The sequence below is a fragment of the Trachurus trachurus genome (genome assembly GCF_905171665.1).
Source record: "Trachurus trachurus genome assembly, chromosome: 10".
NCBI classification, from domain to species: domain Eukaryota; kingdom Metazoa; phylum Chordata; class Actinopteri; order Carangiformes; family Carangidae; genus Trachurus; species Trachurus trachurus.
The window spans coordinates 31,619,430-31,691,518 of NC_139894.1; the positions used below are offsets into that span (position 1 = coordinate 31,619,430).

Sequence of the window (72,089 nt, forward strand, 5' to 3'; positions counted from 1 at the left end):
TCGTCGTGATGTCAAAGAGGTTTTTCGCTGTTATAGGTTACAGGTGAACTCATTCAGCTGAACAGCCCGACTGCTGCCTGTTAACGCACACTGACACACACACACGCACACACACTGATGAATGAATGAACAAGCATCTTTGCTCAAGGATCTTTGCTACATTTCAGATTCACTAAACTGAACCCAGCCTGCCTCTGTCTGACTGTGTGTGTATGTGTGTGTCTATGTGTGTTCATGCTGATGCTAATGTGTATGTGCGCTTGTGAATAAACATGATCTTTGCTGTGAGCATTTTTCCAAGAGGCCTCAACTCTTCCCTCCTTGGAGATAGGGGCCCTTAACCAGCCCTATCTGATAACTGGCTATTGATTTAGTCTCTCACAAACACACACACAGATTGGCTAGCCCTCCCCACATACAAGCACACACACACATGTTTGTATGGCTATCTTTGTGGGGACACTCGCTGAAAATAATGTATTCCCTAGCACCTTATCCTAACATTAAAGGGATAGTTCAACATTTTGGCAAATTGGTTTATAGCCATAATCCCTATAGTTTTAGGAGTAGGTTCGTTACCTTTAATTGTCGGTGCAAGCTATTTTTAGAACGGCGGAGCAGAGCCGCAAGCTGTTCAGAGCTAGGCTACGGAGGCTAATGGAATCTCTTGGTTTCCCTCATCAAACTCATCAAATACACAATCCAACAACTCCTGAACACTCTCATGGACAAGTTCTGACCTGCACATTCACCACGCTATGAGATGATAACGCTACGAGACAGAGTTGTTTTCGAGGCAAATTCATGCAAAACCACAGATGTGTGTTCCCGCCTGGGGCAGTTTTTCGGCAAGCAGTCTCTGCACTTGCCTCGAAAACAACTCCTATTATGGCAATGGGCAATGGGCCAGTTTGCCATAATGTTAAGGTTAGGCTTTCATTTAACCATCCAACGAAAGCCTAACCTTAACCATCACTCTTAACCTAACTCAAATCTAATTATAATAACCTAATCATTATAAAGTCTTAAACCCTTAAACAGTCCTTGGTTGGGGTCTGAGTAAGTGAGGACGGGCCAAAATGTCCTCACTTTCCCAAAATGTCCTCACTCTTGATGGTTTCAAACTCAATCTGGTCCTCACATGTATAGCCATACAAGTACAAACACACACACACACTCTCACGCTCTGAGCGCTGGCATGTCAACAGACTGCAGCAGCTAGACTGAGCAGCAGCAGACACCACATCCCCCCGCGAATGAAAGGCAGCTAATTAGGACGGAAATTAAATGGCGAGATGCAGCGATAGAATCCAAATGGAGTTCAGCTGAGCAGCACGGAAAGACAAATAGAAAGGGTGAATGTGTGTGTGTGTGTGTGTGTGAGGTCGCTCTCTTTCCTGCTCCCTCTCCTCCCCAGCCAGCGGTTATCGAATCGTTCCGTGCACTTGAAAGTGGCCCGGAAAAAAAAAGTCCTGAAAGACGGCTGCTTGTTAGGAGGAAATGAGATGGAGAGATGCTTTGATGGACACTAAACAGAGTTCAGTTGAGAGGCACGGGGGGGGGGGGGGAAACTCTTCCTCACCCAGAAATGTATCCTCTCGCTCTCTTTGGACTCAATTCCCTATAGTTGTTGTCGTTGCCCTCCTCCTACCCCCCAAATTACAATATCGATCCGAACCACCCACCTTTTATTCCTCCTATCAGCATGTGGGGGTGATTTTGGCTTTTTCATACTGAGCTGAAACATCCAATCTGTGCGTAAAGGGGCTAAAAATGAACAGGAGATGTGAGCGTAGGCTATATCTGGGGATGGATTTGGTCACATTGACTTCGAATCAAAGAGCCGAGTGATCAGAAACCCGGGGAGCCTGAGGAGATTTTTGTGCTTTTAGAGCTTTTAGATCACATTACATCCTTTTCATCAGCAGATATGAGTTTGCCCTCTCGCTGAAGATGTGTGTTTACAATTCCTTTCTTGTCACCGCTTTGTGAAAACCACGTCAGTACAAATTTGCTCAACTTCAATTTTTTTCAGATAAGCTGTAAAGTGAAATGTAGCTGTACAGGCTGAGAACACCATCCTCTACTTCCAGCGCTGAATGAATCTTTTAAAAAGCCCACTGACTGAGCTGACAGGTATAGATACTTGGTTTTTCCAACACAATGAAATGGAGACTGATGTGTTCATGTACACAAAACCAAGACATTGACTGCAGATTGCTTGTAGCTGATGTGAGACAGTTTCAATCTGACTAGTTGTTCTGGATGAAGACTTCGGGCCCTAGTTTCGTCGACCAGGTGAAGTCTAACGTCAGCGCAGCTTCGCCACGCCAACGGGGTGTGGCCCAGGTCCATTTCGCAAGTTTGGTGGGCCGCGCAGTCAGACTTACGCCAGCGCAATCCCTCCCCTCGTCCCTCCCACCGGCGCAAACGGCAAAGAGGGAGGAGAGAGGGCGGAAGGGAGACAGGAGGAGGAGAGAAAGGCGTGGAGTGGGTTTGACACAGCCGAGTCAGATCTTCACCAATCAAAGGAGCTCCTCTCCTCACCTTTAACTGCGCGGCGGGTGATGCGCGCTGCAAGTTTGTCATTTTTTAAAATAGACGGAGGAAACAGCGACGCCAGAGGCCGAACCTCTCCCCGGAGGAAACAGCTGTTTCCCCGGAGGTCCGAGCTCAGAGTGACCAACAATGAGTTTACTAATAATAATACAAATATCCTTAATCAGGTTTGATCTGATACACTGAGAACCCCTGCCCAATAGTATAAGAAACAACAACTAATAAACTAATAAAGAAACTCACATTTATTCAAACCCTGTGCAAGATGATGAGACAAAGATAAACAAACACCATGCGTAACGGATGAAATCCGCGTAAAGGACGCTCTCTCTCTCTCCCTCTCTCTCTCTCTCTCTCTCTGTCCGTCTCTTTTTTTCTCTTTTTTTCTGTGATAGAGAGTATACTGTAGTAGGCTATATACTGACTATCTGATACCGAGGCAGTGGTGGTGGACTAAGAGAGATGAAGATTTGTGTTTTGTTTTTCATTACGGCTGCCTGATGCGGTCGCTGGCGTTAATAAATTAATAAGTAAATAAATAAATAAATAAAGCGATCATCACAAGGGCAGAGTGGTATCTCAACACGGCAGCGACATGCAGTCATCCACCCTCAGTCCTGCTTTTGGGACATCCACAGCTGCTTTTCAGTGCCAGTTCGTCCCTGCTGTGTTAATTCAGGTGGAGTTTCCATTACGCGTGCCACAGCCTTTGATCTCTGCTTTGATCTGATGTCAGATGTGACGGGACAATCTATATAGATATAAATTCACGTGTTGATTCCATTAGTTGCATTAAATAGTGGTTATTGTGGATATTTATTGCATTGAAATGTGTCTGGAACTGTGGAGATCTGCCTGTGAGGTCTTGGTGACGTGTGTGCACTGCAGGTCAGTCAGCCAAACTTCCACTGCACCTGCTGCGCTCCGCGCTGCGCTGAGACTAGACCTGGTTGGAGGTGGCGAGCTTTCAGCGCAACTTCGGCGGGACATTTTCGGACGAAACTTCCACTGCACCAAGCTGAATCTGTGACGCCTCCCCCTGCTGCGCGGCCACGCCTATCTCAGCGCAGCGCGATCTGCCAATCTTCCAATCTGACTTTGCGCTAGGCTGCGCTGGTCGAAACTTGCATTAGACCGGCTGCGCTACCTTGCGCCACCTGCGCTGCGCCAGCAAACTAGGGCCCTTCATGTCAACTGGTTACATATGAGGTGGTCTATTCTGATTTGGTGTTTACATGTCCTACTGCATTTATTCATAATGGACGTTTTACAGCCATGTGACATGTGCAGAGAATTCCCAATGGGTCAGGAAGGCTGACGTGACCAACTCGACCGGATGCACTGTTTGGGCTGAGATTCGGAACAGAATTATATACAAATGGCTCAGGTCATTTTCCTTCTTTTGTTTGGCTGGTTTGGGCTGAGAATTAATCCTAGTGATTCGGGGTGTACAGCCAGTGCACTATTTATATTCAAGTTTGGATTTGGGCTTTTAAAAAAACAACAACTTCAGATTCGCTGTTCGTATTCGGGAAGAAACCGGAAGTGGGCGAACTAGAGACTTCCACCAAGCTAGCCAGCTATTTCATCTTTAGCTCTCAGCTAACTAGAACGGGAATAAAATAATTTAATCATGTGGCACTTTCCAAACGTAATCGGACTGAATGGATCAAATTCTGGTAGTGAAACAAGTCGTTTCTCGGGGTTGTGACACTCAAAAAAATGTATCCACCGCTTTATAGGCGCTTCTTTTCTCGTTAAGGTGCATTAGCGCCACCTACTGTGTTGGAGTGTGAACCAGAGTCACCTGGTTATGTGCTGTTGCTCCTCTGTGATAAGATAACATCTTCACCAAAACCAAACTGTGGCAGATTGGCTCAAAACACACAACAACGTGTTTTTTTCGTTACATTTTGTTTTAATCTCTTGCAGTTGGCTCAAAATCATGCTCAAAATGTGCATCCAAACGTTTGTTTTTCTTTAGAAAAAAGCTCCCGAATAATAACCACATGTGAATTCCCACATGCGCATGTGTTACCATGGAGAGCACATGTGTAAAACATTTTACCACATGTGGAAAATGGGTTCACATGGGAATTCACATGTGATTCACATTGGGCCAAAACCACCTGTTTCTCATGTGCATATAACATGATTCCCATGTGCAACATTTTTCACATTTGAAGTTCATGTGTTTTTTCTGTAAGGGAATGAGATACCCTTCAGTTTGGGCCTGTTTATTCTGATGTGTACGAAGTATTTTTTATTATCTAAACTGATTCTAATTGGAATATATGGCTCCATGTAAACCCAGCTCCTGTTGGGCTTCAAGAACAAACAAATAACAAACTCATAGAAGGTTATAATCTGCTTTGTGCACAAATGTATTTTTTGGTTCAGTCTCACTGCTCCTTTGTGCACATTGGTTACCGGACAGAGTTAATCACCATGGAGCTCCAGAGCCTGACATCTCCTTCAGGAGCTGTTGGAGACCAGAGGCAGAGCTGAATGGAGAGTGAGTGTTGAACATTCAGAGAAGCACAAATTTAAATGGTTGACAGTGTTGCTCTGTGTGGAGTATGTAAAAAGGCAGCAATTAGCTAGTTTGTTCACTATAATGACTTTATACTGTTACTGCTGCTACTAAGTGGTCTGGAAACCAGCATTTGCATATTTTATTAATTCAGTAAAAATGTTAACTAGTCACACTAATGTTTCCTACTTCACAGCTCCAGAGATAGGACTCCAGAGAAATGAATTTGACAAATGAGGGAAGGAAAGAATAAAGGAAAGGAAGGAATTAATTAATCAAAGCTTGATTTTGAAAAAGAAATGCAACAAATTAGTAAATGATGAAAAAAGGAAAGTGCAAACACAATGAAAAAAAAAGAGAGAATCAATGAGAGGAGAAAAAAGTCCAGTTTAGGGGAGGAAAAAAAAGCGAAACAAAACAAATGCACAAATCAATCAGTCAATGAATGATCGCAGTTTGCTGCCTCCCGGAGGACTGCTGTGTTTTCTGGAGTGGGGAAAAATGAAGAGTGTGTAGCTCTGCACTGCGCTGAGCCATGCAGAGAGTCAACACTGATCCCACAGCAGCTCACACATCCACACAGCCTCTCATTTAACGTCTATACGGCCTCTGATAATAAAATAACTATCGACTGCTCTGCTCGTATTAGCTGGTGTGACTCTACACTGCAGGTGGAGACTTTTATTGTGCTTTCATGTTATGGCCTTTTTATTGTTTTATTGCGAGTTTTCTCTTCTATAAATGTGTTTTTAACTGTGAACTCTGCCTGCAAACTACATTTGAAAACCTATTGGACTGTATAAAGACTGAACTAAAGGAAAATAAGTAAAGCTCCTGCTCTGCTTTTCTTCTATCTTCTCCCCTTCATTTGCACACTCAGTCCTGTTTGTCATTCCTTCCATCCTTATGTTTCATCACAACCTCGTGTTTAATCTTGAATTAGTAGAAATACATGTCAGTCACACTGTTAATTCTATTAAAGCTGTGTTTCATGAAAAAAAAAAAAAACTGGGTTTACTGCTGATGTGAAAATTACACTGACAAATGTGCTTCTTCTCTCTCCTCTCTCTGTAGCCTCAGGATTGAGTTACAGTGAAATTAGTGGGATTTAAAATGACACTGTTCATTAATTACATGATGAAATCCCTTCTTCCTTCCTCTGCTCATCTCTCCTTCTTTCATCTTATCTGCCTCTTCCTTAGTTGCTTCGACAAATCCTTTTCTTCTTTTTCTCTTTTTTCCCAGCCTGTCATCCTATTTTCTTCCTTTCTCCATCTCTCTGGTGTTTTCTGACGGTGGTCTCCATTTTGTTTTTACACAATTAGGAGCTACAATGATGGCCTTCCTCTCTCTCTCTCTCCGTGCTTCCATTTCTCATTTTTCTTCCTCTAGTGTTTCCTTGCTATTCTTTCTTTTTTCTCTCTCTCTTTACACCACTCATTCTTTGCCTTTCCTTTCTTCTTTCACTCCCACCTCTTGCTCCATCGCTCGCTCACTGCAGCTGTTTTTTTTTTTTTTCAGGAGGAAACATTGAAACCTCTGAGGCCTGGGCTCTCTCTGCTGCTCTTCCCTTCAACTTCTGACAAATATTTGTTCTTATTTCAAGCAAGAGCACAGAAATAAATGATATGTACATAACAGGGCTTTTGAAAAATCTACATTGTAAAATGAAATGCTCAGTTTAAGAAAAGAATTACATAAAGTTTCTCTTCTTTTTTCACGCTGAACTGCATTTCACCTCTTAACAGTCTCAATATTTACTATAATCTCCATCTGAACGGCTTTGAACACATTTTCTCTTTTTTTTCCTCTCTCGTGTCCATCTTGCCCTCCTCATTTCTCTTTTCCATCATCCTTCTCTCTCTCTCTCCACTCTGTGTAGATCTCACTGACGCACATGTCCAGAGCTGTACAGGCTCAGCACAGGTTAAAACAGAGACCCTCAGAGGAGATGTAATAGCTCTAAATAATCTATACTGTAGGTCAGGGTCTGGGCTCTGAGTGCATCAGAAATCTGAACGATCGACAACCGGTCCAGCAATAAGTGACCTCACCTTGGAATTGTCAACAAAAAAAAGGGAAAAAATAATGATTATGAGTGTAGAAACCCTTGAATCATGCTTTATTAATTCCTGTTGAATAATGTCTACGTGTTGTCAAACTTGCCCAGCAGAAAGCTCTGTTTGCACGTACGAGTTTTAGTCTTTATTTCCCTGCCTTGGTATGTTTAACTACATGTATTTCTCTCACTATAGATTGTGACACTGAGTCCAGGACTGGGATTATGTGAAACAACTGTTATGAAATACCTTAGACCCATAACACCCCACTAATCCCTTAGAGTCATTTCAAGTGTTAAGAGTCACGCATTACCATCTAAAGCACAATGAGTAGCACAACTAATCACTTTTTTTTTTTTTAATCAAATAACTCATTGACAATCATCACCATTTAAATGGGCTCATTACTCGTGACTTAATCCTTCCTCTTGTGTTCGGGTCACCACTGACCCGTTTTCAGGTTTTAAATGCATAAAAGTACTATACCACATTAATTTGTTTATAGCATCAAGGCTTTTTGATCTTGTCAGGAACGTCTGTTTAAACCAAGTAAAACTTTCTTTCTTTTTTTTTTTTTTCTTTTTTTTACAAAATTCTAAAATGCTCTGGTTAAAATTATGACATTTGTGGTGTTAGGGTCCATTTTGACCCGGTTATAACCAAAAGAACAACAATGAGAGTTCAAACTGAAATCATAAGTGCAAAACCAACCTTTTCATGGATAAGGAAGCCTAACAACCAAGAGATGAGAAACAAATGGGATGATAAATAATTGTTTTAGTGTGTTTTACAGCTGATTTAAGACTGGGGTCAAAACCGACCCGAACACCATAGATGGTAGCAGAAAGCTGACAAGAGGAAAGTTACATTGAAGCCAAGAGGTATACTGACAAAAAAAGGTCCAGGGAGCCAAACCTAAAATATAAAACCAATATTTTCATGGATAAGGAAGCCTAACAATGTAACCAAGAGGAGAAAATCAAACTGGATAAAAAAAAAAAAAGTTTTTAGTGTATTTTACAGCTGATTTTAAAACATGGGTCAAAACCGACCCGAACACAAGAGACGGAAGCAGAAAGCTGACACAAGATGAAGGTTACTGTATGTGAAATTATAATTTCAAAGCGTTATGATTATCAATCACCCAACTTGGTTGCCATGGTCACCAGCCCACACAATGGCCGACTATCCAGGGTTGACTTTACCATTGTTGACAGGCTGAAAATTATTTTTCTGTCCTCAGGATAAATGACAAGAATGTTGTGGCGATCAATGGTCCATGTGCAGGTGTGACAACTGTCTCCATGGCAGCAAAGAGCAAAAGACCAATGATTCTAATCTTGTGAAGCAGCGAACCAAACAACATGCTGCTACAGAGCCGGTCGCTAAAGTCTTGTTTTGAAGGGCTGTCAAGGCTCCGATAAATACACCTCAAAACATATCTATGGTGTTTGATTGTTACAATGAAAGATGGACTTTGTGCAACATACCACAATAACAGCTAATTTGTGCATTTATAAAACATGTGTTAGCTTTCTGCTTTATGTTTTAAATCAGCTGTAAAATACACTAAACACATTTTTTAAAATCCAGTTTGTTTTTCTTCTCTTGGTTACATTGTTAGGCTTCTTTATCCATGAAACTTTTGGTTTTAATATTTTTGGTGTGGGCCCCTGGGCCTTTTTTGTCAGTATACCCCTTGGCTTCAATTGAACCTTCCTATTGTCAGCTTTCTGCTACCATCTATGGTGTTGGGGTTGGTTTTGACCCGAGTTTTATTTAGTTTAAATAGAGGTTCCTGACAAAGTCAAAAAGTCTTGATAATAAACAAATTTGTGTGGTACTTCTATGCATTTACAACGTAAAAACGGTGGCGACCCCAACACAAGAGGAAGCTCCATCCGTCCTCTCACTCTTGAGGCCGAGCCCTGCTCAGATGAATCTGTCAGTATCTGTAGCAGCAGGTGTTGTGCGGCTCAGTACCAGACTGCAGCTGTTGCACGGTGCGTTTCTCTTTGTTGGTGTCAGTTAGCGTCAGTGGCAGTCAAGGGGTTAAATCGGTATCCCAGTGCTTTAATCAAGGAAAATATACAAAAATTGAGACACGAGCCACATTAGGTTAACATCTGTCTCTTTGATTCGGCTGTAAATACAGCTCCAGTCAGCAGGCGCTCGACGACAAGGCTCGCTGTAGATCTGCATTGATTCTGCTGTGATTTAAAGTAAGGCAGCTCCATTAGAGGAAATGAATTCTGAATGACCCTGCAGGCCTCAGGGTGGGCTCTCTGCTCTCTGCTTTTATTCCCCTCGCTCGGTGTCTCTTACTCATTGTGTCTTTAACTCACTCGTCCACCTCCCTTTTCCCAGTCTCTCACTCTCCCTTTCTCTCTCACCCCTGAGCTATAAGAGGCCCATGTTATCACCTTCTGTTAACAATGAAATCAGTTTTATGATTTTGTGAGGAAAATCCCTTTTGACCGACGGTGACCGGATCAAGAAACCTGGATCTGCAGTGTGTGTGTGTGTGTGTGTGTGTGTTTTATTACATTCATAGGATTTGAAAGCTTTATAGAAACCAAAATGGTGTTTGATGCTCACACACATACTGTTCGTGTGTATACTGCATGACCAATCACACACACACACAAACTCATACGCACATTCCAATAGGCAAATCCATGCCCAATTGTCTGACAGAACTAACTGTATCGATTGTCCTTCCTGTCTTTTCCCTTCCTCCTCTCCTCTGTACCTCTGTTTTCCTTCCTCTTAACCACTCCTCTCTCTCTCTCTTTCTATTTATCTCTGTAATTGATTCCCCCTCTCTCCACATCGCACTGTCACAGGAAGTGTCTGCTGCTCCGACCCCCTTCGACCTTGACTCTAAGATTGGAGATAAAGGAAAACGCTCTGATCCCGACAGTTTAGCACATCTGTCCGGCTGTGTATGAAATCTAACTAAATTGTAGGTAGTTTAAACAGTTTTAGTCGCTGACCTTCCAACTTCATCTTAATCCTTTTAGAAAAACCATTATCTGAGTTGAAAGCTCTGTAAAAAAGCTTTAAATATAATTAATGTCAAAAGATCAATTTGTTCTGAGACATGCAGGGTCAGAGTATGCACGCTTTGAAAAGAAAATTCTGGTAACACAAACTTTGTAAAATGAAAACATTGGCCTGAGTCAAACAATAATCCTAAATGTGTTATAATAATGTGTGTACCTGGTGTTCCTACACAACAAGGCAAAGTGCAGTATCTGTAAAAATGCCAAACTGAGAAAAACAGCTTTTTGTGTTTTTCATTGTCAGGTTTAAGCATCAAATTATGAATAACTACCAAGCCTATAATTGATCAGATAAAGGTGATCTGAATTTAATGTATTTTGTAGTTTGTCTTTCTGATCAATTTTGACCGTTTTATGGCAGATACTGTACTTTTTGCCTTGGTTTTGGTGCAGATACTGCATTTTGGCTTGGTATAAGCTACAGATACCTTTGCCTTGGTTTAACTCCAATGGAATCATAGAGTAAATTATACAATGTAGGGAGTATAGTACTGTTTGCAGAAACTGTTTGCCTTGGTTTCACAGTGCTTTTTTTTTTGATGGACAGCAAAATAAAAAGCCCAATAACTCTGGAAATTTTAGCAGTACCAATACCAGATTGAAGAGAATATACCAGACTTTTGATTGGTTAAAAAAAATAAAATAAAAAATGCAGATACTGCACTTTGCCTTTGTAGGGCTCTCCTCAGCAGATTGTTCTCTCTGCTTGAGTGGTGCTGACTCTCTGGACCTCCTGCTGTTTACTTTATCTCCTGTGTTCTCCCTCGTGCTCTTTGCTAACCTGCTTTTCCTCCTTGAAGTCGGAGCAGAACTCCAGCTCACATCTGCCGGACTACAACCTCAGACCTCTGTCTTCAGCCTCACCTCCTCCTCCCCCTCCTAACATCCAGCCTGCCTCCACCCTCACCCTGCACCAACCTTCAACCTCATTCATTGGTTTTCCAAAACACAGACCTGCCAGCACTCCCACTGAGTCCTGTGTCTGTATCTGACTCCAACCATTATCTGAACCATCACATTCTCACCAGCAAATCCAAAGCGTTTTATTGTCTTTTACTTCTAATACTTCGACCACTCTGTGTCTAACAGTTTAACTCCCCAGCTACAGTCGTATTATAGTATTTATATCATTTTCAACTGGTGCTAGAAAGACTTTTAAATATATTCATTCTACAATCAAGTCAGTTTCTCTTCATTATGTATTATATGAAAATTTAAAAGTGTAATAACCTGATTATACAGTTGAGTCGAGGTTAAAGCATAGTCGTTTTGTGTGTGTGTGTGCATGGGTGTACAGTATGTGTGTGTGTTCAGAGATTCATGAAAGTCAGTGGCTGTCTGGACTGGTTAGAAAATGCATTTAAAATGTTTTTTTCTTTTCTAGTCGAGGGAAAAACTTACATATCTTTTATGATCAGGAGAGCGAAAAAAAAAAAAACCTTCTCACTATTTCTCCAAAATGTTATTTTAAGGTCAAAGTAGTGGGTTGTTTTCTGATGATGAAACACCCCTGACTTACGAGAGCCCAGGCAATTTCAACTTAACGCTTTAGATGTAGTTAGATACGGTAACGGCCGGCAATGAGAACCTCTTACACTCAGAAGCAAAGCATCTTGGGGTCAAAGTGTTATCGGGCTGTTGGATTGAATTCAGCCCTGAAACGGATACAACTGCATTCATGATCTCAGATATCCAATACTGTACACTAGTAGTGGAGGAGATGAAGAGCCTTGATCAGAGTAAAGCAGTGTGATGGAGCCGGAATGACTAGAAAACCAACGAGTGAAAGAAAACTACATAAATCTCACAGTCTCTAAAGAGGCAGCGGAGCTCTGCGTTTATTCTAAATGTCTAGAATGAACTGCTTGAGAGATGATGAGTATGCAGAGGGGAGTCTGAGGATGGTTGCGTTTCTCTAAGTTACTCACTAGTCAACCATTATATAAAAAAAATAATGACATAATATTGCATAAAGTTGCAACATATTGGAAAATAACCAACATTAAGGGTCATTACGAACTTTGTGTTTTGCCTCAAACAGCAAATATTCATTGTTTTTCACCGGTATTACAACATTAAAGGGAAACTATGCAAGTCAACTCGCTTTTCCGCTGTTTTGCTAACCTTCTCTGGACATAAAATCGATTTTAAGCGAAGCTTCGACGGCCGGGGGGTTGCACGATCGTAATGTCTGACGGGGGGGGGGGGGGGGGGATCGTAGCGGAAATAATGAAAGTAATGGCAAACAAACACTGCATATCTCCAAAATCAGGCAGGTTTCCAGGATGCCAAGTCGCCTACTCATTTTAATGTAACAATTGCCGATGAGAGCCGGTGTCAAAAAGGAAGAAAAAAAATAATTTATTTTTACCATGGCAACGAACGAAGCTTTGAAGCTTCTATTTTTTTGGGTCAGCCCTATTACAATCTGACGGAAATTTAGACAGGTCTACACAACACAGGCATCCCAAATTCCAGCTAGGGCTGCTGCTGTGGCAGATATGGAGGTTTTGCGCTTCCCAGCAAACCTGATAGGAGGTTTTGGTTAGGTGACTTTTCTGTCACAATTAAGGGCAGGGTTATCTTGCAAACAGACTAAATAGGAGGATCCTTCACATGTTCTCATCATTTTAAGTGAAATCCACAATTCGGAAGTTTTGCAGATAGGAGGTTTTGCATTTCGGCCATCGATATAGTAAAATATCATGAATGGATGACAAACCATTTCCCCAAATTATATAAATGATAACATTAATTGGTCACTATTTCTGTATATTTTGTGCTTTGGGACATGTTGCATTATATCACCTATTATGGCCTAAAAATGCCAAAACATACTGTTGCTTGGGGACAGTAACAACTTGGAACCTGGTTCCTGCTAAGTGACATGAAAACCACAAGATAATTCCAACAAAGCTTAGTTTGATTCACTCATGCAACAGGTTATAAATGTCATCTCTCTAGCTTGTTTCTGATTGGACGATTAGTAGTTGTTGCGACCGTCCCTTGTCACAGTCGTCCCCAGACTCCCCTACGTCACTCATTTATCCCGTCAGAACACAATCAGTTAACACACCTGAGGTAAACAGAGACGTGAGACTGCAGCGAAACAGAATCCGTCTGACTGCTTCAAACACCTCTGACATCCAACCCCCCGTCACAGACGAGATGAACCTCTTTCTTATCACTCTGGAAATCCACCGCTGCAAAGTCTGTGTCATATACACGACATCCCTGCCTGAAGATACTGTGAACAAAGACAGCTGATAGATCCTTCTGCCAAACACGAGTCTGCAGTACTACTGCTCTGACATCTCCTAGGTGTGTCAGTGTCTTACTTTATTTTATGCTGTGGTTGGGATCAATGCCAAGAATATAGCACGGCACGCTACAGTCAAACTTACTACCGGTATTTCAGTGAGGTGAGAATACTGTGTTGGCAGAATCCAATTATCATCATTAATAAGAAGATAAAATATCCTGAGGAGGTTTAGTGGTGCTATGGAGCAATGTTCAAGTTGCAAAAACAGTTAAATCCAGTCTTTTATCAGTTTTGATTCAACGAGTCTCCTGTCTGTACAATTTGTGATTCGGGTCTGACTGGAGTCAGGTCATGTGACTGAAGCTACTCCACAGACTGATAGTCTACGGTCCTAACAGGCTAAGAGATTCAACATGGATGTAAACAATGATGTGAAAAAATAAATCAGCTCATGTTTTAAGAAGAAGAAACTGAATTTAGTGTTTCTTTCTCTTCCTTTCTTTTTTTTTGTTAAAGGGATAGTTCAACATTTTGCAAATTGGCCCATTGCCATAATCCTTATAGTTTTAGAAGTATGTTCATTACCTTTAATTGTCGGTGCAAGCTATTTTTAGAACGGCGGAGCAGAGACGCAAGCTGCTCAGAGCTACGCTACGGAGGCTAATGGGATTTCTTGGTTTCCCTCATCAAATACACAATCCAACAACTCCAAAACGCTCTGGTGGACAAGTTGTGACCTGCATCACCACGCTATGAGATAATAACGGAACATTACGAGACTGAGAAGTTTTCGAGGTAAATTCATGCAAAACTGCTGATGCACGTTCCTGTCAGGGGCAGTTTTTCGTAAAGCAGTCTCTGCATTTGCCTCGAAAACAGCTCTGTCTCCTACCGTTCCGTTATTATCTCATAGTGTGGTGATTGGACAACAAAAAAAAAACTCTATGGTGGTATATGGCTTAAAGTTGACAACTTCCTAATACTTATTTCAAAGAGAGGCAGTCTAAATACATTCAATTTATCCTGATGCTTAGCAGGAAAGCAACAAATTGGATGATTAGTTGAAACAATGATTCAATTGTGGATTGTTTCTGTTTCTGATTGGCCACTGGGATTGAAGCTACAACTTTGCAGATGGAGGACAATTTTCACAACACTGAACAACCCTGCAACCAAAATGCTTCACAACATGATGGACGCTGCATATCACACACAACAATAACCAATGATCTTCTTATAGTTATCAAGTATCGACCTATTTAATCATGATGCACAGGAATTCTAAGATTTATCTGGAGCCAGGTGTCCAGACACATGACTTTTTGGTTTGTAGCTGCTGCTCTGTCTTCATCACTAACTGTCAGTCTGCTGTTTGATGTTGGGCAGGTTTACAACGGGTCAATTACAACAGCTGCTGTTAAATTAAAACATTTTTCAGACCAAAAGACTGAAACAATGAACTTAGAAACGAAAAAAAACATTGCTCCATTGTTTAAATAAACATATTATTATTGTTATTATTATCAGTTCATTATTAATGCATTATATCATATTTTTTTAAATGCTGCAGGCTTTAGTCAATAAGTAACAGAGAGTAAACAATAAAGGAGCCAACATGCCTGTACGTACAAATTCAATCAATAATCCAATCGAGCATGATAATATTAAATATGTACTTACAATTATGTCTAGAATTAATAGCTATACACAAAGGAGATCATTACATTTTGATTAAATGTCACTGCAGTATGTCCCTGCAAGATCAGCCATGTGTCTCTGCTGTCACATGGGGAGGACTCAACACAGAGCGTGTCTCTGAACATTTCTCATAGGATACACAGAGCGACAGGCTTTATCCTCTCATTTCTGTCCACTACAGTTAATGCTAGAACATTTAAAGTGGAAAAAATGTAAGTGGTATAGCAATTTCTGTCTGATAGCTGAGTATGAAACAGTGTGATATGCACAGCTGAGTTTTAAAAGGTTCGCCCAGGTCCTGCCACTGGATAGGAACCTGTTTAAAGATGCTCGGGTTAATCTGGTCTCACTCAAGTGTTAATAGGAGGTCATGTCATGTGGAATCGATCACAGCCGCTCACAGATCACAGGTTAACATGCTAACATAGTCAGCAGCATGGAAGAAGTCTCATAAACACATGTCACCTTCCAATCAAGTGCACATAACAGACACCTCAATTTAAATATACAAAAAAAGAGGAATCACCACGACCAGCAGCGCCAAATGAGAAACCACCTGACCCAGGACTCAAAGCTACATTTGTGCTTTATTTCATTCAAATCTTTGCCCCTCCCTCTGGACAATGTTCAACTTCCAACACAACATACAGTACACAGAAGCCCTGAACTAGTCAGATACAAACAGCTGCATATTTCCAAATAAATGAATTTGAAACAAACATGACTATGACCCATGTCTGTCTATTGATTTACCCAACGCAATGACCTAAACTACATACAACTGCAAAAGCTTGGAAGCCAAATGTTTTGCTATTTCCTATTAATTTGTGTTTTTAGTTTTTTTTACAGTGCAATGTGTTATTATACATCCCCTGAGCTGCGTGGACTAGACACTACAGTGACTTATTATCAGAAAGTAACAGGTCAGTCAGGTCGGAACTAAGTGGTCAGTGTGACAAGTTGACCTTCGTCTTGTGTTAGCTTTCTACTGCCATCTATGGTGTTAGGGTCAGTTTTGACCCGAGTCTTAAATCAGCTGTAAAACACATTAAAACAATTATTTATCATCCCATTTGTTTCTCATCTCTTGGTTACATTGTTAGGCTTCCTTATCCATGAAAATTTGGTTTTGCACTTCTGATTTTAATTATTGTTCTAACCGGGTCAAAAAAAAAGTTTTTGTTTTATTTTGTTTAAAAGAGGTTCCTGACAAAGTCTTGACGCTATAAACAAATTTATGTGGTACTTTTATACGTTTAAAACCTGCAAACGGGTCACTGGTGACCCGAACACAAGAGGAAGGTTAAGTAGAGGAAGAGAAAAGATGGAGAGTAAAACAAGTTTCCTCCAGACTGCTATGCTAATATTAGCTATGCTGAGATAGCAACACCTCTGTATAGCTCACTTAGAAACGTGCATCACAAGATCATAACATAAAGTTAAATAATCAAGGTCAGATCAATCAAAGACAGAGTCACAGCATTAGATGACGAATCTGGATCAGTTGAAGTTGACGCTGTAATTTCACTGGGGAAACTTCTAAAAACCCGAGGGGCCGCGCTCACAGGCTGAACCGAAGACGAGCGTCAACATTTCACACTATTTTAACATCAATGCGCTCGAATCAAAGTCTTCAAAACGTGACAAAAAGCGAAACTATCACAAACCACAAGAATTATCAGGAAGACGACACACTGGGGCGCGACCTTCCTGTTTGTCTCTCGCTCGCAGAGACACCTGAGACACTTCTGAGCAGCAGCAGCAGATCTGCTGGAGGCTGTGAAGGTTTGGAATTCATTGCACACTTTTTTTTCTTTCTTTTTTTTACATATTTTAAAAGGCCATTTGTGTAAAAGGAGAGAAAAAAAAGCTTGAATAAACCACCTGCCCACCATCCACCTCTGCTAAACACGACACCTTGGTAACATCCCAGTTCAAGGATCTGGGTAGAACGCTGCCGAGACGCCTGATTGGATTAGCTCTCGGACGGAGGAGCTCAACTAAAACACACACCTCTGAACAAGACGTGATGGCTCAGGATGACATGAACATGAATGAAAAGGAGTTAAAGAGAATGACTGAATTGACTGATGAAATGAGGACGTACACATACACACACATGGATGTCAGTGAAGAAGAGGGAAAATGGATTGCAGCAATCTGTAACAAAGATTAAAATCATACGTGTGAAAAGCTGGTGTCACACACACAGCACACAGCGCAGGAGAAGTCAGAAAAATGCCTGCACACACACACACACACACACACACACATACACACACTCAGAAAAAGACCTATTATAAATCAACTCAAACCAACAGCCCTTATGCTTCAAAGTCATCTCTGAATCGCTTATCCACAAACTGAGACGCACTATAGGAATACCAATTTATAGTCCTCTATCATATCACTCAGAGAGGGGGGGGGGGGGGGGGGGGGGGGGGCAAAAAGAGGGGGACACAGTGAGGGAAATGGTGGAGAGAGAGAGAGAGAGAGAGTGCAGGAGAGTGAGGGCATTTATCCACAAAATACCTATTTATACATTTCATCCTTATCTGAGAAGAATGGAGAGAGCGAAGACTTCTGTGAGGATAATGATGTTCACATATACAGTATATGAATATGTGAATGCTCTCAGTCACACACACACACACACACACACACACACGCACCGTCACAGACACACACACACACACACACACACACACACACACACACACACACACACACACACACACAAGTCTCCCAGAGCTGCAAGATAAGAGAGGAGAGTGTTCTGGAGAGAAAGCTTCCTCATTGGTGTGCAAGGCTGCACATGTTCCAGCCCTCCCTTATATCCCCTGTGTGGGTGTATATGTGAGTGTGTGTGTGAGGGAGAGAGAGAGAGAGAGAGGGAGGGAGAGCGAGAAAGTGTGTGTGTGTGGAGCACTCCCTTGCTTTCCTTCACTGCCACTAAAAAGACACAGAGGACCTATTGTGCCCAAGGAAGGAAAATCACTCCATTTTCAGAAAGGAGGAGAGGAATGAACAGCTCTCTCTCTCTCTCTTTCTCTCCCTCTCTCCCTCCTTCCGTTCATCTCTCTTGACCTCTCTCTCCCTCTCTCTTCCCCCTCCCCTCCCCTCCTCTCTTCTCTCACACTCTCTTTCCCCCACTCCCATTCACCCAGCAGCTGAAATGGTGAGGCCTGTTGAAAAGGAAGCCCACATGACAGCATTCACAGCTTTGCTTACCGCAGCATCTCCCCTGCTCGCCGTGTGCCTTTGCACCACAAACCACCGCTGAAAGCAAATTGATACGGCCTCTAAAGAAAAAAAAAAAAGTATAAAAAGAACAAAGTTACAGCGCTAACGGGGTCACCACCAGTGAATAAAGGTGGATGAAAACAGGTGGAGAGAGAGAGAGAGGACACCGGGTTTGGGAGTAAATGAGAGGTTTCAAGCAGCAACAAAAGCAACATAACATTAAAAAGTAGAAGAATGTGTTTTTTTTTCCTTCTTCTTACTCTTCTTTTTTTTAGGAGTTGCAGTTCATTCGCTCTGGAGCGCAATTTTGTTGCCAACGATATTATCTAAAAGTCTGCTTACTGAGTGAAACTCAGGTTCCCAGCAGGTAATACCGCTTTATTGAAACAATCTATCATGGAAGGAAAGAGAAGTGTTGGACCGGTGGGGATTGGATGTGATGTAAGTGGCCCAGTTCTGACTAGATGAATGGATGTGAATGTGCCACTGCAGACTGAGACAGCAGAGGTGATGATGGAGGAGGAAGGGGGGGAAAAAAACTAAAATAAATTACAACAAGCACCACATTATTAATGATTTCAAGGGAGAGAGAGAGGTGCTTGTTGTTTATTAAAACGTGGGACTCATTTTGAAGTGTTCGGCCGTCGCTAATGTTGCCGAGGTCTGGGAATAAAATCACCCAAACAATCAGATCTGTTGTAAATTAGTTGAACCACCACAGACTTGAAGGAGAAAGCAGCAGCCAGTGGTGAACTCATTAGCCACAGACAGGCTTTGTCTGTGGATCGTTATCTTATTGTTGAAGATAACAATAAGTAAACATGAAAAAAAAAAAAAAAAAAACTATCAATATGTTTTGACTGGTGCAAATTTAGTATCAGGTTATGTTAAAGTCTGGTGATTGCTCCATGACAAAGTGCTGAATCTACAACATACAGGCAATATGCATATAGGGAATTAGGACACTGACAGTTTTCCTATATGAAGAAACACATTGACTATGAACTTTCAGTTCCACCTCCAAGCAGAGAGCTGCAGATAATCAGACTACATCTACAACCTGATCTGATGTCTATGACTGCAACACCAACTTATTTAAAGGGTATAACCTCACAAAAAAAAAAAAGATCCAACATCAATGCAAAGCCAACTTCCTGCTTCATAAACAGCAAGCCGTTTTGCTACCACGGAACAGCATGTAAATCTACTTAACCTCTAGCCATGTGGGCTGCCTACGTGACTTCATTTGCTTCGCAGGTAAACCCACACAATCCAACACATAGAGTAAGTACAACATGCCTGCAGGAGGACCACTTTCCAGCTTTTTAAATTTCATCTCACTGACATAGACAGAGACAGCAACAGGCTAAGAGAGGCTGTAAGATATGGTTGAAAGCTCTGGAAAAAAAAAAAAAAGCTTGTTAAGATTGTCCCAAGTGATGCATTCTGTCCATGAAATCAAACCACATAGGGAACAAAAAAAAAGAAAAAGAAAACAAAGCTGGAAACCATCAAAAACAACCAGCATGCATGCAATGTGCAGGGATTGCCCTGACCCTTTGTAAGAAAACTGTTAAAAAAAACAAAAAAAAAACACAGGAAGTGCGACAGTTTTCTACCTCGATTTTTTTTTGAGAACTGGCTCATCTCCTTGGCGCAGGGGCTCTCTGCAGGTCCCAGCCGTCAGATTGGAACAGGGCCCTGCTGCCGGCAACATTTCAGCACCTTGGACAGCTACGCAATAGCCAGCAGAGATCCAGCAGGAGGGAGGGAGGGAGGGAGGGGGGAAAACAGTAGGACAAAAGACAGGGGAGGAGGGTAGCAGGGGGGGGGGGGGGGGAAGAAGGGGGTGGCAGTGGGGTGGGGGGAGAATTTGGCCGCTGGGAGGCCATTCACAGGGTATACAAAGAGCCAATGTCAACTCGAGTTGAAGGACAGAAAACAGAATTAGCATTACAGCGGGTTGCACAGTTCATCCATGTCACACGGCTGAGAGGAGGAGGAGGAGGAGGAGGAGGAGGAGAAGGAGGAGGAGGAGAAGGAGCCTGTGAACGACGACACCGACGCACACAGACAAGACACACAGCACACCACACAGCGTTACTGTGGAGAAACTGTGTATTTCGTGACAAATGCTCTTCGCAGCAACACAACTCTTTGTGCCGGTATCTTTTTCTCACATCCACAAAGTGCAGTCAGTCGCAGCCTGAGACGCAACAACTGCCACTTTTTTCCCCCTTCTTTTTCCTCCTCCAGTCTACATAAGTGATATCGTTTCTGAACAGCAGGGGAGTTTCTGGGTGCTGGAGTCGCTGCTCTCTCTACCTGCACAGGCACATTCTCTTTTTACTGCTCTTCACTACTTTTAATAGCCACACTAATGGGAAATCTTCTCTCCTGTAAAATTGCAAAGCTAAAGAAGCAGACTTTCTCGATCCATGTCCTTCTATATACGCCAGGGTTTTCTTTTCTTTTTTTCAATCACTTCAATCACAGCCACTGGTGATGTTGTGACACATTCTCGTCCAAAATATTGACCCCCATCTACATCAAACATTACCCTGCACATCACATCATCACATCACCATGGATGGAAAAGAGATTCTCAGTGGTAGAAGTTGAAAGAAAAACCTTGAACTGATGTGCTAGGGTTGTGGAAAGAAGGAACGGAGGAAAGAGAGAGAGAGAAGCTCAGCTCATCAATCATTAGAGGAGCCATCACATTTCACCAGAGAGAGAGAGAGAGAGAGAGAGGGAAGACGGAGCTGGAGGCAAGCTCTATTTTTTCCTTTTTTTCTCACTCCCACACACACACACACACACACACACAAGTGGCGTCCACAGCATCCAAGAATAATCAAACCACAACTTTAAGACAAAAATGTACCTCAAGCTCAGGATCTTGACAAAGTGCTTCAGTGAAAATTTAATGGCGCAATCTTTGCGGCGCTGTATTGCTCCCCTATAGCATACAATGTTCTCTAGAAGTTGTACATCTTCAAAGACAAAGCAAAAAGAACATGATTCTCCCTGTCGACAGCTCACATCAGTTCACACTCAGTCTCAAGTTTTTCTTGTTTTTTTTTTTGTCATTTTTTCTCTTTTTTTAAACGGACAAATAAGTTCTATTTTACATAAAGATTCTGATTCTTTAAAATACAGCACTTTCAGAAAGAAAAAAACAAAAGAAGGAACATTTCCATTTAGCAGAGAGCATTGTTGATAAAATAGTAGAGTGCAAAGGCACTTTCTGGAGTTAAGTAGAGTAAGATTTCACCGCTCGTTGGATTTTTGAAAAGGTTTTTCTTTTTATGGTTCAACACTCACCGTTTGTCTCGTGTGTGCTAAGTATGTACAGGAATGTCAATCTGTAGCATTTCCTCTTCTACAAAGAATCATTATCTCATACTTTTTTTTTCTTTTCTGTTGTTCACAGTCCGAATAAAATACAGTTTTATGAAAAGCACAAAGCCGTATTTGTACACAGTCCTTGCCCATTGTTATACCTGCCGTCGTCAAAGTCCTTAGAACTTCATGTTTTCCCAAACGAAGAAGAAGAAGAAGAAATAATTTATACCATCCGAGAAGAAAAATAGAACTGCATAATAATATACTTCTTATACTCCTTTTTATACATCATGAAAAGCAAAAAAGAAGGAAAAAGGAAGAGAGAGAAAAAAAAAAACGATGGTCAAAGGCTTCAGTTCACTTCCAGTCAATTGTGTGGGATTGAACACAGATAGATAAGATAGATATATAGAGGGCTATTATTACAGTAACTGCGTGATTATTATGAATGCTGCACAGAACCTGGAGGAGGTGGAGGGGGTAAGGGGGGTAGGGGGTTCTGTGGAGGGAGGGCGGTGGGTGGGGTGGGGCTGTGGGGGGGGCACTGTCGCTATCTTACAGTTGGCTCATCGCAGTCTGTTTCTCCAGAACCTCCAGGTAGTCTGGTTCTGTTTTTAGCTTCCCGGGCAGCAGGAGCGGGTGCTCATTGTTCCTGGTAGGGTGTTCGGCCCCGTAGTATTTCCTGGGGGTCCCGTACAGCACGGTTTTGTTCAACCTGTCCTGGTTGGTGATGTGCCGCCGGGCCGTAGCAGCCTCGTAGGGGGGCGCCATGCAAGGTCTCTTGGGTAAAGTGCAAAAGTTGTAATTGAAAGGGGGCGGGCCTGCGACCGTGGGGAGCTCCTTGTTGGGCCTCTCTCCTAAGTTTTGATACAGCATCTCAGGAGGCTCCGGGGTCGTCAGGCTGCACGTCGTTGGCGATTTATCCATAAAATCCACTGTGCTGATTGTGTAGGCCCCCGGGCTGCGGGTGAGGACGTCGTCCTTCTTTGCATCCAGGGGCCCGAAGCTGAGTTCCTTCAGGTTGCGATAGTAAGCCACCTGCTCGCCGTCCTTCTGCATGTAAATGGGGTTTTGGCACATGGAGCCAACGGGTGGGGGGATGTAGTTATACACGTGGCTCTCTGAGGTTTTGTCTTGGGTGGGTTCGGGGGTGTAGGAGCCGTACTGCACTTGGAACGAGTTGAGATCTAAGTTGTTGGCGCCCGTGGGCACGTGTTCCACCCCTTTGCGCCGTTTCAGGACGAAAACAAAGAGGCCGGCGCCGAAACAGACGGACAGGATGAAAACAACCAGGAGCCCGAGGATCAGGACCGAGAGGGGCACCTCGGGGTGCAGCTCGGGGGTGTGGAGTCGGGATTCGGTGGGGCTGACGGAGCTAAAAGAGGAGGGAGAAGGATGGGAAGAAGAAGAGGACGGAGAAGACGGGGTGGGGGCTTCGGTGCCGGGGCTTATTAGCGTCGGGGCTCTGGTGGGGGGCGCGTGCTGCGGCGGGGGCGCCTCGCTGGGCTCGGGGCAGATGGCCTCGTTGCGGAGCGAGCGCAGCAGGCGGCCGGCGTGCTTGGAGGGGGAGTCGCAGGTGATCTCGTTCACCACCACGCTGGTGCTGGACAGCTCCATCCAGTTCTTCAGCGCCACGATGTGGCAGGTGCAGTCCCAGGGGTTCTCCTGCAGGTCGATCTGGATGAACGCCGACAGCTGGTCCAGCACGCCTTTGACCGGAAGGTAGGAGAAGTGGTTATTCCGCAGGTTGAGCCTGGTCAGCATGGTTCCCCCGAACACGTTGTCCGGGAGCGACTTGAGCAGGTTGTTGTTGAGGAACAGCAGCTGCAGGTTGTGCAAAGCGTTAAATGTCTGTGGGAAAATCTCCTTGATGATGTTATATTCCAAATAGAGATACTGCAGCGACTGCAGCCCGGCGAAGAGCGACTGAGAAAGAGACTCGATGTAATTCCCGTTGAGATAGAGCCGCCTCAGGTTTGTCAGATTCTCGAATGCCCCCTCCTGAATCACCGCTATTCTGTTATTTCCTAAGTGGAGCAGCTCCAGAGAGCTGTACTCAGTCAGATCGGCTCTGTAAATGACTTGCAAGTAGTTACCGGTCAGGTGGAGTTTCTTTGGGTAGGAAGGCTTGGGGTTCAGCTCACTGATGTTATGCAACTTCCGCTCTTGGCAGTTGATGTTCAATCCGCTGTCGGGGTTTTGGGATGTGCACACGCACACGCTGGGGCACAACATGGGCACCGGGGAGCGCGTCTGGTAAACCATAATGGGCCCAAAGACGTGTTTGTCCTTTGAGATGCGAGGGGTGGGCCTGTAGCGGATTTTGGGCGGGCGGGAGGCTTTGGGGATGCGGGTGGGGGTGATTACACCGGGGTGGTAGGTCGGAGGCAGGGGCCCTTGATAATGAGAGTCAGAGGGGGGGTGGACGCGCTCCCCGGCGTTCCTGCGCGGACACAGATCCTGCTTGATGAGCTGGGTGATGTCTTTCCCGTGCAGCCTGAAAGGCGTCTCGCACACTATGTCCCCCACGAACACGGTGATGGTGTCCAGCCAGGATTTGAGGGGGATCAGATCGCAGGTGCAATTCCACGGGTTCTCCTCCAGCTGGATCTCCATGATGCCTCCGATGTGCTCCAGCACCCCTGCGAACGGCAGCATCTTGAGCCGGTTGCCGCGTAAATCCAAGTGGGTGAGGAGCACGAAGCGGAAAATATTGGGAGGCAAAGACAACAGCAGGTTGTCGTTGAGGATCAGCACTTTGAGTTTATTCAGTTTGCTGAAAGCGCCCGGCTCTATGACGCTGATGTAATTATAGTCCGCCTGTAAATACTCCAAACTCTCCAGCCCGGCGAAGGTGTCCTCTTTAATCACCTCCATGTTGTTATTGTTCAAGTGGAGCCGCTTCAGGAAGCGAAGCCCATTAAAAGCGCCGGTACGGATCTCCTGCAAGCCGTTATTCCCCAGATGCAGCGAGGTGACATTGCCGTAATTGACAAACTCGTTGGCGTTGAGCCGAGAGAGGAAGTTTCCATTTAGAAAAAGCTGGGAGATTTTATTGGGGGGCGCCTGGAACTGACTGACGGTGGTAAATCCTTTATTCTCGCAGTTGATATTCAGTATGTTCTCCCGCTCCTCGCAGGCGCAGCGGGTCTTGCAGATGTCTTTGGAGGCTGAAGTTTTGCGGCTCTCCGTTTCGGACGGTGACAGGCTGGTGACCGTGAGGACGCTCAGCAAGAGGACGCCGCTCAGCATTTTTACAGCCAAAAATGGTCGCTGAAGTGTAGATCCAGCATTTAAGTTTGCAGCGGGAGCCTTGGATGAAAAGAAAAAATAGAAAAATAGAGAAAATAATAATAATCAGGGAGTGAGTTCTCGCAGAGGGGGGAAAAAGAGGTAGAGGCGCTCTCACTCTCTCTCCCTCTCTCTCAGCCTCTCTCCCTCACACACACACACACAGACACACACACACACACACACTCTCCCAATCACACTGGCGCGCAGGAAACGGGCGCACCACCGTTATTTGGTGTTAAAACGGGGCCGTGACGCACCGGAGTTGCGCGGATCTCTCCATTGACCTTCGCTTTGAATCCAAAAAAGAAAAAAAAATCCAAAATCCAGTTCCCAGAAAAAAAAGAAAAAGAAAAAAAATCAATCCTTGAAAAGAAAACAAGCCAAACCACCGCAAATCACCAGGCTCCTGTGTGGTGGATGGACTTGGTACATTGTCAGAGGCAGAAGAGGAGAGTCGGAGGGAGGAAAAAAGCCGCTTACTGCAAACCCCCTTTTCCCCCTTTATAAAGAGCGCCGATTTATTCTCTGGCTTCATGCAGATCTCCAGCAGCTGCAGCCAAACACTCAGAGAGAGACACGGGCTGCGAAACGCTCCCACTCTTCTCTTCCACGCTGCAAAAGCGCTTCATTATTTTTTTTCAGATGTCCAGATACCAGGAGAGAAAAAAAAGAACAGACCAAAAAAAAAAAAGAAACAAAAAAACTGTTTTTAAAGATCCAGAAATAATGCGCAAAGACGCACCATGGCGCACAGCTGCAGCTCCTTATCCCCTTCTCCAAGAGAGAGGAGACAGCCGAAAGTGAACTCGGTGGGAGAAAAGAGGAGAAAAACAAGGAGCGAGATGAGATCGCCGGAGCTGAGGCATAACTACACGGGCAGAGCAAACCACTGACTGTGCCGTCGGTTCCTCCTCCGCTCCGCACAACTGAGAGCAGCACTGAGCGTCTGCTGCTGCTGCTGCTGCTGCCCGACTGCGTTCCTCCGTGTGTGTGTATGAGTTAGTGTGTGTGTGACGGAGAAAGAGAGAGAGAGAGAGAGAGAGAGAGAGAGAGAGAGAGAGAGAGAGAGAGAGAGAGAGGAGCCCAGGGGCCGTTACGTCACCGACACAGTCAACATGAACACACACACAAACTCACACACACACATTCAGAGTCTTGAAAGAGAGAGAACCCACTACGCTGCAAAATGAACAATTTCAACCCATCTAATCTAGATTTTATCTGAAAGAATGTTGAAAAATAAGCCACTAGAAATGTTTCAAAAAACTTTGCGTTCCTTTTCCTTTTCACTGTCAATTAAAAAATAGCGATATTATGTAGCCAAACTAAAGCATGTTACTGTTTGTATGTATGTTATAACCATTGTTCTTGTTATTACAGCAGCATCTTGTCTGGTGTCTGTGCGCTGGGAACTGACTTCAGAGCAGCCTTGAAACTGGAGGCAGAAACATGATGCTGCACCTCTCATGTGTGTAAACTGTTCAGTTTAACCATTCAGCAAGTGTTTTCTTCCCATTGCCATTTCCATTACATCCCCTCCACTGCAAACCTTGACGTCTAACAGGGACTCATATGAGCCACACAACAGCAAATAATGAGGTGATTAATCTATATAGCAGGAATGTTCCATTATCATGTAAATTTACTCTGACAATGCGACATGAGTCCCATCGCTGCTCCATGTTACTGTATAGTCACCTCTAGGTTTTTTTTTCTTTCTCCTTCTTCTTTTTTTCCCCATGACTCCACTAGGAGGCAGGAAAGGCCTCTTTTCAGGATCCCAGTCTCTCTCTCTCATTATTTCCTCTGTTGTCTTCATGCTCTTCTAACACACACATTTATCATGTCACTTTATAGACATGTCATTGTTTCCGTTCTGACACTGAACATGTTTTAAATAAATGGAACAGCTTCTTCGTTTTCCTGAGCAAAACGAGCCAGTGATGGATATAATAATACCAAAGAGGCTGTTATAGTGAAGTAGAATTTATTCATAAGAAAATAATAATAATTAGATAAGAATATAATAGATTCATATTCATAACACGCATATGTCTTTATAGAGCATACTCTATATTGAATGTACACTGATATTACTGAAAAGTGTATGCAAGAAAAATACAGCCTAATGAATTACAGTCAAGATATAAATACATTGTAATATAATCTCACCAGACACAATGTTTTATGTTTATAAAAAAACAGCTGCCTTGACAACAAAACAAGAAAAATTATGCATAATTGTTGTGATTTTATACATAAAAAACAATTCATTAACATGTTGGATTTTTTTTTTTTACTCAGTGATACTGATAATAGTCTCATTGCAATCAATTAAACACATTATATCACCATGAACAACTTATACAGTGATCTCATTCTCTCTGACTCTATTTTCTGCTCATCTACTGGACTTCAAACTTCACAGGTGCGTTGACCTGAGACGGTGCAGAGCAGTTCTTAAGCAAGCTACAAACATTGCTTATATGCATTCAATGTAAAGAAATGGAGGAGTGCACGGCTTCAGAAAAGAGAACCTCAACTTCCACCCTCAACTTCCAAGCACACCACACAACACTGTCAAAGCAGAGCAGACAACTCCAGCAGTAACAAATGAGATCGACCGACCACACGCACTGCAGGGTGTATATCTCAGGACACGGGGAGGTGCAGCGTCGAGTGTGAAGTTTAGATGATGCTCTCTGTAAAGCTGTTGGTGCAAGCTAAGAAAACAACCCCTACAGACCGTCTTCACCTGGGATTGTACACAGAAATGATTGTTTGTTTATGTAGATTTATATTTTTCATCTCACATTAAACAGCCCTCCTGTCGTCCCACCTGCTGTCCCACTCATCTATCATCTGTAGAGACATGAAAATACACTGAAAGATGAATTAATACCAAAATAAAGATAACAAATACATGAAATATTTGATCCCACTCTTTCACCAGGTAGAAAGCTGGTTACATTTGATGCAGTGAACATTTCAGTGCAAACACAGGTGGCTCATCTGATGCAACAGAGAAGTGTTTTTGAGGCTTTCATGGGCCTGGAGACAGCTCCTCTGAAAACTCAAGAAACAATGTCCAAGTCTTCTTCACTTATTTGTACTCTTGCCTGCTGTACCACACTGACAGCAGTTCCTGTAGTGTTTGAATGAAGGGCCTGTATCTTAAAGCTGGGAGTGAGGGGTGTAATGCTAAAAACAGTATCTGCTAGATTCTAATGTTTTTTTTCTTCCACACACTCCTCAAGCACTTTATTAGGAGCACCCTTGCACTTGTGTATTCATGCAATGAATCAATCAATTGCATGGCAGCAGTGCATGAGATGCTGCTGCAATTTTACTGTGAACATGCACGTGCAACAAGAAGGTGGATCTACGGTGGCCGGCAAGGGCAAATCGCCAAACGCTGCAAACACAGGGATGATGCAAAACCAAAAAGAAATGACTGCAAATAAAAAGAAACGCCGCTGCAAACAAAAACAAAAAAACGCTGCAAATAAATAGAAACACCGTTACAAATAAAAAAGCAACAATGCAAATAAAAAAAGTCACAACGGAAGTGAATTACCGGGGACTATTATTGCAGATGCACCAGTGTTTTTTCTGTGTTCTTAAACACTAACCTTTTCACTTACCTTTTCGTTCGTTTTTCTTCTTATTTCTCTCTCTTGGTCTTCTTCTTCTCCCATGTAAAAAAAACACTGGTGCATCAGCAATAATAGTGCCCGCTAATTCACTTCTGTTGTGGTGTTTCTTTTTATTTGCAGTGTTTTTTTAGCTTTTTGTTGTTGCAGCGTTATTCCATTGCATGTTTGTTTTTGGTTTTGCATCATTCCTGTTTTTGCAGTGTTTGGCCGTTTGCAGCGTGTTTGTCCTTGTCGGCCACCGTATGGATGGTGCACACCAGCAGAGGCCACATCAGGCTCCACCACTCTCACCCAGAACAGAAACCAGAGGCTGCAGTGAGCACAAACACAAGTCTGGTCTGATGGATGTGGATTTGTGCTGAGGCAGCAGATGGTAGGGTCGAACTTTGACATCCTCAGCATGAACCGGCCCTATGTCAACAGTACAGGCTGGTGGATGTGGTGTCATGGTGCAGGGGGGGTTGTTTTCACTTTAGGCCTATCTTGAATATTGCTGCTGACCATGTTCATCCCCTAATGGCCACTGTGTACCATCCTCTCATTCAATCCAATTTATTTAGGCTAGCATGTCGAGATGCAGCAGAGGGGGTCCAACCACAGATACAAAAAATATCACTAAACATACTGTACATTACAATAATACACAACAGACACCACACACACGTCTCTACCACTTCCACAGCCCCCCATGCCCCATCACAATATATACTGAATATAAAACATTGTGCATGTATAGTTTACTTTATTTGTTTATTTGAATGTATTTGAATGGGACAATGCACATTAATGGGCATTAATGTATAGTGCATTAACGTTTTGAAAAGCTGCTTATACTAAGAATCAGCATGACATAAACACAGAAGCTGAGGTGAGCTGTCTATGCAGACATATGCATGCAGTTGTAATATCAGGGTACATTTAGCTGCCCTGAAGTTTTCTCACTCACGCTAAAAAAGTTGCTGCACATTCTGATTTGACTCTAAAGAACAGACAGCAGCTCTGCATGACCTCGAGGCTGCAGCCATGCTGTATAATGGCCAAAGCAAATCCCTTATGGAACAACAGGGGAGAAACACCGTGGTGTAACTCAACTCTATGAGAGCAGAAGTCACTGTAGAAAAAAAAAAATACAAGTGAAGTGAAAATGTTTGGAGGAGTCCTGGAGGCATGGCAGCTGCAGTCACCTTACTGCAGCATGACTGAGGACTGACAACAGGCTGTGACAGCAGGCTAGGTGTGGAGGCTCAGAGATGAGGAGGATCCTTTCTTTGCAGAGTCTGACAGGAGCAAAAAAAGACATAATACGATAGGAGCAGTAGTCTACAATAGTTTTTGGAGTTATTGTATGTATTTTATCAAGGTTTATTCCAACTGACACCCACCACTCAGGTAAATATATGATCCCAATTATATAAATGATGATGACTATTATAAGGACTAATGCACATGATGATAAAATCACCTGGCCCTCTCCTTTATTTTCACGAGTGAGAGCAGCCTCGGGTCGCAGCGATGATTGATAAGGTGAAGCAGCGCTGAAGGGAAAAGCCTGCAGGTTTCCACATGAAGCCAGTTGGGTATATATTGTCAGAGCACTGCTCCGCAGCGCATTTGTCAAGTCAATCACAGGCCGCCAAGGACGACTGTACCTGAAGCTTGTCTGTGTATTGTGTGAGAGAGAATTACAGGAAAAGAAAGGACAGAGGCTAGAAAAAGGCACACTGCAGCAGCCTTTTGAAATGTGATTTAAATCTTTAGCTTGTGTCATAGTGTAGTTAGGCTATCAAGGCCGGGTCACACCAGTATTTCATATAGTCAAATTAACTCATGTCAATGGAAGCACTTTGTGAGAGCTAAGTGACTCATAACCTCTAGTGAACTGTAGTTATAGATACAGTCTTCAATCTGATATATACCACTCTGGTCCTGTCGCACCAGGAAGTAGCATGACGCTAACTTTGTCTGAACGTGTGGTCATACAAGCTTTGACACAGTGACCACCCTTGGGCTGGTTAGTTAGGAGTGGTAGATGAAGTAGAAGTAGCATGACCAGTCAAGAACATGCTAGTCCTGTACTCAGTCCTGTTAGCATTGTTAGCTTCTTTCTATTTTCTCTGCACTGGGCTGTTTGCACCCTAAATTTGGCTCATATGCTGCATTCGAGACAACTCGGAACTCAGATTTTTTCCCTCCATACTTTAAAAAGTGCAATGGAATGCCACCTCAAGTTGGAGCTCCCACTTTGGAAAGTAAGAGAAAAAAATCGACCCAGACTTCTCTGAGAATCAGTTGTCTAACGTCACACAACAATCTGCACCCACGTAGAACCACACACATTATTTAAAATGCATTTTACATGCCAAAATATATTAAAACATTATGCAATATAGAATAATTACTTACGCTTACTGATGTTGTGGAACACATTAAATTAATGTTGTCATCTCTCTTCAATTTTAAAGGGGACATATGGAAATATCACTTTTTGAAGGCTCTTTAACATATATTTGGGTGTTTGTCTTGCCTTCCGGTCCCCAAAATGTGAGAATTGACAAAAATCTGTAATTTACAGACTCCCTAGGTTGAAATCCATGTGGTTTTATGAGCTGTTCCCTCAGTTGTCTTCCAGTGATGTAACTAGGTTTCAAATTTGCATAACCCCACCCCTACCTGGGACCAGTAGAAGGGGCGGGGCAAGCAGTGGTTCATTTGCATTTAAAGGGACAGGCACTGAAACCAGCCGTTCTGAACAGGGCTGTTTTGAGAGGATGAAAAGAGCTGTGATGTTTGATCCTTGGGGTATTTTGACCAAAGCATGTCACAGACATGTCTTTAAGACACCTGAGAACTACAGTACTTTAATTTATGGAAAGGGGGCATATTATATCTCCTTTAAAGGATCTGTTTCATTAATTTAAAATGCTTCTTTTTGTAAATTGTTTTTGTGCCCTTTGTAATATTTTAATGCCTTACATGAAGCAAAGTTTGTCCCGACCCACCATGGTTTTGGTTATCTGGTGTGCTGCATCTTCAATGCTTTAATCTCTGAAATCGGAGTTTTCAACAGGGAGATTCCGAGTTCTGAGTTGTCTCGAACACAGCATTATTACATGTCACCTAATTCAATAAAGTTAGGCCTGACAGAGAAAAGCCAGCGGGTTCTGTTAGTTAGCAAGAAAAGTAAGAGTCAGCTAGCTCATTGGCCCATCGGCTAACAGGACAGTAAATTCATACAGATTATTCAAAAGGCATAATTGTCCCATTGACTCATATTTCTCAACAAAGCATGTCTCCTTTGTGAAGCACTTAGTCCAGCAGAGGAGGTTAAATAAAGACAGGACAGCAGAGCTAATAGGCTCCAATGGGCTCATCCATGGAGACTCTCATACTGTCTCTCCTTTAAAGGTCCAATGTCTTTTTAGGTCTATTTTTTTGCAAGGATGTGTGGATGACCTTCACCACCCTGTGCTGTAGTAGCAGACCTTTAGAGTGGAGCTATTTGTACAAATTAAACAATATCATGATGAATATTTCTCTTTGCTCTCTCTTTTTTTCTCTCTCTTTGTGGCATTTTAGAATGACCAACACACCTCACCTCTCATTCCAACAGTGTATATAGCCTGGAGTCTTTTTGTGTGCAGGAGTGTGTTCGGGAGGGAGACGGACAAAGGTGTGGGGTCACACTGAGGTAATGGATAAGTGTATGAGATGAGAAATGGTGGTGGTGGGGAGGGAGCTGGTTGATCTGGTGCAGAAATAAAACTGGATTCTCAAAAAGAGAGATTGAAGGATTGGTGTTTTAATGGCTTTGACATATGTCTATGAGTGAGGCCGCCATGCTGGGACTCCCTGTGTGCATGTCAAAGTGGATCAGGTTTCATAGATCGCTCACAAGGATAAGTTTTGAAAATTCACCATAGAACAGAATGTGCATGTGTTGTTTATTAATAAAACGTCAAAAATCATGCTCTCGTTGTTAAAGTTTTAGATTTGCAAATCTATAGCCTACCCATCATGGAAGAAAACAGAGGTATAGGCTAAAAAATGAAGGTGTCATTCCACTTCTGGAGACAGCTCATGCTGAACTCACTGTATTTCTTCTAAACCGGAGAGTAAACAGCTGTCAATGTTTAGGTTGTCTATGTATAGCAAGGCAAAGCAAACACATAGCTACTTTACCGCCAGAGATCATAATGCACAGGTTATCAGTCAGTGTATTATCAATATTATGGCTGGAAACGTTGGTGTGATAACTTTTTTTATGGGAAGTTTGAGTGTTTTACAACTTGGGTCTAACTTCCATAGCTGTGAGCATTCCACACATTTTTTATGATTTCTGAGATCTAGTCGCTCTGTTGGACGTCTGTTTGGATCATAAAACATGAGCAGGTGATCAGGCAGCTACTAAACAAAGCCCCAGGTTAGTCAAACTTGAAACAGACTTAGATGAGAAAACAAAGAAAAAGGTAAGAGTTTTATTTCCACACAAGGCAGTTAAAATAATCTGTCTTTAGTTTATACTGTACCTCACTGATTATTGACTTTTAACTGGCGTCACTGTGTTCCCTCATCTCTCCAGTTTCTATGGTAAGCTCTGTGCTGTCAGGAGTGATAGAAAAAAACATGAATACAAAAGAGGTAGGGGCTGAGAACAGAAATTGTTTGAAATTGCTTGTCGTTATTTTGGTGAAAATTCACTTTGTGAGTGCTCTACTATGCAAATGTGCTTATTTCAAAGCGCCCACTCACCTGCTGGCTCACCTTTTGACGAATGCAGTAATTGTGTGTCGAAGCTGCGCTTTCCGCTGGGCTACCACATGACAAGGGACCTAATATGTTGTAATGAGACTGACTGCTGAGGCGACAGAATCACATTTTCATTTCCATCCCAGGCTGAATTTCATTGGGTTCCCAGGCTAAAAACTTTTAAGAGCCCCTGTGTTGAATGATACTTGAGCGTGATAGAGTGCTCAGAGATAAGAAAGCTTATTCCTCACTTTTACAACACTGCACTTATGAAAAGATGAGTCGGAGGGGGTGGCTGTCAAAACGCACTTTAGTTGGCATTAAGATGAATTTATTATTGCCACAAAAAAAAGTTTAGGATGAGATGCATCTTGATATAAACATAAGATCATAAATGCTCTTTTTCAATCGCTCTTGCCTTCTTTCTTATTTCACACAGTTGTACATCAACATGGTCGGTGTAGCAGAAAGCTAATAATACACTGATATATGCAGTGAGTGTTGACACAGACCTAAGGACGAAATGTCAGAATCAGGGGTGAGTGAATCAGAGAGCAGAGGCAGACATGGTGAAGACAGAGGAGAAATGAGATTAGAGAAGAGCAGATAAAGAGAGGAAGTGTCAAAAAAAACACAACAGAATTTTAAAATGACAAAACTATAAAAGGAAATCATAAATAAATACATGGGTTAGGTGAGTTCATTAAAGAACCCATCTGATGAAAATACAATGTTTTTTTCTTTCTTTTAAAGGGATAGTTCAAATTTCACTCATTATCTACTCACCCTCATGTCGACTAAGGGTTGGGAGAAGTTTCAGAGTCCTCCGTGCCTTCTCGGAGTTACAGGGGGAACTCGGCGCAGCACTGCATGTCCATATGACGGTTGCGAACGGGGCTCACTTTTCTTCGTCCAAAAAGACACACCAAAAAACACCCAAATACCTCCATACTGCTCGTCTGTAAATCGCGCCCAATTCATGGCTCCGGCAAATCGCGCAAGATTTGCACTGACACAGGCAGAGCAGTGAATTGAGACACTGGGAGCTTCCACTACAAACAAGCTTAAAATATAGACTTATTTAATTTTTTTCAGTACAATTTCTCATGTTGGGGCTTCAGTATAAGAGGGACATTACAGGCGAGCAGTATGGCAACCGTCATATGGGCATGCAGTGCTGCGCCGAGCCCTTAGTCGACATAAGGGTGAGTAGATAATGAGTGAAATTTGAATTTTGGGTGAACTATCCCTTTAAACCCTGTTAATATGTTGTTGTTTTTTTATCATACTTTTAGTTTAGTTTCCTGTTCTTTTACTGCCACTTCCTGTTTTATTTTGTAGTCCTTGTCTTAGGCTACCCTTGTCTTCCTGTCAAGTTTCCCGCCTGTGTGATTGCTGTCCCCGCCCTAATATGTTTCACCTGTGTCTCGTTATCTCCTTCTATCTTGTGTACATAAGCTGTGTTCACCTTCCCTCCTGTGCCCGATTGTCTTGTCAGTGTTCCAGCATTCCCTGTCTTCCTTGAGTGATTCCCTGTGTGTGACTGTGTATAGTTTTCCTGATTTTGCCTGATTATCTGATTTCCTGGTTTTGACCACTGCTTTGAATAAACATCTCTGAGTAAGCCTGACCCACCCACCCCCTCATTGTGTCCATCCAACTCGTACATGATATCAGCCCAAACACTATTACAGAGTGTTTCCACCTTTGAACTGCAGTGAACCAATGACAGTCTCATAAAACCAGGCCAGACCAAATCAGGGTTTCATACATCACAAACCTAAACAACCAATCCTGTCAACTTGTGGTGACAGAGGGCGGGGCTAAATAAACATGAAGCTTTGTGAGTACAGAGAGTGAGTCTGCATTAGCTAAACCAATGCTGTGTTTCACCCATTTCCTTTGCTCACTTTTCTTGTCCTTCTCTGTGATATTCTTTTCTCTTTGTGATTTGAGCTTGTACCTGTTCAAGTCCCCATGATAATCTGAGTGTAATTACCCCTGCAATTAGAGATAAGTCATTGGCAAAGGGTGAAAAACAGTAACAAAAAACAAGAGGCCTTTGAGGGGGGTTGTAGTAGGAAATTCAGTGTGTTCTAGTGTGTAAAGATGTTCTTTAGTTAAATTAAATCATTACTCTTAGACAAATGTCATGGTTATTAATGAATAGCCTACAAAAACAGCTCTTTTCATTTAAAAAGAGCTCCTTGCTATTCAGGTTCGCCAGTTCCATAACTGATAGATTTTTTTCCCTCTCTGTGCCCATGCAGCTGAAAAGTGAAGCTCAGGAGGTCACCTCATCGTCCTCCCCCACAGGGAATACAATTATTAAAGGAGCATTAAATGATTTTTGCCCTGGGGGGTTCTTCTTAGCCACAGAAATCGACCAATGTGTCAGTGGTTTGGGACCACACTGACGCCTGTGAGTCTAATCATCCATTATATTATATTTACCATATAAAATGATGACTGTAGTTAAACTAGACCTGTCTGAAAGGAAAGTGGTACGTTTGGTGCCAGATCTTTTTTACAGAGATTATTTTAAAAGGCTCCACCAGAGTTCATTATAGTTTAAAAACCTACTTTTTTTTTAAGTTAACCTTCTCCTGTTTGAAACTACAAGCATACTTATTACTTGACATGATAAGTTAAATGATCAGCCCCCCTGCGCATAGCCTACTTTTCTTTCTTTTGCTTTAACTGATCTTTTGATTTTTTTTTCCCATAAAGACTGAACAAAACTGTTCATTGAAGTGTAGCCTATGGCTGTTTTCAAAACCGCATACTACCGTACTGCCTACTACATACTGCGTTATATGTACTGTATACTGCATACTGAATGTGGGATTCAGTATGCTGCTTCAGCAGACCGACACCGTTATCATCGCAGTATGCAGTATACGAGTTTCCCAGAATGCATTTCACGGCAACCGGTAGCAGCAGCTGTAAAACAGGCTAAAAGCTGTTTTATTTCTCGCTCTAGCGCTGTAATTATGTAACTTTTTTAAGTTTTAATATTTTTTCATGCGAGAAAGTAACTGTTAAGACCCCAAATATACGGCCAGTTTATCCAAATGACGGCTGTTTAAAAGTTTGATCCGATGTTTTTCGGAGAAGTGAAGCTCCGCAGCGACCGGGACATCACAGAGGCAGCAGCCCGGCTCCTGACGTGCTCGGCCGGCCAGCACTACGACGTCATTCCGGAGGAGAAAACGGTCGCTAATTAACTTACCCGCAGGTTTTTAAAGGTTTACCACGGCTGGTTAAATTATTTTTAGGAGAAAAATGTTGGTCTCATTGATGAAATCTCAATTGTGGCAGTAGCATTAGTTTGTTTGAAAGTAAAGTGAAGCTTCTTGTGTGTGAGCAGCGCTGCCTCGGGGCTCTGGAGCCTAACGTTACGTACAGAAATCACCACATTTACAAAAAATAAATAAATATTTTACAATGAACCGATCAGTCTGCATTAAGTTTTATTTTATTAAACTATAGTTACGGTACACGGCTACACTACTGTCTTTGGTTACGCTCTGGTTACGTTAGGACGTCAGGGGAGCATTGCATTGTGGGATACAGTAGGCGATGTAGACTGGTCAGATGCATACTGGAAATATTTTCCGAATCAGTACGACATCCGGGAACTTTTCGCATACTGCAGATTTTGCTTTTGTTCGCATACTGCATACTACATACTACATTTTGGCCAAATCAGTACGTACTAGCAGTATAGTATGCGGTTTCGAATACAGCCTATGTTTTGTTTTTCTGTCAATCATCTTGCAACAATTAGTACAGCTGTGTCAATGTCATCCATGGTTGTTTATTTCTAAATGTGGCAGGTATCAGGACTTTAAAGCTCTCCATTGTTAGTAGTTACCACATCTGGGTGAAATGGTGGTCATTATGACTTTATGAGAAGTTAAACAGACCAGAGGCATGCCTGGAGATTCAGAAGTCTGAAAACATCCTAACGACATGTGAGCCAGGTTCTTTAACCTGACAGCAGTGCCGGACCTTACTAATGCTGCTGTGGCTGAAGGGGAGCAACTCCCTGCTGCCAGGGAGAACACCTGGTTGAAAGGATGAAAGCACAAGCGTGGGAAATGTTTTACTCTACATTCAGAAAATAGTCAGATCCCTTCACCTTTTACGTAATGTCCCATAATGACACAGCAAAACAGAATTGTAGCCTAGAAAACTTAAATAGAGTAGGTAGGCTACATTGATGTCACGTGAGGCGGCGCTCAGGGGGAGCCAGATCGTAATAGCTCCGTGAAGAAAATGGCGTCATGCTAATGCTAATGCTAACTAACGGTCAGCCGGTACTGTAATGTTTCTGGTGCAGGCGTGATGCTGCGGGTTTGTTGGGTTCGTCTGCAGGTGAGTTAGTGTGAAATGATTCAGATGTATTTCCAGTCCGCTGTCAACACCGGAGCTGCTGCTCATTAAATATGGTTAGAGTTAGCTTAAACTACTAGCTACTGACAACCAGTACAATTGAAGGTTGGAGCGAGAGCGGGCTAGTGTGAGTGTGACACTTACCGGCCGGGAGGGATTGAACTTGTAGCTAACACATTTACATTTTTAAAGAAATTGATATATGAAACATGTATTTCCTAAACTAGGGAGAAATGCTTCAGTTTTAAAAGTTTTTTTTTTTCCAGTGCATCATTATCTGAAAGAACTGTGTGAAAATACAAGGGAAAATAATAATAAGTGTCCATAGAACATAAAATAGATGGAGATGTCATTAGGAAGCTCTATAAGGAGATGTTCAGTCCCTGTGTGAGAGATCAAACTAATGGTGGCCCTGTATGTACACAGGAAGCTTTAATCCCCACACACTGAACAGACTGAAAATCTAATCCTTGCGTCATTGTAGATGGGTGGCTGCACTTCCTGGCTTTTCACTGTCAATTTATCAGTCTGCATGAACATGAAGGAGAGTGTCGATGCATCACAACGTCTCCATCAAACCACCCCAGCAAACACAAGGTCAAATGTGTGATTTTCTCCTTCTGTCATGTCGTGTTAAACTGGAGATGTACAACATGAGGGGAGACGTGTGATTATGTGTGGTAGGTGAGGCATGGCTGGTATTAAGTCACTATTATTCTTGTCTGCTTTCATATATTTGAGGGGATGGATGAGATGTATGAAGGTTTCAGGTCCCTCCAGAGATGTTCAAGTTGCATGCATTCATGTAGCATTGCCCTGTTGGAGGGTGAACCTTCAGCCCAGCCTGAGGTTCTGAATGTTCTGGATCTGGTTTGATTGAGGATTTTTCTGCACTTTACTCCACTCAGGTTTCCATCAACTAAGGCCAGCCTCCTTGCTCCCGCTGCTGGAAAAAAAAAAAAAAACACCCACACAGCCTGATGCTGCCTCCATCACGCTTCAATAGCATGTTATTGGACAAATGATGAGCAGTGCTTGGTTCTCTCCAGACATGATGATTAAAACTGAGGCCAAACAATTCAATCTTGGTTTCATCAGATCAGAGAATCTTGTTCCCCTCCCTTTCTCAGATGACTTTCAGTATATTTTTCTTTTCTCCAAATATCCTAGCAGTTTTCATGTGTCTTTGTGCCATAGCCTTCAGATAAGTGAAGAGCTACAGTGATGGTTGTCCTTCTAGAAGTATCTCCACACAGGAGGTCTCAGCTCAGCCGGAGTGATTCAGGTTCTTGGTCACCTCTCTCACCTTGACCTCCCTCCCTGATGACTCAGTTTGTCAAGGCAGCCAGCTCTATGAAGAGTCTTGTTGTTGTTCAAATGTCTTTCATTCAATAACCATGAAGACCTCTGAGCTCTTGAGCACCTTCTTTGCAGCAGAAATGTTTGTGTTGCCTTCTGCGGATCTGAATCATTGAGTTATATAGCCTGCTGTCTAAGACAAATTTCCTGCAATGGACAATGAAGTTCATCCTGATCCTGATTCTTAACACAGTCCAAACCCCTTATACCCAACATATCAGCAATCGGTCAGGCCTCCTATATTTCACCATAGTACTTGGTTGTCCAATAGATTTCCAATGATCTCTTCTGCACTGAAGGTTAATTGCTGCATGAATGAAGCAGACTACAGCCCATTGTGTGCTGATGAATATGGGGTGAAAGCATGTTTCTGCTTCTATGAGTGCTACACATAGGCCTAACCAAAACTGTGTAGTTGCCTCCTCATCTTGGTGTGGCTTCCGATCAGTGAGCCCTTATAAAGAACAGGTTTGCCGCTTTCCAAATCGTGTCCAATCAGAAGAATTGACCACCGGTGGACTCAAATCCAGGTGTAGGAACATCTCGAAGATCTTTTTTTTGTTTTGTTTCAGGCTACAAAATGAGAAGGCGTCTGAATACTTTGTCGACACTACACAGTATATTGATATCTCACCAACTGGAAAAAGTCAGACAATGTTAAACCAAAATTATGATGGATTGGAGTTTCAACTTGTTTCAGGCCACACTAGCTGATTTCATTAGGAAGCACTATAGGAAGAGATCCAGTCCCTGTGTGAGAGATCAAACTAATGGTGGCCCTGTATGTACACAGGAAGCTTTAATCCCCGCACACTGAACAGACTGAAAATCTAATCCTTGAGTCATTGTCGATGGGTGGCTGCACTTCCTGGCTTTTCACTGTCAATTTATCAGTCTGCATGAACATGAAGGAGAGTGTCGATGCATCACAGCGTCTCCATCAAACCACTCCAGCAAACACAAGGTCAAATGTGTGATTTTCTCCTTCTGTCATGTCGCGTTAAACTGGAGATGTACAACATGAGGGGAGACGTGTGATTATGTGTTAGGTGAGACATGGCTGGTGTTGAAGTACTATAATTCGTGCCTGCTTTTATGTTGCATTGGAAGGGATAGATGGAATGTATGAAGTGACTGTGAAGTGGATGCCATACCAACACCTACTCACACAAAATGCTCCCTGGCATGAGAAGTTTTTGTGGAGGATTTAAGTTGTGAGGTCACTTAGTCACAATGAATCATTTCTATCTCTGAGAGTTTGGCATCTGAGGTCCCAGCTCTAACATCCATGATTTTTTAACAATCACCACACCACCTCTGAAAACGCCCCCAGTGTCTCAGTGCATGGACAGATGATTTATGACTGTTGATGAGTCATGGACATCAGAAACCAACAATGAAGGCAGGTGCTGGAGTTACTGAAACTGATTCATCTTACATGGTCTTATTCATAAGCACTGTACCTTTTTTTTTTTTTTTTTAAATAAGTGAACTTTTGCAGTTAATTCCAAGGTGATTGTCAAAATACTTGAATCCACAAAGTTAGTGTAGTACTTTAATTCTGGGGTTCGTAGCCCGTCCAGGCCCTCTTCACCTTGCCACACAATGAAGTCAACTTTGGTGAGGAATAGAACACAGGTTTCCATGGTTTACTAATAGGAAACCATCTTAACAGTAGCTGGGGAGTTTATTAGCTGTGTTGCACCGTTCAGTAGTTTTCAGACAAGAGTCAAGAGTTGAAAATACTTGCAAGTCTAAACTAAAAAACTATACTAAAGCAAGTGTGTTAACTTTACATGCACTTGTACGTTCTCAGCTAGCTAACAAGTTTCAGTTAAAGCAGAAGTAAGCGGAATGTTTGTGTTAATATAAGTCTTAAATAGTTATATCTTCCAACAGCAATCACTTATATAGAGTGTTTGGTCTGAAACACGGGTCTGTCAGTCACTCTGCTCTGCTGTAAGCCAAGGAGAAAACTTTCCTTGTATCCTACAACCTTTATCCAATGAGGAGAGAGAACGGCAAAAAAAGGGGCGGTCCTCTCTGTGTGTGCAGCCAAGGGATGCGCATGAATGTGGTGACGTAGGGACGAGGGCGGGGACTGCTAACTCCATCCGCTGACAGGAAGTTAGCCAAAACCGCCGGATCTCTTACTTCTGCTTTAAGCTCAACATGCTGATATTGATGCTTCTCGTGAGCTGCTTCCAGAGTACACATGGGTGATTTTCTTGTTGGAGCAGTGCTGAGGAGGTTTGGTGATGTGATAACAACTTTATGTTTTTTTTTTTTCCTTATGCGTTCCTTCATATTTTTGGATGTAGAAAATAACACAAATAAATAAAAACCATTGAATGAGAAAGTGTGTCCAACCTTTTGACTGGCAGTGTACTCACTATCTTAGAAAAGTGATAATAAATGATAAACAGTATTTTGAACCTCCTACTGGGATAGCTGTCTGAGTGCAGAGGATCACCGCCAGTGTCAATAAAACGCATTGTAGGCTGCAAATACTTGTCAGAAACATAATATGCTAATTCAGTTGAAGTAATCATGTTATTTTGTTCCACCCTTTGCCAAATGCAGATTTTTCTTTTTTCTTTTTTTGATTAACTACAGGGTATGACTTGGCAGCACAAACATTTATTTTTAAGGATTTACAGTACATTTAATCTCACTCTTAACCCTTCGTGGACCGGCTCAGATCTTTACATTGGACGTCAGCTTTTTAATCCATTTCATGAACTTTTAAGATGAACCTATAAGAAAAGACCAAGTGGTAAACACCCTTGGCTCAGTCTTTTGGACACAACCTTGCTTACTATACAAAATGTAAATTATATATATAGAGATGACGCATTGCAAATGGTACTGCATTTGTTTCACCTGCACTGACGACTCCACTGCATGTAATAGTACACAAGATGAAGGAAAACAGTAAAAGAACTTCTGATCATTGCCATTTAGTTATACTGTCATTTTATTTCACTCACTATGATGTGAAAATATGAAAACCAGCAAACTTTAATGGCACTGTAATTAAAAGCTGTCATATGGGAACAATGACAGGGTATGTGCAATGCCATAGTTTTGATGGTTTTGCTCTCCTGAACTCAAATGGATTTCTGTACAGTGTCTGCCACAGTTGTGACTTCTTTGCTCAGCGGTGTGAATAGCAACTAATTTAAAGGATGTCACTCTCCTTGTTGAATCCCACAAGCTAAACAAACACATCCAAATAGCTTGATTACACAGTTGCTTGTTCTTGCTGTTCTTTCAAACAATGGGAAGTGCTGTGTGGTTATTATATTGTCAGAGCGTATTGTGTTTGCATTGATGTAGTTACAAGTTAGCTAAACGGATAGTTTACAAGGTCTACTTTTAAACATTTGTGGTTAGACACTGTAGCAGCCTGTAAAACAACAAGAAACACTCATCTAGTAACTTGCCTAACCTGAGGCGATGGTGTGTGATGGTTAAGGCTGTTTTAGTCCATCTTGAAAAGTCTCACAATATCATAAAACATCAACATTATCTAAAGAAAATTTGTTGAAATGCAAATTATGTGCGTTTCCGGTCTCTACTGCTCCTACTGTTAGGAACTGGTTCATCAAGATAAACAAACCCTTAATTCACCAGTTAGGTTTCATTAAAACACAGCAGAAAATTAGATTACAAGCATCTAATTAAGTGTTGATGCGCCGACCGGAAACATGCACAACTAACTAGCACTGTTACTATTTAAATTTTAGCTCCACTCCCAGAAGGGCCTCTCTAAAAACAGAAATTGGGATGTTTTCGACAAGATCTCAAACTTATTGCAGATATATCCCACTGTATATCACCTGAGAGGAAAGGAGAAACAGTGGTATATGGATTGCCATCGTCATTTACATTTTTATATTTTCCAACAGAGAGCACTAACAAGTTCATTTTTCTACCACAGCATGTCTTGATTAGTATAGCATGTCTCTTGGTAGAGATATAGAACAAATGTCTCCTCATATGCATATGGTTTTCATAAATGAACAACTATCTGTATCAGCCTCAAAAATCCAGTTTCATCTGGGCTTTAATTTCAACTTTTATAACTCACCACAAGCAGACAATCTTATCTAATCAGAGTTCACACATGCAGTCCCCATATGGAATCTCTGCTAGTCCAAAAGTGTAGCAATATCTTTGGGGAGGGTCATGCCATCAAATTCGTATCAGACATGGCCACAATCCCTGCTTTCCTACTGGCTGGCAGTGTCAATATAGCAGATGTCTTCATGGTCCAAAAAATCAGTGGGATCTGACCCAAACGTATCTGTGCATAATTAGTCCCGATCCAAAATAGAGTCGGACCAGAAGGGCAGAACAGTGAGAGAGCACCAACGCCTACTATGTAGGTATTTAAAGTGATAGTTCAACATTTTGACAAATTGGCTCATTGCCATAATCCCTATAGTCTTAGTAGGTTCATTACCTTTAATTGTTGGTGCAAGATATTTTTAGAACGGTGGAGCAGAGCCGCAAGCTGCTCAAAGCTACGCTATGGAGGCTAATGGGATTTCTTGATTTCCCTCATCAAACTCATCAAATACACAATCCAACAACTCCCAAATGCTCTGGTGGACCTGCACATTCACCACGCTATGAGATAATAATGGAACGTTACGAGACAGAATTTTTTTAGAGGCAAATGCAGAGACTGCTTGCTGAAAAACTGCCCCAGACGGAAATGCGCATCAGCGGTCATAACTTGTCCATGAGAGCGTTTTGGAGTTGTTGGATTGTGTATTTGATGAGGGTTAGGGTTAAACCAAGAAATCCCATTAGCCTCCGTAACGTAGCTCTGAGCAGCTTGCGGCAATATCTTGCACCGACAATTAAAACAAATCTTCTCCTACTATAAGGATTATAGCAATGTGCCAATTTGCCAAAATGTTGAACTATCCCTTTAAGGGAACCAAAAAATAGTTGGTTCTAGGCTGTGCAGACAAATTAACTCATTGAGTGCCAACCACGTAATTTCTCGTTTTTCGTTCCCATGCGTTGAGTGCCGAAAACGTAATTTTACGTTTTTTGCTTTTTTTTTAAATTATGAAAATAGACACTTTAATACACATTATATGTAAATTTGGGGACTCTACGACGAGGAGAACTGAAATAGATGACGATCAAAGTCACATGACAGCTCATGATCTGGAAGTTTTTATCATAACTCGGCTTCTGCAAACGAGTTCTGCATGCAGATGCAGCGCAGCTGCTCCGCTCTCACCCGCGCTGCTGCTCCAGCTGCTCGAGCTGCTCGGAGCTGAACCAGGAAGCTCTCAGCCGACAGTCCGCCCGGTCTTCATCTGGAGCAACACCGTGTCCTCCCCAAAGTCCTCCCGCGGTAAAATCTGATGGTCTCTGGACCAAAGCAGACCGGCATCACCGACCCGTACCACAGAAGGACCGCGACCACCGGCGGGACCGGTCTTCCCGAGCCGCGGTGGCCGACTGACCCTCACGCTCCGCGGGGAGAAGCTGTGACACGGCACGGTGCGTCTGTGTTATTGTTGTTTAGTGGCGCCCCCCCCGCCCCCGATGGTGGTTTTGTGAATAGAACAACAACTGTTGTATATATTTATCTTATACGAGCCCTTTGATCCAGAAATGCGAGTGTCAGAAGAGCGACAGACACAAACAGAGCACCTTTCATAAAAGACGCTCTATCTCCTTTTCTAGAAAAAAAGGAGGGGTTTTGGTGAAACCCAGCCATGTTTAGCTTGACTTTTCTCAGGAACAGAGGCACGTATAAACAAACGGTTTGTGGCCACTTGAAGCATTAAGGTAAACCTTTCAATTGAGCCACAGTATGTGTTGGTGGCAATAATATAGAATACACTGTGGCTCTACATAAAAAGTCAAAAATGGTCTAAATTGCCGGTACACTTGACTAAAACTTTGGAAAGGAGCGCGGCACTCAATGAGTTAAAGGGATAGTAACAAGCAGCTGGGGTCAAAAAGTTTGGCAATGTGATAATAATGTGCAAAGAAGAAACGTATAGTCAGAAATATGAAGTCATAAACCAAACCTTACTGACCCGACTGGACCACGTTTGTTCTTGGTTTGTCAGAGCTGATGAATCTGTAACATACAGAACTGAGTTAATAAAAAGAACACGACAGCTACAGAGATTGGGCATTAACATATCAAGATCTACTGGTTCCCTGTGTGCTCCTGTGAAAGAGGGGGGAAAAAAGCATAAAACTCACCATGTTATACTGTTTTTTATTGAGTCTCTTACTCGCTCAAGAAAAAGCTCTACATCATGCCACAGTTTATTGGATGTAAAAGAGGGCTGTATTGTAAAATGTTGCTCTCAAGGAGCTTCATAATTAGAAACAGATAAAAAGATGAGAGCACTATGAATTGCTCTGACAGCCCTGAAATTACCAAACAGAACAAGATGCACTTCACAGGTAGGACAACACAGAACTGTGTAACAATGCATCTGTTTTGCAAATTGGGGCATAAACAGTATGGCTGTACACATAATTCATCAAGTTATGTATATGAGCACTAATGATCCAATGCACAATGCGCTGTGATCTCATTTGGATTGACTGCACCATAATTCCTTCGATATTTATTGTATTTTCAAAGGCCACTGTTATAATGGTTAGTTCCCCAACGTGCTGCAAACATTTGCTTTAATTATTCAGCTGTTAGTGTTAAGGACTGATTGTCTCATATTCATTCATATTCAAGTTCTCAGCCTGATTTGAATGCAATTTCCTCCCAAGTGTCTGAGGCTTTTGGACCTCCTCTGAAATCTGCCGAGCCCCCCCAGCACGGGCCAGCACCGCAGGTTAAATACCAGCGGCCAAATAAATCTGTCCCATCCATCAAATATTGACTTCATGGCTCACATTAAAGGGCGAGTCCTGAATTTTAAGAAGGCAGCTATATTGATCAGCCACCAAGACTCTCTCAGGCCACGGGGAGCAGTCTATTTTGCTGTAGTATTATTGTTTGTGAGAAACTGGCAGCAGACTCCTGTTGACATTTTTACCATTGCATGATTGGATAGAAACCATTAATGTTCAAAAGTGTATTATTATAATTATTATTATTATTATCATTAACTAATTTCTTAACCCCAGGAACGTTAATAAGTCATCTGCTTGTGTGCATATAATTTAGAAAGGACAATATTTGGTCCCATTTCTATTCACTTGCATTGAAAAAAAAAATAAAAACCTTCCAGTGAGACTTTGTAAATACATTAAAATAACAACAGACTGGACAAAATCAGCTTATACTTTACTTTTCTTATTGGAACTCAGCCCTGAGCCCATTGTTTCCCATTGAAGACATAAATCTTTGGAAAGGCTGACTATGTGAGTCACTTTTTAAAACAGCTGCTTCACAACCAAAAAGGTCCTAAGTTCAAACCCCACTCCACTCAGCACTCTTGTCCTGGTGGCCTTGGGCTTTAACATGCTGACGCTATAGTTCTATTCGGAAAAAAGGACCCTCGTCGCATGTCATCCCCCATCTCTCTCCCCCTCATCTCCTGAAGGGCCTCTTACTGTCACAATCTAATAGAGAAAAAAAAAAAAGCTCCCCAGTGCTGGATTAATACATATTTGGTGCTCTAGTGACTATTTACAGCAGCAGGATGGTGCGTGTGGGAGTCACTCTAAATAAATAGTGTGTGTTCATGGTAGCGGAGGAACATGTCACCCAGTGCAACAATATGGTTTGCTGATGTGTTTTTAATGGGTTTTTGGGAACAGTGGCGCTCTATGGCTTTATATCAGGCTCTGGGTGGATACACACACGCACACATACACTCATGTAAACACATGCACGCACACTTCTCTGCTGAATAAGTGAAGGATACAGCAGAGACAGACAGAGGCAAGACATAACAAAGGTCTGTGACTGGGAATCAGTGCACCTCATTAATAATGCAGTGAAATTACATCTTCATTTCATTTCATTAGGGTTTTGAGGCCTTTTACACAATGGGGTCACTGTCAAGTGTAAACCAATGAAGTTACAGACAGAAAAGCCAACCAAAACATTTGCAATGATTTATATATTTCATATAAAAAAATAAAACATAACTGGAAGATGGGGTCACCAACACAGATTCTCTGTACGTGACAGTTTTCCATTGCATCTTCTAAAGAATAATGCAGTGTTTGAGATTCAGGGAGATGAGGTGATAAGATAGAGAACATGGTGAACTTAGAGCACTGCTGCAGCAGTGGAAGTAAATGAAGCCTTAGAGTAAAGTTAATGCAAACAATTCCTACAAGTTCCTCAACTTTTGTTAGTGACTCGTAAAACCCTGCTGGTGTCAGAACAGCTATCAGGACAAGTGGTGCATTGCCCGTTGGAAATGTACCTGTCAGATGGAGCTGCCTGCCTGGTCTGCATTAATACATCTTGCAGCTCTCATCCAAGCAACTTCGCACTGAACGCTACACGTCATCGGGTCCTGAGCAATACACACTGCAGTGAGCGCTCGGTTGATCCTGTCTGTTGCTGCTGGAGTCTGAAAACCCAGGCATGTTCATTCATTCATTTATGATTGGCTCATTCATTCATTAGCCATATCATTTATCCTTGTAGGACCTGTTTGTTGTTAATGCTTTTCTTTTAAAAATTCTCATGTTTAGTCGACTTATAATGTTTGGAGTTTGTTTACATCTCACAACCTTTCCACGTCTTTGTTCTCTGTTTTGGTGTATTTATGTGGTGATTCAAGCCTGGTTTATGCACTACAGTGTCTCCAGTTTTATTCAGTGGTTTGATGTGACGAGAAAAAAGATTAGATTGTTCTGGGAAAACTCAGTTTCAGTGTCGATAAGGAGCCAGTCCCAGCTGACACTGGGCTAGGGTGGAGGAAACACCTTTCACACCATGGATATATAGATGGCTCATCCAGCGCTGATGCCCAATGACATATGGCGTCACCACACGGCCGCCACCTTGCATCAGTCTGCTCGATCCCTCAGAGCATTACAGGGATAGTTCAACATTTGCCATAATCCATATAGTTTTAGGAGTAGGTTTGTTACCTAATTGTGGGTGCAAGCTATTTTTTAGAAAAGCGGAGCAGAGCCGCGTGCTGTTTAAAGCTATGCTACGGAGGCTAATGGGATTTCTTGGTTTCCCCTCATCAAACTCATCAAATACACAATCCAACAACTCCAAAACGCTCTTGTGGACAAGTTGTGACCTGCACATTCACCACGCGACTGCTTGCTGAATAACTGCCCCCGACGGGAATGCACATCAGCAGTTTTGCATGAATTTACCTCGAAAACAACTCTGAAGAACCTACTCCCAAGACAATAGGGATTATGACAGTGGGCCAATTTGCCAAAATGTTGAACTATAGCCCTTTAAGAACCACAAAAAGCCACACAGATTCATTTCAGGTACTGCACTGTACTGAGGTGACTACACATGATGGAAAAGCAGCACAATTTCCAAACTTTAAACCACACAGAGCTGCAGACAAGGTGAAAACAGAGCAATCTTTCATCTCTATTGCCATTGACATCATAAGTGCATCTGCGTGCTTGATGATTCACTGTTCTTAACCCTTACATACTGTTTACATTTGATACCTTCACAGTATGGTTCGGGTCAATTTTGACCCGGACCAAGAATTCCCTCATAGTAAGTGTCTATATTGAATTTTAAACTACAGATCTATTTAGAATGTTTAAATAGCCTATGACACATAAATTAATGTATGATTAAGTGTTAAAAAAAATTTCAGAGAGCAGGGAGAGTGCATTTTTTAAGTTTTACAACACTCGTTTTTGGAGAAAAACTTCTACTATTACACAGTATTACATCCTGTTCTACATAAGACATAAACACATAAAAGCCACAATGATTTAAATATATTTCATTGAATTTTAAAATGGCATGAACATTGTGGAACTGTTGGAATTCATAATATGACCATGTTTAACCATTGCGACCATTAGGTGCTATATGTTATAAGGTAGATGCTATATCATAAGAAATCATAATTATCAATATTAATTCAACATTTACCACTTAGAACACAAAAACATAAAATAATCAAATGCTTATTATAAAAAAAATGTACTCTCCCTGCTTTATATATAATATGGTTTTCTTTGGCATTGTCTTCCTGCTCTGACACATCCTCCACCAAATCACTATCAACCTCCTCCTTTTGGAAGATCAGATAAAGGGCCTGTTGTACCAAGTCTTGTTGCCATGATGTCAGTCACTGAAATGGCAGCTCAGGAACCTCTATGTCATGACCCCCCACCACCACCCTCCCAACGCAAATTGATTCAAATTTGTTACTTTATAGATGACTTTATTACATTGCAGGTGCAGATCTCGTGTCTGTGTCAAGGCACCCCTTGACCTCAGATGACCTCTGTTCCATTCGTGCACCATACAGTATGATCAATACTATGCTGTTTTACTATTTCACTGTTTCGAGGTTTCCCCCATGCCCCCTCAAAGACCAGCAGGTGTCTGTCTCTGTGGGAACCTGGGCAAATGTGGTGGGAACACAGGCAGTTCTCGTGACAGTGTCGAAGTCCCCCTTGAACTCTGTTTCTGTCACCACTGTCCCATAAATTATACACACAAACATGGCCTGTACAGTTCCACAGTTTCAAGATTCCCTAAAACCACAATTTTCCTTGATTTGACCCACACTGGTGGATCTAAAATCCATCTAAACAGATACGGGTCAAATTTGACCCGAAACAGCCTCAGTGTTTAAAAATTTGTAGCACCTGTTCAAAAGTATACAATTTAAAAATATTTTCATTTTTGTGTATTTTGGGTCACTTTAGGAAAAGTCATAAAATTTCAGCCTAAAAGAATGATGTTTAGGGTATTTTTTCTGCTGTCAAATGTCAAAACGGGTCAAATTTGACCCAAACAGTATGTAAGGGTTAAATCTCAAGGCATTTATTTGTTCTATGCTTGAACAAAGACCTCAAATGAAGTCAATTTTAATAAGAGCTGCTAAGACTGCAGTGTTTGAAAAAAAAAAAAAACTTCTGACCAGTAGTTTTAGTTTAGCTCCTTCAGAGTAAACACAACCTGCAGCATCTGTAGCCTCTGCTGGGCTGCTCATCACATTTAGTGTCAAGCCTCTCCTGAGCTGCTTTACTGTAATAACTCTCACATCCCATGACAATCTGTGTGAAATGGCTTTGACAGCTGCGTCTGTGTGTATGCGTGTGCGTAGGTGTGTGTGTGTGAGGAAGATTCAATTCAAACACAGCCTTAGAGATCAGAGGAAAAACTTCTGACCCGTGAGTGTTTGTTTTAAGACTATATACTTTCAGTCACACATGTGTCGGCTCACATACATCCCTCTGTTGTAGCAAGTATATTGTGTGCTTGTGTGATGAGCTGACTAGAAGTCAAGATAAATCGGGCCACACTCACACACACACACATATGCACACGCTATGGCGACAATATATCTTCACTGGTGGTAGCTGTGGAATTCAGGGGTGGTGGTAGCTCAGTTGATGGATGGCAGCTTTAGCTATGACGGTGTGTGTCGGCTATGGCTCCAGCTGTAACTTGTAGGGTCTCTAGGATTGTTCCAAAGCTCCAGTGATGAATTGTGACCAGCACGTGTGTGTGTGTGTGTGTGTGTGTGTGTGTGTGTGTGTGTGTGTGTGTGTGTGTGTGTGTGTGTGTGTGTGTGTGTACGTCTATAAGATGTGGGGTCTGGGGGGGATACTTCCACAGCCACTTGATGTATAGTCCAGGGGGGGTGGGAACGGGTGGGGGTGGGCGGCCAATGGGAAAAATGCTGAGGTTCACAGTGTGTACTTGTGTGTGCGCATGTGTGTGTTTGAGAGAGCAATATCCCAATATCCCATGGTAAGGAGGCGAGCAGCATGAGTGATGGATAGAAACCCTCAGTTACATCAATCTGCTTTACTTACTCTCTCTCTCTCTCCCACACACACACACACACACACACACCATGCCTTGCATCTCTTACTCCCAATAGTATATGGCTGCAGACTTGGAGACCTGCACAATCAGACCCTTAAAGGTATAATATGTAGGAATTCCCCCATCTAGTGGTGCGGTTGCATATCAGAATGTATTCTTGATGTTGCATTCACGTGAAATGGGGCAGACATCAGACAGACAACAGACGCTGCATGTAACAAGATAAACAAGCGTCTATGTAAACAAGTGGTCCGCCAGCACGAGGCAAAACAATACAGGCGTGACAATATGTTGTCATGGTGATGTCGTATTGTTTACCTGACACACGTTTTACCGTCTTTCTCTCGTCGAGTAAAATGACATCCGGTTGGTTTGCCTACGGCCGACTAACACAGACTTGTAACTTATGTAACGACTTGTAACAACTCACTCTAAGGTACGAGAAAGCTTTCATTTGTATGCGGGTGTGATTTGACTTAATATGAAAGCAATATTTGGTTTTTGCTAATAAAAAGCCAAATAAGTTACATACTGGGGCTTTAATGCCACCTAATGGTTGACTGTAAAACTGCAACTACACAGTCTGGACCCACACTATGGTTTTTTGACAGGGCAAAATCCAAATAAAACGCCAAGATCTAATTGTTTGTGAAGCTTGGAACACTTTTAAACTTTTTTTTAATAGCCTATAATGAAATAAAATGCTTTTAAATGTTCTATTGCATGGGGTTACTATTGGTTTTGTATGCTAATGGCTACAGATATGACGGATGCGAAATATGGACAATATGGATGGCAGTAGGAACGTGAGTATCGAACGTGAATCACATTGTTCGTTTAATGTCAAAACATTTTTTGTCGAAAATGTATCTGACAGTGTGGACCAACGTTTCCCCAAAAGTAGGCTATGCCATTTTATATTTTATCAACACGTTGGCCCACACACATAGCCTATAATTTTATTTCTGTTCAATTAAAGCACACAGTATTAAACGTATCTTGGTTTCGTTATCTTAAACAAAATGTGCTGGCCAAGCGAGCTTCCAAAAAGATCAATATTATATATATATACATTACTGTATTTGACGTGCATATAAGACTATCGTAGTAAATGTATTATGGTAAAATGGTCATTACACTGTCAGATATGTTTTCGGCAAAAACTTTTATGACATTAAACGGACAATGTGATTCACGTTTGATACTCACATTCCTACTGCCATCCATATTGTCCATATTTTGTATACATTATCTGTATCCATTAGCATACAAAACAGACCAAAAAAAAGGGGTCTGAATGTGCGGGTCCACAAGTCGGGGGTCTGAATGTGCTGGTCTCCAGGTCTGCAGACACATTCTTCTCCTTACTCCCGACACTCTGGCTCTCTTGCTGCAGTCCCTCTAGCGCTGAGCCCTCACACACACACACACACACACTATGGGGCAAGCAGCTGTGAGACTCTTGCTATACGCGCCACCACAGGCTCTGTTCTCTCGGCTCTGGCTATTGAGGTGAGTGTGATACGATGATGGAGCAACACTCCTTTGGCCTCTCTTTGTCTCTATCTTGGGCTCTGTGACTAAACAGGCCATGAGGACAGGAGCAAAGGGAACACAGAGTCCCCTAAGTACAACAGGGAACGGTGTAGAGTGAAGATAGAAAGAAATAAAGAGAGAGAAGCTAGCATGTGACAGGGGACACATTTATAAGATTCTAATATAAACGGTGTTTGTGGAGTAGACAGTTACACAATGAGCTGAAACTCACTGCACAGTTAAGACAAAGCCTTGGGGAAATGTTAGTCTGACGGATAAGTCTCCCCCTTTACTTCAACATGTTGATTTGCCCATTGTATTTGACAAACTATCACACATAGTGCTGGTGAGTTCTTTTTGCAGGCCAACCAGGAAAATTAACATCACCCTGGTTCCCATAATAAAAAGTCAATGAGACTTTATGTTTGCTTTTGGATTGATGAGGAAATAGGCTTTGAGAGAGTTTTAAACAGGTACAGTTCGCTCAGTGGTATGATCTTCCCTAATGAAGACCACTTTTATGACTGTTAAAGCCTATAAACAACATCACCAGTAGTAAAATAAAAATAATGTTACTATTAACTGTTAACTAATTATATTACTAACTACAAATCATCTCTACAATATGTTGTCACTACTAAACTCCCAACTTGTCGTTTGATTTGGGTCGTTTTCACACCTGACCAAGAGGACTCGGTTGGATTGGGGGGGGGGGGCTGAAAGTCATAACATTGTTGCATTGACCACTTTTTGCAATTTCTGAAGCACACCAAACTTTCTGAACGACGTCACGTTAACGTTAACGCTCGTAGAAAGGGGACATTTGGTCCTGTGTTTGGTCTGGTGTGTGTTACTGCATACCAACTTATGTCACCACATGTGATCACATGTGTAAAACATGTTTCCACATGTGGAAAAGGGGTTCACATGGGAATTCACATGTGATTCACATAAAATTGGGCCAAAACCACATGTTTCCCAAGGCCAAATAACATGATTCCCATGTGCAAATGTGATTCACGTGTGAAAAATCACATGTGAATCACATGTGAAGTTCATGTGGTTTTCCTGTAAGGGCTGCTTCACTGCTATTCCTGTCTGTTGGAGCTAAATGCATTCTGGAAACTTGTATATTGTATACCATTGGGTGGACGGCATCAGTGTGCCAGAATGGCATAATGAATCACACATTCAGTATGCAGTATACAGTACCAACGCAATAGGCAGTATGTTAGTAGGCGGTTTTGTATACAGCCAATGACTTCAAAATAAAACAGGACCTGACTGCCAAACAGACAACAGTAGCTGATCCTGACACAAAATCAGATTAATATTAATGAAAGGTAACATGCATTTCCTAAAAACCTGTTCTCCCCTTTACTATTTGTTTTCTGCATAAATAAGTTATTGAATAAGTGTTGGGAAGTTATGTTTTAACTGTTCAACCATTGAGAGATATTTCCTTTAATGTCCAGCCCAACAGTACAGTGCAGTTGTCACTGTTAAACCTGATGATTTACACACCCCGTTGCTCATTGGTCTTACCTTGTAGTTATGATAAATTGGTTGTCTGTAGAACAACCTTTTTGTGAATTGCTTTCTTGTCACATTCACTGAGCCAATCTGTGACAGTAGCTTTAGCATTTTCAGAACAGACACACACACTGTACAGTCATGTCTTGGTTGAAAAGAGCTGAAAAACAAAATCAGGACTCATGATCTTCTCCTAGGGGGAAAAAAAAACTAAAGCACTGTATCCTGAGAGATAAACCATCCAAATCCCAAAATATCAACACCTGAGGAGAGTAATGCCGTAAAGCCACCAGCTTCCAGAAGATCCCAAAACACTGGTGTTAACTTGTGGCTGGACAGGAGTAAAATATAGAAGAGGACATTTTGATGCCGGCTGTGCACAGTCCAGTCCTTCTGCACTGCAATCCAAAAAGTGGGTCCTGTGGTCAGAGAGATCCGAGAACACACACAAAGGCATGAACCAGATTGACAAGTACAGTCATGTGTGTGTGTGTGTGTCACAAATGTAGTAAAGACTAAAAAGGGAAAGATAAATACAGAAGTATACATGTGTGATGTTTATTAAGTACTCAGTAGTGTCTGACATGGTGTATAAACTAAATTCTCAGTAAACCTTCTCATCACTACAGACAGAATCAGTGACCAATCATTGTGTTAAGGTCTGTAGAAACCCAAAATGGAATAGGTAATGGGCAATAACGTAATAATTTTAGCAAATTTTAATTTAATGAAGTCAATAATGTAATAACTTGTCTAAACATGTCTAACTGACATATTGAAAGAAGCAGACACGCCAGATGATATTATTACTTTGATGTATGATATTAGCTGAGTGTGGCCTTATGATGTCATAATCATAGTCTACCCAATAGTCTCTTTGAACTTAACATTAGCACAGTGATTTGTCTGTCTGCTATTATAAACCTTTACACAACAAACCAGTTCACCCAGTAGCCCAAACATTCATACTGTGTTTTGTCTATGCATTGTCTATTCAGGGTTCAGTATCTTTCAAGCCCAGGGATGCTTTGAAATGTGGACTAGAGGAGCTGGTACTCACACTTCCAGACTTCTGATTTGTAGACTATGTGCTCTGTCTCCTGGGTCACACAGCCTGAAATGTCAATGCTGGTTATCAGCCATATTTTTTTTCAGGTTTGATGGCCTGCTTCATCTGAATCTCTTTCTCTAGCAAATGTTATTCTACTTCCCTATTCATGCTATGTTAGATAAGAGGTCTCCCTCAGAATGTGGACAGTGGCTGCAGCATCTTCGATACTGGGCTGCATTTGAGGACTTTTTTTTTTCTTACCTATACAATAATTCTCCACATGGTCACTATTTATTTTCCATCATTTATGGCGGCAGTGCTTCTCTGTCTACTGATTTCTTAGCGAGTCAGGGCCACCCATAGTACACTAATGAGCACACACACATACACACAGTGAACTAGGGAGCTGAAAGGCTCCACTGGACATTGAACTGTGTAAAGTAAAAATAACTGATGATTACTAGAGATGATGAAGTGCAAGGTGCAAGAAAAAACAAAGGAATATCACTGTTATTCTCTCTCACAGCATCACGGTGGTTAGGCTTAGGCCTACTGAATTTTTAAGGCTGTGTAATATTAGGGTTAGGATTAGGGTTAGGACTCTTCCATGGTACGTTAGAAATTAGTCCATGTGAAACTGGCATTTTGGCTTCTAAAACAGCAATGGATTATTCATCTTGTTGGACGTAAACGGTCTGACTGATTTAATGGAAATACACCAAGCAGCCAATTACTGAGGACATCACTAAGCCACCAAATCAGTAACCCAGCAGACCCACACTGCATAAAAGACAGCTGCAACTGGCATTATCTGGTGTTTTCCCCCTCTCAACACACTTTCCCAATAAAGCTAAAAGGAAATCCATTAATGCAATAGAAATAAGGTAAGGTCTGCAATCTGTTTTTTTCCGTTGATTGTGCTGAGTGGACTAATTACCGAGGTTAATAGGCTACAGCATTGGCGCGCCTAGTGTATGTTTCAACCTAATTAATGTGACATTTGTTCTGCCTTCGCTCCGACTTCATCAGCTGCTGCCAAATGCTCTATTTGTAAACTGTGTGTTATCCAGCAGTTCGCTCCAGCCAGTCTCCACAGACACCTACGGGCCACCCAGCTGTTCGCCAACATGCGAGGACACCACAAGCAACTTCTTTAGCGGGTTGAGCTCCACAAGTGCTGGCAGCAGATGGACAACTGCTAATACACAGTGTAACAGTGCTAAAGCTAATGGTCCACTCCTGCACAGCATGTTCTACTTTGCAGCCCGTAGCAAAAGACGGCAAAGTAAAAAAGACAATATTGATGTGCAGTCAGCAAGAAGTGAGTGTTTTAAATGTAGCCTATAGGCCACTGCTTTTTTCTGCTATTGAAGGGAACACTACAAGGACAGGACAGGTGGAGGAGAGATTTTATTTTATTTATTTTTTATTTAACCTTTATTTAACCAGGCAGATAATTAGGAACACATTCTTATTTACAGTGATGGCCTGACGAAAAACATAAGGTTCTTGAGGGCGAGGGGAAGGGGGCTGCAAGATGTTAGACCACAGTAACGTTAGTCTGCATAAGTGTTAACTAACGTATAGCCGCCTGGAACGTTAGCCGCTAACAGTTAGCTAGTAGGCAGCAGTCCATGGCCGGCTACCTTAGCTAAACTTAGCACAGTTAGCAGGCTGAGTTACGTCAAAAACACCTGCAAGTTGTATGTCCACAGTAACGTTAGCGTGTTAATGTATAATTGCCACAGTAAAGTTAGCTGCCGATTGTTAGCAAGAAGAAGTCGTGGCTAGCTAGCTTGGCTAACGATGGCATAGATAGTGAACATTGGGAAGCAATAGAGAATGAATGGATCTGAATGAAACTGAACTGTGAGTTGCATGGCTTTAATCCGGGGATATGTGATAGGCCTAATCTGCTAAGAAGCCAAAATTCCAAGTCAAATGGGTGTCATTCAGTTTAAATGGCAGAAAGTCAGACATAGACAGTGAATAAAAAAATTAAAAATAAAACAACTTTCCAGTTGATGCATTCACAGTTTTTGAACTGCCATCTGTAATATCTGTAATAACATATTTGAGCCAAATTTTGAGTGGTGGTAAAAAAGGCGAAAGTGGGGAAATAAATTGCATATGCAAATTAATGTGTGTTTCAATCCACTACCATTATGAAAGTAATCGGGCATGGCTGATGAAGATAAACAACTGGTGGTGCTGATTCTTCAGCCCGGTGCCAGAGGAGAGGGGAGGAGGTAACACATTTTGGAATTGATAGAGCTGTGGTAAAATCACAAGTCATAAGCAAGTCCTGAAGCACCGGACCTATAATGTGGATGTCAGGCATCGTGGTTGCCATTGAAAACGCAGCAACTTTACCAATGTACAGGTCATTGCCATGTAAAAAACGCTCATGGTCTCAGTCAACACTCCTGCATGTCAGTCTTGATGACTCAAAATGACTATAGCCATTAGATGTTGCTTTGCTATGGGTCATAATAAAAATGCTAATTCTAATTCATTTGGATAGAAATGGGTGCTGGGAACCAGGATGAGAGAGAATGGGCCACAGACACACTGTGGGCTAAATGATCAACATGGTTGGGAATTGAACTGGTGATCTCCTGCCTCAGGAGGGGGGCTTTATAGGAACTGTCCACTCAGTCGGCCCTTTCAGTTGCCGTGTCTCCACTGCAGAGCAGGACCCGCCGGTCTCTTCCACACACACCTTATGTTTTCACTCTTTCAGTCACTCATGTCCACAGGGTCTCCATGGCTCCACTCTGGCTGAGCTTTGACACTATTATTGTTTGAATGTCAGTTTGAAATGTTTGAGGAGCAGAGCCTCTGTGCCTCAGCAGCCACATTAGTATATACAGTATCAGAGCTGTTTTTCATGTTTCATAGCTCACTGAATGTCTGCTGCTTGTTTGGATCCTTTTTGTCTTAAATATATTGAGCCTTTGTCCCTTTTGAAGAGCCTGTAGCTATTCTCACAGCACAGCTTTATTTCCTGTCATGCATTGTCAGACTCTGTCAATTTCTCTCTCACCCTAATTAAAAAAAAATTGAAAACTATAGTTTTGCTTTATGTGGAGAAACATCAAAGCCATCAAAGTAAATGTAGCCTAAAGACAACAAAACTGAAATTGAAAGATATGAGATGAAATAATATAAAATATGAGATTAAATAAGTCATAATTATGAGATAGAAAGTCAAATTCATTTTATCGAAATTTATTCAGTTGCATTTCCCAAACGTGGCTTGTAGCTCCCGGTGACGGCAGACTTCACCAGCTGGTGCATTGTGGGATTTATACTTGGCCAATTACTGCTCTGATGTGGTCTTACCGTAAGTGTGGGTAAAGTGCAAATCAAGCGCGCTGCACTTTTGGTTGTTGGAGAAATGGGACACACTTGCGCACTTACAGTACACTAAGCCCATGTACACGCCAAGTGCCCAAGTGTGTAAGTGTGTAAGTGTGATCGAGTGATCACACTTACACATATTGGGCCTGTCCCAATATGCACACTCGATCACACTTACACACTTGGGCACTTGGCGTGCGCGTTCATGTTCTTAGTGTCAGTGCGCAAGTGTGTCCCATTTCTCCAACGATTGAAAGTGCAGCGCGCTTGATTTGCACTTTACCCACACTTAAGGTATGACCGCATCCGAGCGGTATTTGGCCAAGTATAAATCCCACAATGCACCACGGTGAAGTCCGCCGTCACCGGGAGCCACAAGCCCGTTTAGGAAATGCGATTGAATTAATCCCAATAAAATGAAATTAACTTTCTATCTTATGACTTTTAATGTCATATTTTATATTCATCATGCTCTGTTCATGTTTTTATTTTTTCGTTTTTCTTGTTTGTTTTATTTACTCACGGAGTTGGGCTTACATGTTTATGATCTGAATCTTGCGTATAGAGACACTTTTGGAGTAGATGAGACTGTGATCCAGCAGCACTGGTTATTAAAACTGTTGCTGTGTGTGTGTCGTAGTAGTGCTACTGTGCACAATGGCACAGGCTGCACTTGTCAAGTGTGTCCCGATTGCTTTTAAATATCCCCCCACACGCTTGGCCACTTAATCCATGCTGCACACTATATGCAAATATACGTTCCGCCAGCAAAACGTCACCAAAGTGTGTGCGTAACCAAGCGCACTGAGCCAGGTGTGGAGGAATGGGACAGGCCCTTAGTCTTTTATCCTGCAGGAGTGTAGGTGGCTTGATTGCATGATCAGGAAGTGGTGTGTGATGACAGTGTGCAGACTGATCAGTGTAGACAGAACTCCTTGACTCCGCCCTAACTCCAGACTCACAAACATGCAGACAAGGGGAAAACAGACACACCCACATGAGGAAAGAGGTACAAGGGGGAAAAGACAACAACAAAGGGAGAAAAACATAGGGCTCGTGACAGTTTGGAGCTTGTTGTAGTCAGCTGTGTTACTGCTCTCCTCCTTGTTCTCCAACTCCCTCTGATGTATTCACTCTCACATGCCCTGTTTCCTGAAAAATCACACACTGGCAAAAAAAAAAAAAAAGTTAGAAAACCTTGCTTTTGTACAGACTTTTAGATATGTTTGCCTTCCTCCTGCGATCTATGAAGCAACTGTAATAACCTTTTTATGTAAACCCAGTGGTTCCTTTTACATTTCAATATCCATGGACTAGCCTGAAGTACCCTCATCTCTGTCTCCGCAGTTTCTCAAACTCAGCACAAAAAAGTAAAGCATTGCAGCTTTCATATTACATTCATGGGCGTGCTGACAAAGCATTACAGCTCAAAGTGACCTTGAGCCAGATCGTAACAAACATGGACATAAACATGAGTGATTCAGTGTTATTTGGAATATTTAGATGCAGTTTGAAAAAAAAGAAAAGAACAAAGTCATAAAAGAAGAAATGAAGCTATGTATCACTGTGTTTGTTTGAATTATGCCTTTACACATCTGACAAGACCTTGAAGTTATGTATTGTGCAGCACAATAATAATAGCAATTGCATATCCAGGTTTGCTTTGAGATAAGAATAAAGAATTATATAACCTGCACGTCATTGACTTATGAATATTTTAACTGACACTCTTATTACTTTCCTGTTTATTGAGTTTGAAGCAGTTGTAATAAGAAAAAAATTACATTGGTAACACAGTGCCAATTCTGACTTTAATCTCGGAACTCACTTTTTGTTTTGAGTTGTTTTCAAGACAAATGCAGGGACTGCTTGCCGAAAAACTGCCCCCGACGGGAACGCGTATCAGTGGTTTTGCATGCATTTACCTCGAAAACAACTCTTGTAACGTTCTATTATTATCTCATAGTGTCATGAATGTGCAGGTCACAACTTGTCCACCAGAGCGTTTTGGAGTTGTTGGATTGTGTATTTGATGAGTTTGATGAGGGAAACCAAGAAATCCCATTAGCCTCCGTAGCGTAGCTCTGAGCAGCTCGCGGCTCTGCTCCGCCGTTCTAAAAATAGCTCGCACCGACAATTAAAGGTAACGAACCTACTCCTAAAACTATAGGGATTATGGCAATGGACCAATCTGACAAAATGTTGAACTACCCCTTTAACAGTGACCACGGTGTTGGGGGTAAGGTTGGCAAATGGATCCCCACGAACTTGATGCTGTGGACTCTCTCCACCAAGGCGCCACCATTGGTCAGCGACATATGATGGTCCTCCTAAAGTCCACCACCATCTCTTTTTGTTTTTTTCCCACATTTAGGTGCAGGTTATTCAAGCAGCACCATAATGTTAGAAACTCTACCTCTTTCCTGTAAGCAGGCGCATAATTGTTGCTGATCAAACCCAATGAAAATAAATGGATTATACTCTAAACAAACATTAGAGAAATGGATGGAAAGAGGAGACAGAGATAAGTGGGGGTAATCCAGTAATGGAAAAGTCATGTGCTATAAAGAGTTATTGATAAACAGGTGAACTGATGAGGTGGATTTTCATTCAGGGTTTGAGAAAAGTTGATGCTGCTACATGAAAAGGCTTCAGAGCCTGGAGCTGGTTCATGTTTCCCTGACCAGAGCAGGTATGAGAAGATATTTCATTGTTATGTTTTTTATGGTCCAGTTGGGTGCTGTGAACATGCAGGAAGAAACACATGGGAACAGTAAAGCTGATGTACGTCTTACACCTGCTCATAAAAAGGACAGATATTAAATATGTTTTCATCGGCCTGCTTCATACACATTTTATTTTATGAAAAAATGTCAGCAGATGGAAATAACAGATCTGTGTGAAGGAGACTGTAATTTTACATTAACACATTTTTCCATCATGTTTTCCAAACACGATCTCACTCTCAACCATATGTGTCACATACACTTGTTTAGGATGCACCCAAGTGGTGGTTTGTAGGTGATGATGGGAGTACAAAAGCACAACTATCACTCTCTGGGGTTAGTTTAAGGTAGGAAATGTGCTTTGGGTGAGGTTAGGGAAAGATCATGGAGTCATTAAACACAGAAAGTTCACTGTGACTTTAAAACCATAATGCGCTCTCGTCCCATATATGTCAGCAGACAACGGGCTGTGGTCTGCTTGACTCATGCATCAACTTTCAGCAGATTTAACACATTGAAGTCCCCTACATGCTGAAAAAGTGACACTAAAACGACACTACAAAGTGACATCAAAGGGTCCCAAGTACGTGACGACTTGGAGGTTGACTTCGTTTTGCATAATATTTTTGTTAATGTGATATTGGTTCTAGTTTTAAACCTTGAGTCTTGCTTTAACCCCTTCAGACCCTGCGTCCATTGGAATGGACATGACATATTTCTGTCTCTAAACAAATAAATACTCTGTAATTCAATGATGTCAGCAATGCTAGTTACTGATTGGGTCCTGATTATCCAACCACAATCATGTTATGACTTTGAGCACACTCTGAGAGAGTGACAGACATCGGACAAGACAAGCATGGTGGACCGACTGCAGAGAGGGAGGAGGAAGCGCCCATTTTCAGACAAAAACATAAATTTATGTTCATGCTGACCAAAGCAATTTGCTGTCAGTATACTTTTAACTGTTACAAGTCATAATATTTGAAGTTATTTTAAACAAATATCATATCATTAATTTGTAGGAATTTTTCAAAGTCCAATGTCCATTGCAGTGGACATCAGGAGTTAGGCGAGGTAAACCAACACTCAAATGCTTAGTGTCAGTATATAAAGAAACAAAATACCTGTAAGCTTTTCATAGGTAAAGCATGGTGTAACAGTTTATTTATTCATGATTATAACATTTTTAATATATATTTTTTGTTCATAATGTTCTCATAATCATAATAATGAGTGTCAAAGACTCCCTTAAACGTCTCGTAAATCTGAACTTGTCTCCTTGAATTCAGGCAATGAGGAGGATGTTACCAGGAGTGAGATAGGTGGTAGGCCTAAGTTTAGAAATTAAGACAGTTTTTAATTCTTAGTATGTGGTTTTCATCAATTTAATGTCTTATCTAAATGGAATGGATAAGTATTCGAGAGTGAGAATACATAAAATGATTCAAATGTGATTGTTTTGTTATTAGATTCAGAGAGGGACAGTGGAGAGGTTACAGTACATGCATGCCAGAAGAACTTATGTGGCAGATGAGATTGAGGTAGAGGAGACAGACAGTATAGTGAAAGAGGAGGACAGGAGGAGATGACAGTAGCAAGGAAGGAAGAAATCAAGTGGCGTCACAGGCCATTCACTACGATCATGGACACTTCCTTTGAGAATCCTCCAATTGATGAGGATCATCCCATAGACCCTATGAATACTTCAAACAATATACTGTATACAGTGGCAAGAAAAAATATGGGATTTCTTAGTTTTCTGCATTAATTATCCATTTCATGTGATCCGATCTACATCTAAGTCACAGTATAAACAAACACGATGAGCTTAACCTAATTCCACACAATTATAATATTTCATGTCTTCATTGAACATGTCCAATAAACATCCACAGTGCAGGTGGAAAAAGTAAGTGAACCCTTGGATTTAATAAGTGGTTGAACCTCCTTTGGCAGCAAAAACCTCAAACAAACGTTTCCTGTAGCTGCAGATCAGAACTGCACAACACCATTGGTCCTGACAGAACTGCTTCAGCTGAGCCATGTTCTTAGGATGTCTGGTGTGAATGGAGGTCATTCCATAGCATCCCTATTGGATTCAGGTCTGGGCTCTGACTGGGCCATTCCCAAAGGTGGATTTTCTTTTATTGAAGCTACTCTAGATTATCTAGGTAGTAGATTTACTTAAATGTTTAGGCTCATTGTCCTGCTGCATCACACTATTCTACTGAATACAGCTAGTGGACAGCCACCCTGACTTTATCCTGTAGGAAGTCTTGATAAACTTTTACTTTAAAAAATAAATACAAAAAATTAAATCTTAGTTTCAACAGTCGACAAAATATTTTCCCATTAGTGTTGTGGAGTGGCAAACGTCAGGCCTGCAATGGAAAGCAAAGCAATTAATGCAGAAAACTAGGAAATTCCAAAGGGTTATTACTATTTATTGCCACTGTACCTATATAGTATATATTCTACCTAAAGTGCAGTATGACATGGATAACATGCCAGATTATGATGAAAACAACAAGGCTACCAGATGAAGACTATACATGAAAAAACACATCTTTTGTGACAAGTTCGACATCCTCCTCTCTTCTTGCAGGCTTCTATCAAGTTGATGTACATGTTTAGAACTGTACACAAACTCAAAACCATGCAAACATCCAGTTCCAGATGTTTAGGTCATACCTGATTGATTACTATGTGGAAAAACACAACCTTATATTTCTTAAGTTTTTCTGACATTTTACAGCCTTTTAGTCCTGGCGTCCATTGGAATGGACATGAAAAAATACTATTAAAAACATGAGTTAGCAAAAATGTTTTTTTTCCACTTTGTTTTTATGTTTGAGAGGAGTCAGAATACATAAAAAAAAATTTTTTTTGCTCAGCCAAAAAAATGCGGGTCTGAAGGGGTTAAAACCATCATCAAGTGTGGCAGCTGAGTTAAAACCACATCCTTAACATCACAGAAGAAGCTCCAGTTCCTCCTGGGTCAAGGAAGGAAGGATGAAGGGAAGGAAGGAAGGAAATAAAGAAGGAAGAAAGGAAGGATAAAGGGAAAGATGGGAGGAAAAAGGAAGGGGAAAAGGAAGGAAAGATAGAAGGAGGGAGGGAACAGATTGGGTCAATTGTGTCAAAAAGGAAGGAAAGAGTAAGGACGAAGGAAGGAAGGGGGAAATTATTGTGGAAAGAAAGATGGAATGAGGGAACAGATCAATTGGATCAAAAGAGGAAGGGAAGGAAGGAAAGAAGGAAAGGAAAAAAGGATTAAGAAGGAAGGGAGAAAGGAAGAAAAGAAGGAAGGATGGATGAAGGGAACAGATTGGGTCAATTCGACCCAGAAGGACAACAGGAGGGTTAAAAAAGTTCTTCTACATGTATGATGTCCTTCTATGCTTTTAGCCACAGTGGTCAGATGGCTGAAGTTGGTTCATCAGTCATTTTACTTTAGTTCCCATGGTCATATTCGTACACATAATCCTTTTCAAATTAATTCTGGTCACTTTGGTGAACTTGTAACACACCTGCCAATGGGACTGGGGATGGAAATTAGCCACTTGGCTATTTACATGTCAATGTCCATCAATATGTACTGTTCCCATTTTTACAAAAATCAATAAATCTGAAATCTGAAATCTGAAACCTCATAAGATCAAAATGCAATATCGTCGCCCGGGTCTCCAGCACTGCGGGCGACGATGCTAACCGTTTTGCCAAGAGGTCAATGACCACTTGGCAAGTGGATTAGCATGTCTTTTATGGGTGAGTGAGTTCAACTTCACTACCGCTAACCGCTACACTCCTCACTGGCACCTCGTGACCGTGACTATACCCATGGACCTCTGTTACACTAACATGATAATCTAAGTTAGTAACAAAGACTCAAAAACCACAAGAAAACACCAAGGCATCCTCCTATAGAACTGCCTCTATTATAACAACTAACAACCCCCCCTTGGTTATTAGAGAGATGTAAAACTTTGTTTTGTAGATGTTCCTATTCTATCTTATATCACTAAATGTTGGTACACAACATACAGCACCATTTTATTGCTCACCTTTTCTTATGTAAACTTATTTTTTTGTAAACTTGACCTTTTCATAACCTGACCTTTTTCTTAATGATGTTAAGGATCATGTTCTTGCAAGGTCTTGCAAATCGCCATGACTTTTCTGAGAGATTTTTACAAACACATCTTGGTAAATGAATATATTCTTTTATTATTATTATTTTGAAATCTTACTCTGCAAAATACTTACTGCAGCAAGCTGTTTTCACAGTATTGGTCTCACTTTGCAGTTTCAAAAATATAACTGGAGGCTATGGCAAAATGGGAAATAAAATAAAAAACATTATCCTGGATGGTTGGGGCAAAAAAGTAAAGGTAGTGTTTCCCCCGGCCGCTGCTCTCCTGTGTTTTTGCCCCAGCTCCGTGGGGGATATATTGTTTTCACACTTCTCCATAGCTGACTCACAGGCTATGACTAATATCAGCCCAGTTAAATCCCACTATTGACAAAATCTCTGCACAGAACACCCTTATTTAACTCTTCCGCAGCATCAGAAGCCACCGAGGAGGATGCACCACTCCAAATTAAATTCCTGTCGCTCCCCAGGGTCCCGATGGTTTCACTGCTACAGCTGCTTGGCCGCCTCATATTAGGCATTGAAATATTACGGCCTATGGAAATAAACCATTGTTTGTGTCTCTCAACTGCTGCGTCATTTTCTTTACAAAATGACATAGAACGTAATGATATATAGAGATTTATTGTACATGTAGGCACAGCACTAAAATCTCATGGAGTTGCACTTCAGGCTGGTAGCTCCCTGAGGAGACTGGTGTAGGGTTTCAGGTAACATGCAACAGTGGAACTTTCCCTCAGGTATACTGCATTGCTGCTGTAAATCTATAGTACAGAGTATACAGGAACATTTCAAAATAAAGTGTTTAGCAGCAACATCCGGCTTGTAATGATGAACTCAATGTGACAATGTACGGATAAACATCGGGAAACCTCGGAAACTCACTCACATTGGGATTACAATTGGCTCGCTCCATGAAGGTATCGCCTTCGCGGTGCGAACCTGTGCAGTATCACTAACTTTCCACCAACTTTTTTCCTTGGCTCATTCGTGTGAAAGAAAACACCTGACATCATATTAAACCACCCAGCATCCAGCTTATGGTGGATTGCCACCTACCAGAATTCAGTGTGGTACATCAGATTTTCCGTGGCAAACACATTGATTGGATGGTGTTTTTCCAGGCTTGTAAGTGTTAGTAGCAGACTATTTTCATTTTTGTGAAAAAGCTTCAAATTACTTGATTGCAATAGGGGTGTGGAGAGGATTTCAAGCAATTCAGTAAAAAATGCCACACAATAAGATCCCCAACCCTACCTTCTCTAAAAAAAAATGTATCATAAGAATTTCTAAAATACATAGTGGATGCTTTCTAGATCCTCAGAACCTTGATGCTTTCTGGTGAACACACCCATGTCCACACCAGTTTAAGCAGAACCAAAGTGGGTTTATGTTACTCTGCATAACTCAGGAGAAAGTAAACACAACAGTGGCAAGATTTCTGCCTTTTTGCCGTCTCAGTAATCCTTCTTCAGTTTTTTTTTAAGTTAATTAATTGTTTGGTCTGGTGTTGGTGTGAACACAGTCTTGACCATCTTTTCCCCAATGTCAAAGATTAGAGTTAATTTACTTTATTTAACTTTAATTCATTCAACTTTTTCTTTCTTGTGCTGCTTTCTAGCTTTTCTTTACATTTTGTGGATGCCCAAATCACCACTAAACAGTAAATTTCTTCAGCAGACCACAACAAATTATTTTTCTCCAGGTTGTCAGTCGCTGCCTTCTCCTCCTCCTGCTCGTCTTCACAGCCTGGAATACAACACACCCACTGTTGGCAGGGAAGAACCAACTATTTTTTTTGGTTCCCTTAGGAACCAACTTTTCAGGTTCCAAAACTGTTATTTTATTTGGTCTAAACACACGAGCTGGTTCAAAATTGGGTTCAGGCCCTGCTGGTGTGAAATCCCTTATTTTTCCCTGATTTAAAATATTTGACTACTGTGACTATACAATATATTTTCTATGGAATTATGTACTACTGTAATTGTATAAACCCTGGTCATATACAGTAGGTATGTCATGTTACATTTCTGTATACAGATTCATTATTACCATTAGACTCTATCCTGATTGGTTTGTGATCGCCTTGGATGACAGTTCCCAACTTTGATGAGGGAATCTGTGTTTGTTCACTCCCCACTGTGATGCATATCCACTGACAGTAGATTCAGAGCTTTGGGGACCACAGGCAGGCTGCACCAAGACACATGTTGTTGCTCACTCAGTGTGAAAGCTGCTGAAACACATGTCCGCAAACAAACCAAATGGAATAAGGCATGAAATGGCCCAGTGCTATCACAGCGGCTGGTGGGAGAAGAGTTTTTTGAATACAGTTGATAAAAACATAAAGCATACACAAGCAAGCATGAAAAATGAAAAGACTGTGCAGAGCATACTAGATGGAGCAGGATTTTGACTTCTGTTGTGCTGCAGTTCCAAAATATAAAAGCATCACAGATGGCTGATACAGGTCTCTGCTTGAATGTGTCCTTATTCATTTACATCACAGCACTTCTTACACGTCAGAATTTACCTCTTTGCACTGTAGACTTTTTTTTTCTTCTTTTTTTACATAGCATGACAAAGACACAATTATATCGTATTTTCCATTCACTAAAATCCTTTTTGAGCTGGTGTCATTACATAACATGACTCATAACCTATAAAATGAAACTACTATGAGCAAAAAAAAAAGAAAAAGTTTCAATTTTTACACAGAACCACAGACATACCGTAGTTCAGATTGTAGTGCACTGAAATGTGACAGCAGTAAATTGTCTTTGAATGTAGTCAGGTCAGTTACTGGCCAGTCATCCAATCAGAACAACTATATTTCAGTATTTTTTTTTTTTTTATTGATAAAACTTTACAACACTGTTTCATGGAATCAAGCTGCTACAGGCCGGACTCATGCTTATCATGGTTACAGTGGTGTATTGGACCTTCATAGCCACGGTAACAATAATAAAAGGTCACAATACATAATAATTTAACTATGTCGGATGCCCATTGATTTGATCTTAACAATAAAAACAGTTGTTTTCACATGACACTGCTCTCCTGTGTGATTTCCATTTGTTTTGTTGTTGACTCTCTCGAGTCTTCAGTCTTTTTTTTTTTTTACATCCACTATGTCACAGCACTTTTTCTTTTGCTCCTGCCATAATGACTATGACCACTAGATGTCGCCTAGCATCAAAATGTAACTGTAAGTAATAATAACCTGTTGCACAGACGACCCCGGGCTCATTTTTAACAGGACAGTCTAAGTCAACACCATACGTGGCCTTAACAGCCCAGGTGAAGCTGTTGCAGGAAAGTGAAATGAGCACGTATGCATTATAATGTGACTCCATCTTTTCATTTAAAAGCACTGGACTATTTATTTTACCACTTCTACTTCTATACTTATTTCTTCTTTTATAATCTAGACGATAGTTACATAGCCTTTAAGGAAAACATCATTTGAAACCATTTTTGCCTGAAATTGATTTCTGCGTTCTGTCCTCTCCATTGCTGAAGGCTTTAAATATACTACAAATAAAACAAGCCTGGGTGGGAAAAAAAAAAAAAAAGGTGGAATGCATCGGTGTACTTGACCTAATGTTCCTTTATCTCTGTTTGATTTTAATGCAATAACAATTCAGAGCAGACGTGCTTTGGGTCCTGAGAGGAAAACATTGTTGTTAACCTCAGATCTCAGTTGTTTATGTTTCTTAGCTCATTATCTAAAGCAGCCGGGTTTGTTTACATCGCAGTATTTTTTTCATTTTTTTTTTATTCTAGTACTGTTTATCCATGCAGAACATGGGAATATATTTTTTCCTGTTTTTTTTATGCACACACACTTATTATTTGGGGAATGGCCTTTTCATTTCGCGCCATTAAGCAGATCTTTGTCACAGCATTTGGCACCAAAATTGACATTGCGTGAAGTGACTGGCTGGGGGCTTTAAACGGCTCAACTTTGATGGACATAAGTGTCTTGGTTGGAGCCTGTGGCCACAATGATTTGATAGAATCATAAGTCTTTGAGTAGCATAAGAGCAACTAGAAGCAGATTAGATTTCCAGTTCATTCTAGACTGCAGGCCCTCGGCTAGCTGTGGGAAATCATTAAAGTAAATTAACTCTGCAATAGAAAAGTGCCTGGGACAGATTAGACGTCTGGGTTCCTCAGAAGATTGTTAGCAACCAATAACGTCCTCCTCAATTTATTGTCGATATTGAACAAGTGCTGATCTCTGTGGTTGGTGTCCTTTCTACTTAACTGTCTGCTTGTGTGATTTTCTTCTATTCTCACTTCATAAAGTTCCATCCTGTCTCCCTCCCAGCCTCCTGTCACTTCACTATATCCAATAAAAATCAAGGTGCAAGGTTTTAGCCAGTGAGCAGAGTCAATCTTATTTTTTCCATCTTATCATACCCACAGTGGATAGGAATTGATCATGATGCTTCTATTTACTTTATTTTATTTGTTTGATTTAAAGGGACAACGAGGAGTTTCTATTCGGTTATAAAAAAAAGTATCACGTTAATGTGGATGAATCTCCGCTACCCACACTTGTTAATGGGCCCATTTTCGATAAATATATCGTTCTGTCTCTATCGTTATTTTGTTATTATTAGTGGTGGCGGAGATGCTGGTCGAGCCGACCAGCGTTTTTTACTTTCGGTTTCACAACGAGTCATGAGAATAACGCCGCCAAATCGCCGTTTATGGTCGGAACTATGAAGGTATGTGAACCTCTTTGATCCTCTGACTTTAATTCTTGATGAATGAAAACATGAGTCTGTCTTGCGCCAGTCAAAAGAATTTTACGGTGCGCGCGGAGGCTCATAAATGTAGTGTGAAAACGCTTCGCTTTTCCAAAACTCCTCGTTGTCCCTTTAAGGTGAGATATATGTCTGAGTTATGTGACTTATATTCCACTGCTATGATGAAACGCTTTCAGTGCCAATATTTATGTCGATGCCAAAACAAGTTTATCACGAAATTTCAGTTTCAGTTTCAGAATGCTACCCTCACTGTTCTAGATTGTAAATGAAGATGGACATCACACATGGCAAGCATAGGTTCCCCCATCTATCACTTGCATTGCCCCACCTCATGACATCAATTAACCCCCACCTTTAATTTACAGTACAGGCAGCTAATTACGTGATAATGTCAAGAAATAGCCTAGAAATAACGGACAATGTGATAGTAATGTCATGTTTTCTATGAAGGCAAAACGCATGTGATTTTGGTGCTTTGAATTTTGAAAGACCAACATTTTTCTCCACCAAATCCTTGCAATTGTCTACTTTTACGCAATCAATCATTATTTCTTGGCTATATTTCTCGATATTACTATGAAATTGACTGTTATTTCAAGGCTATTTCTAGAAATTATGACGCAATTAGCGGCCTGCAAATTAAAGGATTACCAAGAGTTTTTTTTAAGATAAAAGTTGATCGCCTTGATACAATTCCAACAGATAAGTTACACACAGTGCTCGACCAGAGCTGGTTTTTGTACCAGGCAGTAAACATTATATTTTGCAGTTACAGTTGAGATGAGTGTCAGTGGGGATTGACTCAAAAGCTGGAGCCACAATCTGGTGGCCATTTGAACAAGTGCCGTTTTTGTCATGTGTATGCATGTTTGTTCCAACATATAATTCCAACTCTCACAGGATGTGTCTTTGCTGATTATGTTGATGTTCAGTCTGTGTAGTCACCTCCCAAAAAAATGATATGGATTTGATTAATTGAGACCGAGTCCATCTGTGCACTTATCTTCTGTTTTTAAAATTTTTTTAATCTGCGACCAGGTCATGGGGGCAGCGGGCTAAGGAAGGCTGACCATATGTTCCTCCTCTCAGCAACTTTTCAGCCAACTTGGATTTAATGTTTTAACTCACTGAGGTCATTTTAGCAGACACACAGCATGTGCACTGACCATTTGGCTCTCCGGTCGCACCTTCACCTGATCATATTTCCTTTAATTTATCATCCTCCAAAATTTAATTCAGCAGCTTCCTGGTTCCAAGAATCTCTCCTGTGTTTTCAGGATTGTTTATACAGTAATAAAAAATAATTTCTTATTTCCAGGGAGATGTGAGAAATACTGCTGTTAACTCTGTATACTTCTACATTTATATTTTTGTAAAAGCATACTAACCTACAAACCTGTTACTGAATCATGAAGAAGTTTCGCAGCGATGGGAGTAACCATAGCAACTTTCTCTCACACACACATCTCTCTAAGACCAGACGAAGCAGCACTTCTGTTAGAGCAGCTGCTGACTTTTCTCAGCAGCAAGAATGGGAAGAAATTACTTGTGATTTTTGTTTATTTCAAATTCTACTCACAGTGATCTGAATGACTCTGTGTGCTGTTTTTTCATTATCAGTTATGAATTTGGTTTTCATGCTCCAGAGCATTCTGTGTGATGCCGACAAGCCAGTCACAGTCAGGCCTGAAACCAACCAGGTGCCTCCTGAGAAAATAGATAGATAAAAGAAAAAAAAACTACAATAAAAT

General features: G+C 41.6%; 1 protein-coding gene across 1 annotated transcript; it reads right to left on the reverse strand.

The window, feature by feature from the left end:
• Nucleotides 1-22,323: 22,323 nt before the first annotated feature.
• slitrk2 (SLIT and NTRK-like family, member 2) lies at nucleotides 22,324-25,035 on the reverse strand (the record flags this gene model as incomplete). The annotated part of the gene is made up of 1 exon (XM_083980370.1): nucleotides 22,324-25,035. Exon 1 carries the CDS (start codon nucleotides 25,018-25,020, stop codon nucleotides 22,324-22,326), a length of 2,697 nt encoding a protein of 898 aa, XP_083836496.1. The 5' UTR covers nucleotides 25,021-25,035.
• Nucleotides 25,036-72,089: the final 47,054 nt, after the last annotated feature.